The following is a 60,948-nucleotide window of genomic DNA, read 5'->3' as shown; positions in this document are numbered from 1 at the left end:
CCAGTATATTCCTATAGCTCCAAACGGGGGTGAAGTTAGAAGCGACCAAGCTCTTCCACGGGCACAAAGACCAGACAGGTACGTAATCAACTCGTCTAAGCTCAGGTAAGAACATATCTCAGTGTTTTCCTTTAACCCTAAACCCCTGATCAGGGGGGCGGCAAGTAACGGGTTAAATCATCATGCTGGGAAAAAAACATTAGGGTTAGTGGAGAGATACTACACACAGAATATTTACTCAAAATTACTTTTATTACGTGAACAAAATAATTCCTGTAAAATTTTATGACCTGCTTGAATTCACATGTTCAGTATGTTTTGTACATAATTCACATGTTCTTGCACACAGCACCCTGATACAGAGTAAGCGCCTGTAAGAAGGTTTCTTCAAAAATAATACAGAGCAAACTCCAATGATTATGTTGTTTTCTTACACCGAAGAGAAGAAATGTGGCACACGTTGCATTTCACAGCAGTATAAAAACATCACCATTTCCTAAGGCACTCTCCATAAGATTAAAAACACCTCAGGCCCCTCCCCTCAGTCTCCGTACCTCACCTCAGCCCTCAGCTCTTTGCTCACGTAGCTGAGGAGCGCTGCAGTGACCTGCTGCTGCAGGGTGGCGTTGCCCATGACCAGTGCAATGAGCTGGGCAGCGTCGGTCCAGTCCAAGTTGCCCAGGACGTTTACTACATCGTTGTACAGCTTGTCCTTCTGCGCAGTAGGCAGCTCCAGCAGGATCTGAGGGAGGGGTCGGAACTGTCCACTGGTCCACCAGCTGCCCAACAGGCCCCCCACCGCCCCGCCTGGGAACGCACAAGGCAGCCATTAGTCTCTGGGCCACACAAACTTTAACTCAGTATTTAAGTCCATATTTTATTATTAGACGTGAAGGCAAGAGGAGTTCCGTGTAAGATTTCTAACAAAAGTAGAAAATTGTGAGGATAGGGTGACTAAAAACTGGGACAAAAATGGGAATTTGTGGGAGTTTTTTCCCCCAACATCATCAATTGAATGAACCAATCAACACAGAGATGATGGACTTTTGAGTTATTCCATTCATTAATTCACTATGGAAACGTTTTATTTGATGCACACATGGCAAAAAGTAATTATGTTTCATGTAAAAAAGAAACGCTAAAACAGGACAGAGCTGATGGTTTTAAACAAATGAATGGTTTTGGATAAATCCACTGGGACATGGTGCTCAAAAGTGGGACTGTCCCGGGTAAACTGGGACGTCTGGTCACCGTAGCCAAGGACCAATTGTGGGCAGCCTCAGAAATACCTGGAATGGCCTGGGACAATAGTTACAAAGACACAATAAGGTGATGCACTCAGCAGCTGCCGCCTTTGTGCATGATCAACACAAAAAATATACTCAGTCCAATATGTTTAAAGGGCTGTTCATCAACTTTGCAACAAGACTGAAATGTGTGGTTTATGGCGGTCAAATAGCACGGCACATTACCCCAACACCCCCATACCTACACTGAAGAGAAAGTGGATGGAAAGTCAATAGAAAAAATATGTGCGAATATTCATATGTGAGCAATACAAGCAACAGGTTTCTTAATAAAGCTTTCACCACCGAGAATTAATTTGTAATAAAGCATGTCTAGTACTTTTTGCTAACGTAGGTCCATTTTACACACAATACTACTGATAAAGACATAACTTTGCACGTGCGCCGATGTTCAGTAGGATCTGGTGAAGATTAAGATTTCTTGTCCGGAGTAGGGCTGGGTACTGTTAAATGGTAAACAAGTTAAGGTACTATAGCTATCAAAACAAATAAATTATTATATCTTTAGAGATTCAGTTTTGATGCTTGCTTCCTGGAACCGCCACCTTAACGTGATGGAGGGGTTTGAGCGCCCGAATGATCCTGGGAGCTCTGTTGTCGGGGGCTTCGTGCCCCTGGTAGGGTCTCCCATGGCAAACAGAGAGACCAGTTAGAATCCTGAGGCCGTCCTTCTGTGGACCCACCACCTGCAGGAGGAGCCATAAGGGGCTGGTGCAGAGTGATTTGGGCAGCTCCAACGGCTGCCCCCCCAACGATGATGGAATAAATGAACATAATTGTTCTGTTCTCTAGGTCTAAATGACAAATATTTTAGTATACCTTTGTGATGATGTCATTGCTCTACTTCCGGGTCCAACGGAGCTTTAGGTCTATTCACTATGATGGGATTTAGCTGATTGTCACCTGCTGCAGAGCCGACTACGAGGCTCTTTTTAAACATCTGATCACAAAGAAATATTACATTTACTCTAGGCTTATAAAAAAGGCTAAAAAAATATCTTTATTTTACCTGGAGACATGGTCAGCTATAATGTTGTAAAACAGTTTTTGGCCTTTTATCTGCTGTTCTTTCAGCAGGAGATTCAGATAAAGAGTTCTTTGCTGTGTCAGATGTCACATTTAACAAACGTATAGGTATCGTTAAAAGTATAGTTCAGGTATCAGTCGTAAAACAAGTTCCGATAAAGTACCAGTATCGAGTATCTCAGCCCCAGTCAGCAGCTTCTGTAGATACATTTTAAACATGCGACACAATCAAAACGAGGTCAATCTGCTGTAACATTGGAGAATTACAAGCATGCATGTTGATACGTGGTTTCACATCCTGCCAGGTTTCAAACGAGCGCGGTTGCAGCAAGAAACCCACCAGATCACAGAGGTAAACAGTAAATGATGTAGTTTACAATAAACTCAGAGCAGAACACATTTCCACCTTCATTACATTGAAACAACTGTAATGCAGAAACCCCAGAGAGATTGGACTTTCACAACAGCTGACAAGGTTTGAGGTGGAAGTTGTCATCTGTACTGTTGTGATATCTGCCCATTAACAGGCAAAGGTCACACTGTTGTTGTCTAGATATATTTCCAACGCAATACATGCGTTTCCAATGACATCACACATAGTTCCGGTGGCCATTTTGAACACCGACGTCCAATTATGCAGTACAGTATCAAAATGAAAGACAACTGATTGGCAGTGACACTTTTATGTACTCGTAATCATTGCTCAAAAAGATAACAGTAAAAACAGGCCCCGGAGACACATGTTTATGTGATATAACCAGCAAATGTGGCACAGACGTAGCAGCTCTGTCTGTCGAGCTACAGCAGGATTTACTAAAGATCTGCTTCACTCTAAAGACTAAATTAACACACCAAAGGGAAAACAGGAAACCTTTCTCTGTGATTTTTACAATTCGTCATGTCAACAGAGTCTCAGTCTGAGTCAGTGTTTGAGCTGCTCAAGACGTTAGCATGCTACCGGTTAGCAACTGTCAACCAACTGTCAATGGCTTCAACACGATAAACACATGTGTGGCTCATATGAACACTGAGGAAATACTACAGTAACAGCTCAGCTATGACCTCTGTCACATGTTGTATCCAGTGTGGGTCAGGGCTTTCTCTTGGAGAGGTCAGAGCTGAGCTGTTGAAGCTAAAAGCTAACCGGTAGCATGCTATCATCTTAAACATTCACTCACTGGTTTCTTCACATAAACGTGCGTCTCTGGGGCCGTGTTTTTACTGTTATCTTCTTGAAAAAAAAAGGTCAATCAGTTGTCTTTCATTTATATCCTGAGTAGAGATATTGTTACAGGTTGTAGTACTGCATAATTCTACTTCGGCATTGAAAATAATAATAATAATAATAATAATGCATTAGTTTTATATAGCGCTTTTCTGGACACTCAAAGACGCTTTACATTGCACTATTCGTTCACTCCATACTCGGTGGTGATAAGCTACTATTGTAGCCACAGCTGCCCAGGGGTAGACTGACGGAAGCGAGGCAACCAGTCTGCGCCATCGGCCCCTCCGACCACCACCAACCACTCACTCACTCACTACATTCGCTGGCCGTAACAACAAAAGTCACATGACTGAAAGGCATGTATAGTTATAAATCCTACCGACAAAAATTCCAGGTGGTCCGCCCATGAGACCTCCCACAAATGCGGTGCCCCCGGCCACGAGAGCGCCTTTAGTGGAATTCTTCACCGCAACTTTAATCTGGTCATGGGCCGACAGCTCACAACACAGCCGCATCACATCGTCCATTCGTAGGGCCATCTCTGGAAAATACACAACAAAAACAAGCGCAAAGGTGAATCACACTGTATCTATGTGTCAATAAAGCTCATTAGACCCACATTACAAAAAGACCCACATTTTTTAACAACGTTCCAAGATGAGATAAGATGAGATAGGATTTTATATTTAGGGCAAAACGAAACGTTTGACACATTTTAAAGCTGTATTGTATGTTTTATTGTAGGTTAATTATGTTGACTTTGAACCTACAGCAAACAGTGCAGTATTGTAGCACAGTGAGTACCTGTGACAGGAAATAGGCACCTGAGCAGTTTTTGTTTCATTTTCATAATTTCATTTTTGAAAGAATTACACATTTACAACATGTTAATTCATTTTTCTACGTTATGCCTTCATCATAACAATAATGAACCCAAAGTTTGCGCTAAGATCTTTATTTAATACACTCATTGGATAATTTGCTTCACATCTGCTATTCAAAATTATTACACCCACGCAAAATAGGTGTAAATATGTGTTCCTCAGCAGTAGTTAAAGCATAATTTACCCATAAATCCACTATAGTCCCGTGACTCAAAGCTAAACAAAACTTTAGGGCTATATTTTTACTTCACATTTGACTGGCTATTCATGACCAGCATCTCTAACCTTTCGAAGAGAAACAAACTTTAAAAAAATATTTCAGCCTAGTCGCCTACCTTGAGTCGTCACATGCAGACGCGGGGTCAAAGAGTCTTGTTTTATCTGTGGTCGCTTCTTTTACTGTCAAGTTGTTTTGCTTCAGCTTTACATTTCGTTTCGCCCATGTGCAAAGGATTCTGGGACCGTCGGCTCCGCTTCCGCTCAAAGAGCAAAGAGCAAAAGGCAAAGACAAGAGAGTTATGCGCCACAAAAACGAAAGCGTATATTTAGGGGGAGAATGAGCCGCTTTTGGCTTTGGTGGTTGTTGTGTAAATAAAAAAACAGTGTGAAATAGATACAACATTTTACGATTTACAAACATTTTAGGGCGTTTCGTAGTTGTTTGCATCGTGGAAAATCGTCTGGGAAATATGATGTGTTCAAAAAAAAAAAAAAAAAAAAAAAAAAAGTTGTCAGGAGCGGGTGAAGTTGAACCAGGTCTTTAAAGGTGTTTAGTCTTTAAAGATTTAAAGGTGAAATTAACACTAAACATCATACTTTACAATGTACTGTTTCCCATTAGCAATTTTATTCAAAATAAAGTTCGTGAATGTGACGTCATATCGCTAAGCATTACGGGATTAGCAGCAATTGTAAACTAATGGAGTTTTTAAAAGTTAAAATACTGGAGTTATTGTTCACATCAATACTTGGACACCACAGTGAGTCAAATGTATTTACCAGCAGTAACAAACGCCTTTTTTCTTTACTTTTTATATTGTTTTTAGCTAATGTTAGTCAATGGAAATGTATGCTAAGAGCTGAAAAGATGGCGCATCTCCATGGTAACAGTGGAATTTCCATTTTTTTTCTTTACATACGCACCATCTGCAGATTATGGCATCTTGTCTCTTAAATAGACCCAAATAATGTAATGTAAAATTTAATTTTGATTTGCTTGTCTTTACTAGACCCAGAACCACAAAGAAAACGATCCAAAAACTGTTATATTGTTTCTTATGGAGCAGAGGCGGCTCAATTTGCACCAACACCCCTGGGTCAATTTACCCAATTTTTTCTTCTTTGAAAATAAAACATTAAAGAGCTAGGCTACTAACCCCTCCTTCCAGAGCCTCAGATTTGAAAATCTCAACAGAAAGGGGGCGTTGCCTGGAAAGTTGGGTTTAGAAATCTGCCCAAGCTGCGGACAACACTATTGGACACTCATTTATACCGTTTATCAGCTTTAATATGCGTTTACAATTGGCAAAATGACCAACCAACATCAGAAAAAAAACAAAAAAAAACATTACCAACATATAAAAAAAGTGGGGGTTATTCTACAGTTATTTTTTCAAAGTTCAAAGCATGTAAACATCAAATCTATTAGGCTATCTCCTTTTGTTTTCAGAATATAAGGGTGGTTCACCTTACCCCACTCTCCCTTTTTATGTGCGTTCGCCTTGTACATAAGCTATTTCACTCAAAACAACAACGTCTAAACCTTTCAATAAGACATGGCAACATTAGATGAGTGCATTATTTGGTGAGTTTATCGAATAACAAGACAATTTGAGGAAGGGGTTAGTTTTTGTGCTGTGTCAGGATGGAAAGAGTTGACCGGTGACAGACCCAGTGGCCCCTCCTCCAGGGGCGGGCACAAGGGCGCAGGGAGGACTCTCGCCGATAAACAACTTGGAGATCAAAACAATCTGCGGATCATCAACAGTGCGGAATACTTTGTGAGCTGCGACTGCACCCGAAGAAAGACCACAACAACTCGATTTTTTTGGTGAGTTTTGCTGTCAATTGTTGTGATATTTTGTGAAGCCGAAGCGGCTCCTTCCTTTTGCTTCCTTTGTCCTTTGTTCTCAGTCTAATCCTCTGCTCTGTGAAGTCTGATGCACAACCTTTCCTTTAAAACGACTGTGCCGCACTCTAATTTGATTATATGACAGTTCACATCGGCTGTAAATGCTGGATTAATGGCAGTCAATGAATAATTGTAAAGTATTATGTACTAAGACGGTAATGAACAGACTATTAGCAACAAAGAAGAGGGAAAAAAGAGTAAAAGAAAAAAATACCAGCAAAGGTCAACTGAAATTGAATTACTTGAGATGTGGGTGAGAGGGCACAGTACTGTAAATTTGGGTAAGTGGACGATGTCCTGCATTTGTTCCCCTAGGGAGGGGCTTGTATTCCAGTCAGCAGCAGACAGGCATCTGCAGGAAAACACAGCTCTATTTATGCATCTATTTTTATCTTCACAAGCAAAATAACACTTTGTCCAACGAGTTGTTATAAAAAGCATATGAATAGATCATGAACTGCTTACAATCTGTTTTTGGAAACTAAACAACCAAAAGGGAACAACTATTGGTGTTTCTCAAAAATGTTTAGGAAGTGTGCACATACAAAGAGGTCCTGTTCTTTAAGTTGGCCACTGTTTACTTGGGCTACACCCAATGACAACATTTGGCAATTTTATCTTTTAGGAGACGTTTTGACTATGTGAGTCATCTGTTTTCCTCACCTTCCATGAACCCATTTATCCAGGTAACACTGAAATTATGCGTGGCCTACAGTGCCCTCAGATTACTTAACTGTTCCTGGAGGGGTAAGAAGAACTGAGGTTATTGGGTAACACTTTTGTTCCATCGAGAAATGTTTTGAACTCCTCCAAAGTCCCTGCGTCACTGTGATGTAACACAGTGTTCATGTAATTGGACCAGGGCGATGGAAGTAGATGACAGCCGGTGATAGCAGCCAGGGAGCGCGCGCTCTCTGCACCGCCGCTAGAGGGAGCCATTAGCAGTTAGGAGAGGAAAATGGTTGTTATAAATAAGTGCTAAAAATACAACTTGACTTCTCCAGATTTAGCTCTGACTGAGACAACCAAGATGTTGGGAAAGTTCCTCTCTCACCTCCTGGGCAGCGCTGTGGATGAGGAGGCGGCCGACACTGTCGAGGAACTCATGGAGTGTGAGGAAGGAGAATGGATCATTGTCAATCTGCCAGGTGAGAGGAAATCACGCATAATATTATATTTACTACAGCACTATTTAGTTCTTTACCCAGAATTAGACCAGGGCCGAACACAGGCCGAACAGATCTACAGTATAGCGACGAGTCAGGACAAAAGCTCAGTGACAACAGAGAAAAACATTGTAATACTCACTACTGCCACCTCTGGTCTTACGCGTAACTGCAGCTTCTATATTATTCTCTGTACAGTCCCTTTAACCTCTTAACCCACACCTGAACCAAGCTCATTTTGTCCAGTTTGGCTTTACCCAAATCTAAAAGCTTCTTGAAAAAAGCGTAAAAAATAGCGACGAAAATGAGGATGAAAACGCTACAAACAAGTGACAAAAGAGCAACAAAAACACAACTAAAAAGTGATGGAAAAGCAACAAAAGAGGGAAAAAAGAGCGACAAAAACGTGTCGGAAAATGTGACAAACAAGCGTAACAAAGCAAAGACAATGTAACAAAAATCTACAAAAAGACTACAAAAGAAGAGGCAAAAATGTGACATAAATGTGGCGACAAAGCAACAAAGAAGTTGCGATCAGCTTTGTAGGTCTTAGCTTTCAAATGAGGCGCTACCCTGGCCTATAGGCTGGAAACTCTAGTCGAGAAGCTTTTAGATTTGGGTAAAACTTAACTGGGGAAAATAACATGGCTAAAGCGGGGGGTAAGAAGTTAAAGTGATAGTCTGTAAGGTTATAGCAAAATGAGAACGACATATTGATTTCAAAAGTATTATTAGTCCTTATTGGACCTGAAAGCGACTCCTATTTTGCAAAATGAGCGGGGAGAGAGACCGAAATTTCAAAAATAAACAACCAAGCTCCCTCCAGTGTTAATTTTGACAACATATTTTATTTTAGTTTTAGTCTTAGTCTTTTGACTAAAATGTAATTTAATTTTAGTCGAGATTTAGTCCAAAAATACGTTTCGATTTTAGTCTAGTTTTAGTCAACTAAAATTGCATGTCAATTTAGTCGACTAAATTTAAGACTAATTTAGTCGACTTTGCATTGATAATATTCATTATAATCATATTTAATCAGGTCCTCGACTTCATGGAGCTGCTTCCACATGAACAAAGCTCAGAGCTGTTCCTTTGGCAAACTTTTAATTTAGTTTTAGTCCAATTTTAGTCGTCAAAAATATCACTTTGACTAAAATTCAGACTAAATATTTTAGTCGACAAAATTAACACTGGCTCCCTCCTCTTCTGATTGGCTCTGACCGGCTGGTTCACAGGAAAAGCTCGTCTCATTGGTCAAAGTCATGGCACCGGGGAATGGATTCTGATAAGTAGCTGAGCTCAGCAAATGGAGGGACTTTAGGAAAAAAAAAAGGTACAAAAAGTGAACTCTACTTGTGTTTAGAGCTAACAGCACAGTGAGAAGCCTTTATAGGTAACGTAATGAAAGCAGCTAGTGAGTAAAAACCATAACTGGCTTGTAGCTGTGACTTAAATGTGTCCATTGAGAAAAACGCTCATGCAAACTAGGAAAAAGGGAGTAATCGAAGGGAAACCCTGGACGAGTGAAAGACTGAGCCCGGTCTGAACCAGGCTCACAATATCAGTAAAAATAAAGAACTTTGAGAACAAGCAATGCTTCGTTATTGTCACATACTCATGGCTGTCTCTTTAACAGAGAGTGGGCAGCTGGCCGTGCCCGAGGTGGACCCCCTGGAGAACCTGCTGATCGAGCACCCCAGCATGTCTGTGTACCAGATCAGACACAGGGTCGGTGAGGCAGAGGAGGAAGAGGAGGCCAGCTCCGAGGAAGACGACGACGACGCACCGAGGTAACTCCAGATCCAATATCGCCAGATTACAGTTAGATAGCACTCAAATATAAATTGTGCCCGATTTCGTATTGCAATCAAAATCAACAATTTAAATCGTGTTGGAGTATATATCATCGGAGAGAAATGCCTTAAGGGCCCACATTATGCTACATTGACCTTTTTCCTTATTATACACTATGTAATAAGGTTGTACCCTCTTGAAAAACATACCTCATTCTCAAAAAGCTCAAAATACTCCAATACCTGATCATTTCACACTGTCCTCTCCCATTGTTACTTGTCTACCCTTCCCTTCTTCTTTTGTCTTCTTAGGGCTGCACCTGTCACTAAAATACTGTATGACAAACAAAAAAGAAAAGGAGAGAATAAAATCCTAAAAATTGTCAATAAAAGTTCGAAAGAGCCTCATATCATTTAAATTCACTGCCAAAGGAACAGGTGCTTTGTTCGTGTGGGAGAACAAACATGAAGCAGAGGACCTTGATTAAATATGATTATACTTAAAGTAGCACTAAGTAACTTGTTTACCTTAATAAATCCTTTTCGTAGTCCCTGTGGAGGTGATACAAGTGTTAATGGGATGATTAGAGGGTCACCGGACAGGAGTCACCAATACACACTAATAGAATCACAAAGAATAAGCTAACAGGTTAACGGGCAAAGCTAACTGCGGGCAAGCGCCACTTAAAACAGTATTTACAGCCAAGTTTGAGTGAAAAAATGATTTCCATTGTGTAATTGGAAGTACAATATCCCTCTCTCCCGCTGTCTTTTCTGTCAGTGTAGTATTTACTCTCTCGCGGACAATTAATAAGTTAAAAAATCGCAACTTGCTACGACGCCTGCAGTTGCGCCTATGGCCTCTAGGGGCAAGACTTGCTTAGTACTGCTTTAACCTCTTAACCCCCACCTACACAAGTGTATTCAGGCATTTAAGCGAGACGTGAATGAGGGTGAAAATGCAACAAAAACACAATAAAAAAGGCATCAAATAAGTTACAAATATGCATCAAAAACGTGACCAAATAAGTAACAACATGGTTACAAAAAAGACCACAAAAAAGTTACAAAATGTGACATAAAAGCGACAACAAAATTCTAAAACGCAGCAAAAACTAAAAAAAAACTTGACAAAAAAAGTGACGTCAATGCGACAACAACCCACGGAAACACAAACCTTTGATCAGTTGTGTAGTCTTTCAAATGAGGCGTTTCACTGGCCTGTTGTGTTTAGATTTGGGTAAAGCCGAACTGGAGAAAAGGCAGGATAGGGTGAGGGTTAAGAGGTTAATATTATAAATATAATGTTGACTAAATGCGTTCACGTGACATAGACGGCATCTCTGGAATCGCCCATATTTGGTCATGTTTGAAAACAGTTTGGAGAAAAATCTAAACTTTCTCTAATTATTCAAAAACTACTTTAACAAATACAGAATTATTGGTACAGTCTTCTTCTAAATAAAGATACAAAGACATAGAGAGGAGCAAAGTGGTTCAACAGCCCATAAATACATAAATAGCTGAGAATGCTAACATGATGCTACATGTAAGCATCGTGCGAATGCTAACCATAGCCAGTGCTAGCTACGACTGCCGTTTTTTTTTTTTCGCTTCTACTGATCAATCTGCTGTGAATAAACATCCATTTGGACCCGATTTAGACTTGACTTTATTTGTATAAGATAAATATTCCACAAGAAAATGACTAAAAAGAGTGGAAAATTGTGTTTCCCAAAAGATTTATAAAGGCAATCGAAAGTGGTGACAATATATGTGGCGGGTTTGTGAAACCATTTACTCTCAAATACTGTTTTTCGTTTTGGAGATTTCTTGCAAAAACTGTATTTCTTCCATAGAATTGTATTGGCCCCTGCCTCCACCTGACATTATGGCATCATCACATTCTAAATCGTGAACGCCACTTATTGTAGATTTGGTTAACACTGCAACGTGGCTCCAAAATAGACGGTAACTCTAGTTAACGGTGTATTTTTGTACTTTTCCAGGCCTGTTGCAGTGAGGCAGCACCTCTCTTGGCGCCTGGCAGCCTGGGGCGTCCCTCTGCCCTGTAACGTCCAGCTCCTGACCGTCCAGCGGGCCAAGACTCAAGCCGAGCGCAAGAAGCTGAGCCGCGGCGCCCTCCACAGGCAGAACATGGCCAAGACCAGATTCTCCCCCGCTGAGAGGCGCTACGGCCACTTCAAGCAGCCCTCCCAGCGCCTGTACAACTTCTGAGGAGGTCAGTGGTGGCTGCATGCAGGCTCGGCTTCAGATATTATAACATCCCACTCAGGTTGAACAAATAAAAAAGCTGTTTACCTCACACAAGTACTGTATGTAACACAAGAGATTGGTCCTGTTTCAAGGAGCAGGGTTAGAGAAAACAAAGAATCAGCTTTACTCGGGGAAAATGCCGATATTTTAAAAGAAAATTGGATTAATTGGGAAAATCTTGAGAGAAAGCGTGTGTACAATTTCCGCCAAAACTGCAGCTGAATGTGTTTTAAATAAGTTGACAGATACGGGTTTTTCTATGGCTGATTTTGGGGGATTTTTATTGGTCAATGCCGATATGCTTGGCCGATATTTGTGGCCGATATTTCTAAAGGTCTATAATCCTGTAAAAAACATAAATACTTGGCCGCTCCAGCAGTGGCCGATTTTACTTTATTACTGATTCAATCATAGTTCTGTCCCAGCTTTGATTAGCTGCCGTTAGCATATTGTTGCTAACCGCTGCATTTTACGGAGGTTAAAACTAACTCAGCGATTGGATTCTTCAGATTCTTGGCTTCAAAATGAGGTTTAGTGAAACTTGTATTAACAAAGTTGTAGCTAACCTAAGGCCAAGGAAGTTGTGGGAAAACGCGTTTTAAAGGGACTATACAGAGTTAAAAAATGTTAAAATGAAGTATTTCCTCCCTACATGTTCCAGCCATGTCCTAATGTGTAGAATGAGCCCAGACCTGTTCACCACAACTGCCTCTAAATCCTGCACTGTCACTCAGAAAGTCGTCATGCACGAGCTTAATATAGAAGGTGCAGTTCCACGTATGACCTGAGGTGGCAGTAGTGAGTATAAAATGGCCAACTTGCATCTAGTCTCTTTAAAGCCAGAACTTCCCTCTTTTCCAGGGCTAAAAACGAGAAGTCTCTATCACTTTCGGTCCCGAATATATCGTCTTTTTCTGCACTAGATCGGCCGATAGCTTATATTGTAAATTCCTCAAATATCGGCCCGATATATTGGCTGGCCTATATTTATATTTTTGACAAACTTATGCAGTAAAAATATCCAATGTCGTGAGTCGGGATTCGATATCAAGCCTTTTATTTACATTTTTTCTTACCATTCTTCTTCTCAACTCTTAAACTTGAAACAGGACCTTAATCCTTCTGTATCTGAAACCTTTCTTTGGCTTAACAATCATTTCCCATGAAGCCAACCTGCACTGATGAGTATTACGAGAAGCTAATTGGATCACTGACTTTTTTTTGATTATCGAGAACACACCTTTGAGCCACAGTTTGCTCTCAAGAACAAGTGTTGGTTTGTGTATATTAGTAGTAGATGTAGTTTTAGTGTTAGATTTAAGAACTATGTGTGGAAGAAGGTATTTAGAGTCAGTCGTTTGTTACTGTGGAAAACGAAAACGTGTAAAGTGTTGCTTGTGCTTTTTTCGAATGACGTGCCTTGGCTTTAGAAACAACAGACTAAAGTTGAATGTCATGCCTCAAGAACCTGTACAGCCTTTATGCTAATGTTAATCATGTGGAAGAGTTCCTTTGCCGCCTTTTAATCACAGGGAAGTTTGATTTCTTTCGTTTGTACCATTTTATACACTGCCATATTTTCATGTTACAAAAAAAAAGTTAATTTGTTTGTGTAAATATTTGAAAGCAATGTTTTTTCTATGTGACTATTTATAAAATGTACAAAAAAAAGTCTAATAAATATTGTTTTGATAAAAAAAATGAAAATGCGGTTGATGTTTTTCACAAGTTAGTTAGAAATAGCAAAGAAGAGGCAACATAAGGACACAATGTGATGATTCTTTAATACTGGTGTGATATTATAACCTCATTGTCTCAGTCGTTGTATCTTCTCCACAAACCGCTTGACCCTCTCCGGATCGACAGCGTTGGCCCAGTGCCCGTCTTTCTTAAAATGCGAACCTATGATCATCGCGTTTGCCTCGAGGTAATCCTCAACGTTGTCGTAGGTGACTCCTGAACCGATCAGGACCGGGATCTTCACTGCCCTGGACACCTCTGCAAGAAAGACACGAGAAGCTGAAATTAATAATGGGTCGACGTCATTAGATTGTTTGACAGTGTGGTGTAGACTGAGGTGGAGGGTTGTGCTAAAAATGTACTTTTAAAACCCCTTAAAGGGATATTTCAGGATTTTTGACATAGGGCCTCATTTCCTAATTATCCAGAGTGTTGCTGATTTCTGGAGATATTTTTTTTTTGTAATTCAAGCAGTTCTTATATTTGAAGAGTTATGTGGCGCTTGGCTAATGCAAGGCTAGTGCATTTCTATGGTATCAGCTAGCCTGCATTAAAACAGTCTGACACACTCCACAGTGCACCTGAGGCAAATCACTTATAACGCCAGACTAACCATATAAATGTCTGTGTCGATAGAATAATTGTAACCATTTTGCAATTTAAAATACCTTATATTTGAGCAGCATCTGCTTCGTGTTTGTATAAGCTACGCAGCGGCGGAGTCATCTGCTAGGAAATAGTCCCTCAAAATGCGAAGATTCATGTGATGCCTCTTGTGATGCCTCTTGAACCAAGCACATTTTCTACAGTTTGACATTACCCAATTCTAAAAGCTTAAAAAAGGCATAAAAATAGTGATGAAAACGAGGATGAAAACGCAAAATCTAGTCTACAACTAGACCAAACCAACCCAATCTTTAGATTTAATCCCTTAATTCAAGACATTTTATGTCATTTTTTCCTTCAGAAAATGATTCTTTTCCAGTGAAGAATTAGCATTCATCTGCGTGACTGTTGTCGACTGAAATGACGGTAACAGAATAATGATGATAATAAAGACTTTTACATTTACATTGCGCTTCTCAAACCACTACAGTGTAACACAGTGTAATCAATTATTTCACATAATTGATGGTTGTGGGTTTATAGCTGCAGTTGCCATGTGTAAGGCCAAAGTCAATTCCACTCACACCACGTTCAAACAAAGCCCGGTGGAGGAAGGGTCTTGCCCAAGGACACCACAACGCAGTGCATCAATCAGAACCTTTACTTGAACCGCTGACCTTTGCATCTTCTGCCCCGAAGGTCAATGTGACTCTAATCACTTAGAGATAAGCAGCATGTTAAAAATGTATCACCACTGTAAAGTTGTTTTCCTGTCCTCCATCTTAGATTTAGACACATTCCAGCCATGTGATCTTAACCAAGCACAACAAAACTCACTCGTACTAAAACAGGTTAGAACAACTCCGTTTGAGCGTTGATGATTCAGCAGTGGCCGTGTCGTGTCACGATACTGTGCACCCGCTGAACTCTGGCCGAAGAGGCTCCACGCTCGTATGTGCTGCTGTGGCATCGCTAACATGCTGTTTATTTAGGCTCAAGTAGACTGGAGACATGCACGTGTTTGACCCCAGACGGCTGTATGTTTACTGTGTGCTGAGCTGTGCCCGAGACATGACCTATAAATAGCAGGTGAGTGTTGTTAAGGATGACAGTCCAAAGTCAGCGCAGGAAAAACAGAGAAAATCAGCCAGTCTGCTCTTGCTCTGTACATGCACACAACACAATGGTCTCAGTTTCTGTCATGACTTCTGCAGATTAAAAACACTAAACTTCATTTGCAGTTTTGTTTATTTATTGTTTTGATGTGGGGTTTTTTCTTTGTTTGTCAATAATGCATTGACAAAGTGACATCCCTGTGACATTATTGGAACTGTTTGTAAGATAAAAACAGCATTCATATTAAAGTACAGTCTTTCAGAATAAATAATAAAGACATATAATGTGATGGTTAACATTGCTTAAAGGGACAGACCACTTTTTTTCCATACTGAGATATGTTCTTACCTGAGCTTAGACGAGTTGAAACGTACCTGTCTGGTCTTTGTTCGTGCACTCAGTCACCAAAAACACCAAAGACGTTGTTTGCATTTGGCCTCTCCCAGGATATTCCGATAGCTCCAAGCGGGGGTGAAGTTAGAAGCTACCGAGCTCTTCCACGGCCACAAACACCAGACAGGTACGTTTCAACTCGTCTAAGCTCAGGTAAGAACATACAGTACCTCAGTATGGAAAAACAGTGGCCTGTTCCTTTAAGCAATGTTAACCATCACATTATACGTCTTTATTATTTATTCTGAAAGAGTTTGCTTTAATATGGATGCTGTTCTTATCTTACAAACAGTTCCAATTATGTGAAAAAAGGTGGCCTGTTCCGTTAATGGTCCTTGCTGCTATATTATATTTTATAAAATAAAATAACATAAAATTTAAATATAACTGTTGTAAAAAGATGACTGACTCTGATCGGTATAAATCCTTTTAAAAATGTGTAAAAATGTAAGTTAATCAGGTGATGAATACAGAGTGGTGCTTCAGGAATATGATGCTTGCATGCACAAAAGGTTTAAAAAGAATTAAGTTTAGCGAATTATAAAGACCCGTCAAAACAATGTTAAACCACCTAAATATTTGCAGTTGGAACTAATATTTGTCACACACAGTATTGCAATATGTGCATTGCCTTTGACAAATATATATAAAAATATGACTGTCAACATAACTGTCAACATGAACACTATGTTCATGTTGACAGTTATTGATACAACACTGACCTCTGCAGGTCAAACTCTGACAGTTTACTGGTGAGGAGGAGAGCGGGTGAGTGCAATAAAGTTAAAGTCCAAACCAGGTGCTCCTCAGGATCGAATGAATCCATAAAATTTGAGAAAAGGAGGAGATTCCAAGGCACTCCAATTAACTAAAAGTCCTTCATTTAACGAGACGTTTGCCGACACGTTTCGGTCGTGTGGTGACTTTCTTCAGGGCATTGTAATGCCCTTCGATGCCTCCTCCTTTTTTCTGACAGTTTGCTGTTTTCATTGGTTCAGCTTGTACATAGTTCAGTTCTTAGTGTTTTGCACAGTACCTTTCAGCTGCTGTGGCTCCGCTTTTACTCCAGTGGCTGTTCCTGTGATGATGAGTCCGTCTGACAGGAAGAACTCTGCAGCTCGAGCTGTTTCTTCAATGCTCACGTCGGAGGTCAGTGCATGTGCACTGTGGAAACAGTTTATTTGCATTCATTAATAACAATTATATTTTCAATATTATCTCATGCAATAGGACAGTTTTAACTTGATTTACTATGGCCTGTGATTATGGAGTGACTGAAGACTGTAAAAATGTCCTGATCATCCTAGGAATTTCTTATACTTTATATTTTAACATCACAGTAGAAAGAAATGGTTCATATATAAATGAGTTTAGATTTTTTAATAATAAGAGTATTTGAATATTTTTTGCATCAGGCCTCAACACAAACAAAGAACTAAAGAGAAAGGAATAAAAACCTCCTGAACCCACACTACGGAGCACAGACTTTTAACTTTGATCTCACTACAGTGGTAATATTGTCACATCGCGAGGTGCTTGATCTGTGACCATTACCTGTGTTTCTTCTTGATGTCAGTAAAGATCTTCACATGCTCCGCTCCGATCTGCTTTCGGTATCGCAGTAAGTCTCCAGCACAAGCATTCAGCAGGCCCTCGTCAGCCACGTGAGAGAAGACAAAGCCCTCGGCTCTGATGAAGTCAAGACCTGCAGCCATGGAAATATGTTTCAAAACGTTATGTCTTTGATCAGCAATGATTAACGTATAGGCTATTGTGAATTTAACGTATTGCGGAGGCGTGGCCAAAACCACCTTTAGGCTTTAGGAATCAGGCGACCTTTGAACAGAAAGCCTGAACTAATGGACACTTTTGTAGCTCATGACTCTAATCAAGTAGAATTTAACCATCAAGTGCAATGAATTTGAAATAGACACAAAATTATCTTTGTTTTCATTATATCTTATTTGGGTTTGCTCTACATGGCTTACAACACCTTTGGTCATCATGATTCATGGTTTCAATTTTGACCAGTTTCAGGCTTAGATGTAATTTCCTCTTGGTCTATTCCTAAGGGTAAGGCCCTACAGATCAGGCGGTACAGATTGTGCATATTTAATTTAAAACATACGAGTAGTTTCCTTGAAAGCAGAATGTAAGACAACAACTTCTCTCTGAGAGGGGTCGGCAATGTTTGGACCGGGGGCCCAAACCGGTCCTCTATCATAGAATCTCCGGTCTTCAAGGTGATTTTGAGGATTATTATTACACAAATCAGAGATCAAATAACCTGTTAACCTTCACCTGAACCAAGCGCATTTTCTCCAGTTTGGCTTCTTGAACAAAGCGTCAAAATAGTGTCAAAAACGAGGATGAAAACGCAACAAATAGAGACACAAAGAAGCAACAAAAGAGCAACTAAAATGTGCCGGAAAAGCAACGATAACACACATAAAAAAGAGACAAAGACGTGACGAAAACACAACAAAAAAGTGCCCCTGGTAGGGTCTCCCATGGCAAACAGGTCCTAGGTGACGGGTCAGACAAAGAGCGGTTCAGAAGCCCCTTATGAGAGACCAACAGACCCGGTTAGAATCCTGAGGCCGTCCTTCTGTGGACCCACCACATGCAGGAGGAGCCATAAGGGGCTGGTGCAATGTGATTTGGGCAGCTCCGGCTGCCACCATGACCCGGAGACGGACGAGTAGAAGAAAATGGATGGATGGCAAACTGGAGAAAATGTGCTCGGTTCAGGTGGGAGTTAAGAGGTTAAAGTACTCTAAAAATGTGAAAAATACTGTAAATTCCTTTAAAACACCCATATATGATAAACAACATGGGCATTTGTGGAAGGTGATGCTTTACTTCGTCCTACCGTTGGAGGGTCCCGTTCTTGTTCTTTGAACCCTAGAACACTATCGCTCAAATTCAAAACACCGTCACTAACGCCGGGTGATTTTACCCAAGATAATACAACTGATAAAAACATGACAATACATGACACATGAGTCGTGTTCTTTTATATTAAACTCTGTCATGCCTAATAAAATGAAAGAAAAGCATCATGAGAGGACCATATAAAAATGCTTCAAAATTACTGTATAACTAGGAATTGGGGAACAAACAATTCCTAAAAAATAAAATAATGAAGACGGAAACTTGGTTTTTGGTCCACCCATTCCTGGGATATGTGAGACTTCTCTGGTGAAGCTCAGTGTCTTGGCACAAACAGCCACAGGAGAGAGAAACAAAATATGTCATATTTTGAATGGGTATAAATGACCAGTTGACTAAAATAACTATGTGTTACTCAGTTGCTGAGAGGTCAGAGACACTGAAATCTGTGACAGGAGCAAAGCTGTAGTTGAAGTCGCCAAATAAATGTGGCAGCCCTGAATGTCAACCTTGAAAGGGGGTAAGATTGCCTGATTAAAAACACTCACCCTACCCTACCTTCTATCACTATTGCTGGGTGAAAATCACCCGAACATGTGCCTGGTAATAATGTTCTAGGATGAAGGTGAATAAAATTGACTCTCCATCAAGCAAACTGGCCTATACCCCTGGTGAAGTTGTGAGTGTCTCCAGGGTCAGTCAACTCCTGAGTCCAATTTGCTTTGAACTTTCACTTTTAGAGCCAATAGACTTTTACGATAACTGACACGTCATCTCATAAAATGAAACTAACCAGGGGCTGAAGCAAGCGTCCTGAGGTCTTGCAGCAGCCGTACCTGAAGCAAGAGCGACGGCCAGAGCTTGCTGGTTGGCAGAGGACAGGATCTGGACGCCCAGTGGCAGAGACGGGCACTGGCCTCTCACAGCAGAGCACACAGCGGTCATACAGGCACACACCTCCGGGCCAACGCTGAACGTGTAAGGGATATCGTGCATGTTTTCAATGATCAGCCCGTCCTGGAAATAAGGTAAACATGTGTTAAACGGTCACTCACTGTCTTCATCATGAGTGGACTCAAAGTGAAACAGCTCACCACTCCTGCGTCACAGTAAACCTCTGCCTCCCTGCACGCCTCCTCTGTGATTTCAGACATTCTCAAAGATGAAAGTGGTGTCCCTGTAAAAACAAACAGATCATCATAATCATGCACAGAATATAAAATGAAATCACCCCTTATGTATTTACCTGGTAAGGCTTTTACATGTATCATTCCAATAACCACAGATTTGAGGCGACCAAAGAGATTTAGGAAAGTCATGGTGTCTTTTGTTTAAGTGAAGCCGCAGAGGAGCAGAGGGGAAAACGCTGTGTTTGGTTTTGCCTTCCACATCATGTGACGGGACAGATCAAGGGTCAAATTGCTTAATATTTTATATTGTTTCGCTCATACAGAGGGGGGTAGGGTAACTAAATATTTAGAGTAACATCAATTTTACTAAAGTCGAAGTTAAAAGTAGAGGCCTAAATATTTACTAAGAGTAAGAGTTAAAAAAAAAAGGACTTGGAGAAAGTTTTACTTGTGTTGTGTATTGAGTAGCAGGAAGAAAGAAAATCCCAGGAATCATTATGAAGAATCAAGTAAACAAAACACAAAATGCATCTATAGGCGAGTTTAAGGCCTCATTTGAAAGCTAAGGCCTACAAAACTCCCCTAAGCCTCTTCCTTGTTTTTGTGAGTTATCGTTGCTTTTTGTGGAAGTTTTGCCACGTGTTGTTGTTCTGTTGCATTTTTGTCACATTCTCTTTGTTTTTTTACGTTTTGGCCACATTTTGTTTTTAGAGTAATGTAGCTGTGATAAAGCTACAAACAACTCAACAAAAACATCTTAGGTTTCAAATGAGGCATTACTCTGGTCTGTAAGCTGTAAACCCTCAGGTCAAGAAGCTTTTAGATTCGGGTAAAACTGAACTGGAGAAAATGTGCTCAGTTAAGGTAGTGGTTAAACTAAGAGGAGACTGCGGATTCTACGGGTCAGTTCCAGTCGACTGTAGAACCATTTCATACACAAGGCCATCGGGAAGCTGAACTCCCTGCCCTCCCTCCCTCTCCTCCCCCGCTCCACAATCAAGGATGAGAGAAATATAGTTTCAAACCAAATAAAAAATCTTGAATCTTGAACTATGTAGCCTTGAGTAACTTTAAAAAAATAAAAAACTATCTAAGCTCACCTCTATCACGGACAACACCTCCCACCCACTGCACGGGACTGTAGAGGAGCTGAGCAGCTCTTTCAGTGGTAGACTGAGGCAGGGCCTTCATCCCCAACATGTGCAATAGCCCCCCTTTGCAAAACAACACTAATACTAATACTTCTCTGCATTAGCATCACTAACCCTTACCCTAACCCTGCACTAGGACTGTAACTTTACACTGCCAATGCTGACCTTGATATCTACTTTTCATAGTCTATTCTAATCTTATTGTATTTGTTTTATTTTTTATGTTCTTATTGTTTATATTCCTGCCCCTTAAGATTTTTGCTCCTACTCATTGCACATAAGATTCCTCCTTTTCTACTATTGAACTGTTTGCACATTTCCTGTCTATTTCGCACACTCTGAGAGCCAATGAACAAGTGAATTTCTCCATTGTGAGATCAATAAAGGATTATCTTATCTTTATACTACAGTAAAACTAACACATTTATAAACACTTTTACATAAAATCACTCATGCTGAGGTCGTTAATCCGCAGGGCATTGTTATTCCAGAACTTGTTGAGACGTTAAAAAGGGAGAACAGGGCCTGACATGGCAACCCCCGCCTGAAAAGAGCGCCGGGAGTGAGCACAGGAACAAGCTAACGCGCTTTTACACGGGATTAAACAAATGCGGCCAGCGTGACATCCGCCCGGCACGTTCTCCAAACACCGAACTACGCAAACGCTTCAACCCTTTCGCAAAATGTGGCCGCATCCGCCTAAATTTCAGCCTTAAACTCCGCCGCTTTCCCTTTGTTTACATCTGACAGACTAGCCACGCGGTTGCTCGGGCACTTCCGCTTCGCAAGCCCCGCCCCCCGACAGCTGTCACCGCGGCGGCCACTCCTCCCCCATGTACCGGCAAATGTATAAACTCCACTTTCCCCGGACATTTCCCTCAACTTTAACCCGCGCATTCGGATTATATCCACCCCGAGTGCCTAACCCGGGACGGGCCCGTTTCAGCGAATGCGGAAAAGCGTCGTTTAAGTCGACGGCGAAGCGCGTGATTTAGCGCCAAGTTAAAATCACCTCCTCCCTGACGTTGATGCTTCAAGTCATCTGTTTCCTACAAGGCGCCCGCTCGCAGAGGAACTAGCTCCCCCGGCCTGGGTGCACACACACGAAAAACCCCTCGATCCTGCCTCAGAAAAAGTCTGCTCTCCTGTATATTTAACCATTCAATCGTGGAGGACAAGAGAGAACTCCAAGGGTTGAGGTGAGGCGAAATAACAAACTTTTGCAGCGGCGGGGGTAAAAGCTAGGCACGGTCTGGTCGCTACACGTTTGACTGACTGAAAGATTGTAGTTTATCTCCTAATAAGAGAGTGTGTGCACGTGTGAAACCCTGTGTTAAACCCGGGATGTGCTTGCTTTTTGTCCGCGTTTTCTGTTGTTTAGAAGGTGGCGGCGCCCCGGGTTCGGCCATTATCTTGGGAGGCAAGCCAGCTGTCCAAAGTTAACCAAGGAAATAACTCCCTTTGCGCTTAGAAATACACCACCAAAATAACCATGTCACTCGCACGGCTTTTTATGTTTGTCCCCCGCGTGTTATCTCGGGTGTAAAGCGCCGTTTGATGGACTTTATTGGGGTCGAAACATCGCGTACCATTTCCATTTCCCCGCGCGCCCGGCAGAGTTGGGCTTTGTCAGAAGGAGGGAGTTCGAGAGTGGGGGTTGGGACTTGGCTTCAATGTGTGCTTTTAAAACCCTAAATAATCCTGTATATAAAAACGAATTGTCTATTCCACAGGTTGACTCCAGCACAGACGCCCGCGCGTGTGTATAATGCTAGGAATACGGTGAGTTGAGTGTTTTTTTTTTGCACAATCACTGCGGGAAAGTTTTGGATGCAAAGCTCCAGCCGTTCTGCTAGTTAGCTTGGATGCTATGGTACTTTTTTATGAGCTAAAACAAAAAAAGAAGTGCAAAACAACACCTCTGCACTGCTCACGGGCTGTTCTTGTCTTCTTGTTTTTTGTTTCTAGGGACGAGACAGAATCGAAATCTGTTCCTCCCGAGGCGTCCAGAGAAACTACAGTCCGAACGAGAAAGAGGAAAGCAGATGTTGCCATTGTGAGTAGCCCTGAAGGCGAGACGTTGGCCCACTGTTTCAGCTCCCACCACACTTTATGCTCCATTTTGCGTTGATTTTTGTTGATTCAGCCCATTGTGAAGGTCAGGGCTGTGGAGAAACACGGTTGTCATAGTGTCTCCTTTTGACTTTATTGAAGATTGAATGTCCACAATCCGTCGCTTTCACATGTAAGAATTTCCAAAGGCAAGGCAGGTTTTGTTTGTGGAGCACAATTCATACACAAGGCAGTTCAAAGTGCTTCACAGGTGCATAAAAGTACAAGAAAACATCACATAAAATCCATTAATTACAGTAAAAGGCAAGCTACTTTCAGTTGTCATATGCACGGGCAAAAAGAACTGTTTTCATCCTGGATTTGAACATTGTCAGAGTTGAGGCCTGTCTCACATCCTCGTGAAGACTGTTCCAGGTTTTAGCTGCATGAAACTGAAACCCCGTGTTTAGTCCTGACTCTGGGAACCACCAGGAGGCCCCTCCCTGAAGTTCTCAGGGCCCGAGATGGTTCATACGGCTGTAACATGTCAGAGATGGACTTCGGTGTTAAACCATGAAAAGACTTGTAACAAGCAGAGCTGTTTTAAAGTCTCTTCTCTGAGTGACAGGAAGCCAGTGCAGAGACCGGAGCACTGGACTAATATGGTCGTGTTTCCTGGTTCTTGTCAGGACTCGAGCAGCAGCGTTCTGGCTCCCCGTGTGTTTCAGGATCGATTTTAAAGTTCTTTTAATGGTTTTTAAATGTCTTAATGGTCTTGGTCCTTCTTATCTTTCAGAACTGCTTTTACCTTACGAACCTTCACGGCCCCTTTGCTCCTCCGGCAGGGGTCTCCTAGTTATTCCTAAAGTCAACAAAAAGACTCACGGCGAGGCGTCTTTCCAATATTACGGCCCTCGCCTCTGGAACGACCTGCCGGAGGAGCTCAGGGCTGCAGAGAACGTTCATGTTTTTAAGAACAGGCTCAAGACCCACCTTTTTAGCTTAGCTTTTAACTGACTAATCTATTTATTTAATCCTAATATATAAAATGTGTATATATATGGGAGATTGTCCCAGGCGCATTGTTTTAAATGTTGTAATCTGTAAAGCACTTTGTGATACCTTTTCGGTATGAAAAGCGATTGTTTGGTTTGATTGATTGATTGATTGATTGATTGATTGATTGATTGATTGATTGATTGGATGTTCTGCAGCTCTGACGGCTCGTTTAGAGAGGCCAGTGAGCAGCCGTTACAGTCGTCTAACCTGCTGGAGACAAATGCATGGATAAGTCTCTCTAAGTTTGGTTTTGACACTATTCCTCTGATCTTAGCCATGTTTTCAGATGGTAAAAAGCTCCTGATGTTATTGTTTTGATGTGGCTGTTTAAGTTCAGGTCTGAGTCCATGATTTAGTCCTAGATTTTGAACCTGATTTTTTGGTTTTAGAGAGAGAGAGACTGGAGGTGACTGATAACACTTAACAAAATAACAAAACAATGATCTCAGTTTTGTCTGAGTTTAGTTGGAGGAAGTTGTTTTGCATCTGCTCTTTGAAACCCTAGGCTATCCTTCCATGCAAATTTATCTTTCACCAACGCTCTCGAAATAACCACCGTCTTCCCTTGATTTCCAGTTTTTACACGACATTGACGAAGAGGTAGCAGGAATGACGAGAAAGAAGCACCGAGACTGTGAGGTGCGTCTCCACATATCACCATATTGTTCTCTTTTCCCCCTCAAATCCTCCAGTGTCTAACCTCTCCTGTGCTGCAGAGCTGGAGCCCTGACTCTGGCCACACAAGCCCCCGGCGGTGGCTCCCCACGCCTGATCACGAGGAGGGCCAGGCAGTCACCCTGATCAATGCGGGCTTCCCCCACTACAGCTTTAACAACATTCTGGCAACCCCAGTGCATTGTGCGCCCCTGCCTGTGTTGTGGTGAGAATCGTGCTATATTTCACTTCACACATTTTGGATTGGCTTTCTGCACCAAATCTTGACCCCGGGTTCTTGTTTCCGTCCTCAGTTGGGCGAGTAAAGACGTGGTTTGGAGCAACATGCTTGCAAAGGACAAGACCTACACAAGGGATGTTCACATGATGGACAAGCACCCGCATCTACAGCCCAAGATGAGGGCCATCCTTTTAGACTGGCTTATGGAGGTGAGCAGCTTCATTTATAAGACAGACTGTCGGTGTGCTGAATTTTATTGGCGCAAAGATAAAAGTAAACAACTGCTCACAACTGTTGCCCGGAGGATAATTTAGTTTTACATTTCAGGTGAGCGAAGTATACAAACTCCACCGGGAGACGTATCACCTCGCTCAGGACTACTTTGATCGCTTCATGGCAACACAAAGAAATGTCTTTAAATCAACGTTGCAGCTCATAGGGATAACCAGCCTTTTTATTGCAGCTAAAGTCGAGGTAAGCGTCTGCAGGAGATAAATTGAGAACTTATGTTTGTTGTTTACATGACCTGCATAGCAATTACTAAATTTATACTCTCATCTGTGTCCGCAGGAAATGTACCCTCCCAAACTGCACCAGTTTGCTTATGTCACGGATGAAGCCTGCACAGAGGATGAAATACTCAGCATGGAAATAATCATTATGAAGGTGCTTAATGTGACTTTCTTATGACAAGTGCATACCATAGTGAAGCCTTTTTGTTACACATTCAATAGTGGGTGAAATACTTGACTCGAAAGCAGCAGCACGGCTTTTCTTTAATGTCTCTCTATTGTTTCCCCCAAATGAGCTGCAAATGAGTGCACTTATGTAGCTGTATAGTCACAAAGGGTTTGTATATTCCTCTCAGTGGCTCTTCCAAAGGTGAGCAGATCAAATTCCGATTCCAACTTGCGCAGATGACTCAGATTGGTAGTTTTGCTTTTGTCTCAGTCTACTTCAGTGTAGTTGGAATAGTATCTCACCACCGCAGAGTTCGAAGTGAAGGGGAAATGACTACAGTGTAATGTTTTGCTTTGAGAAGCCGGTCAAATACAAATATAATCGTTTATTTTTGTTTTGATATTGCATTTCCAGGTCAGGCCGTGTTAAAACCTAACAGAATGCGAAGTAGATGGGCAGATATAAGTTAAATGGTGTGTTAATTTTCCCTAATTGTGTCAGTACAGCTCAACTCGGGTGTTAACTGTGTGACCAAACGGCGCCATCTTGTGGTTTGAAAAAGGCATAACACCAGCTAGAAAAACTTGTTCGCTCTCATTCAGAAATAGAGTGATTTAAGAGTAAGAGGGTTAAGCCTGGGAAACATTACACTTTCTTTCAATACCAGTGCTTTAACGATACTTGGTTTATGATACAAATGATATAAAATATGTGTCATCCAGAACGAGAAATCAGAACAGTAATAACTTATTCTATATACTACTTTTAATTTTGTGTAATTTATTTAAAGGAGCTATACCTGATTGTACAAAGAAACGGGGTCGCTCAATTTTCAAATTGCTAATTTTTGGTCCAAACTCATCTCAAACTTTCCTAATACATTTTTACAACATCAAAATTCGCCACAGGGACTGAGTTTAGAGCAGGTTTCACAACTTTCAGGGAGAAAAACTGTCACTTCACAGTAAATAATGCCTACCAGCCTGACATTTTTATGAAGGCTTTAAATTTGGAGAAATGTCTGCTTTCACCATATACTAAAGGATAAAACAATTTTTATTCCAATAACAGAAAATTCAAAAATCAAGGATAGCTTCTTTTAAGCTGAAACAAGCCGGTAACTTCCTGCAATGCTGTCCCTGGACCAAGATCTTTTTCTTTTTTTTCCCCCCAGTACTTGCTTTTTTATTTTCTCGATACCCATAGTACCTAAACTTTTTTCGGATATATCATACTGGCATTGTTTAACGTTACCCAGCCCTAAAGATGGTAGCTGCACTGCAAGTTATGAGAGAATAGAACAAACAAATAAAAGGGCTTAATGTGACTGATTTTACAATGATAAAACCCACATGCGTTACATTTCTAGATGTACTTTCCACACTCTGGTCTTAAAAACTAAACTGTACACACTCTGGACAAACAAACTTTACAAGGATTCCTGTTTCTACTGTCTGATGTGCGCCTTTTATTCATATCTGCTTGTGTCCCGACAGGAGCTGAACTGGAGCCTCAGCCCCCAGACTCCCGTGTCCTGGCTCAATGTTTACATGCAGGTGGCCTACCTGAAGGAAACAGATGAGTTGCTCATCCCCAGATACCCCCAAGCTACCTTCACACAGATTGCTGAGGTGAGTTCTTCTGGCATGCACTTGCTTGACTGAACTATATAAAGTATTTTCTGTTAGGGGGAAAAAAACATATTTTACAGATTGTGTCAAAACATTATGTAATCTCTGCCTTGTGGCGCTGGTGTAGACTGTATGTTGCTAGGAGAAAACATAACCTTGTTAATGTTTCCCAGCTGTTGGACCTGTGTCTGCTGGATGTCCGTTGTCTCGAGTTTTCCAACGGGGTCCTGGCGGCTTCAGCTCTGTTTCATTTCTCTTCTCTGGAACTAGTGGAAAATGTTTCAGGTAAAGGTCCACTATATATTCTTAAAGGGATGTTTCAGGATTTTTGACATGGGGCCTCATTTCCTAGTTATCCAGAGTGTTGTTGATTTCTGGAGATATTTTTTTTGTAATTCATGCAGTTCTTATGTTTGCAGAGTTTCGTGGCGCTAGGCTAGTGCAAGGCTAGTGCATTTCTATGGTACCAGCTAGCCTGCATTAAAAACAGTCTGACCCGCTCCACAGAGCACCTGAGGCAAATCACTTATAACGCCAGACTAACCATACCATACCAACTTTATTTATAAAGCACTTTAAGAACTGTACAGTTGGCCAAAGTGCCGCACACAGAAACGGATACAAATATTTACAGTACAAAATGAGGAAAAAAGTACAACAACAGCAGACAACATCAATTTGTGTTAAACGCCAGAGAAAAAAGGTGCGTTTTTAGGAGAGATTTAAAAACAGGTAGGGACTGGGCCTGTCTAATCTCTAATGGCAGCTGGTTCCACAGACTAACGATATAAGCAGCATCAGCTTTGTAGTTGTATAAGCCAGTGTTTCCCAACCAGGGGTACGGGGACCCCTGGGGGTACTCGAGGACCTATCAAGGTTGCCTGGCTCTGCCATACTCTTCCCTGTCCATTCCATGCAGGGAGTTAGTCTGGTCACGGAGCAATTGGAGCAGTTTGAAGGGGCGGGCCTAACACGCACAGATTGTCAGTGAAATAAACCAATTAGCGATTAGCGGACGTGACGACAGCTGTGTCCAATTTAAAAAAATATGAAGTGAACATAAACTCACGCGAAGAACGCGAGGCAAAATCCTTGACTACTTCATCCAATGATTCGTTTTGGCTGATGTTAACGTTAATTGAACTAAAAACATAGAGGTGCAGCGAGTGACGTAGCCTTCTCATTTCTCTGTGACGGTCGTGATTGGTTCGGCTCGGCCTTAGCCGCCAATCAACAACTTGTCTACCGTGGGTGTGGTTTATCAGGCTACTATCAAGGGGTACTTGGAACTATTTCAGATTGAAAAAAGGGAAAAATGTAACATAATTTTTTATAGGAAAGGCTATATTTGTCAGTAAAATGTGCTGCTTTGGGAGAATTTTAGGTTTATTTTGACTGCAACATTGTCCTTTTTCTTACAAATACCACTTTTAAGTAATTACTTTCAGAATGAAGTATAACACCCTTGAGGTAGAGGATACACGGTTGACCACTGAAAGGGGTACGAAAGACAAAAACCGTTGGGAACCACTGGTATAAGCTACGCAGCGGCGGAGTGATCTGCTAGAAAATAGTCCCTCAAAATGCGATCATTCATGTGATGCAAGGTCAGTTATATTCCAAAAATTACTCTATCGACACAGACATTTATATGGTTAGTCTGGCGTTATAAGTGATTTGCCTCAGGTGCTCTGTGGAGCGGGTCAGACTGTTTTTAATGCAGGCTAGCTGATACTGTAGAAATGCACTAGCCTAGCACCACTAAGCTCTTCAAAAACAAGAACTGCATGAATTACAAAAAAAATGATCTCCGGAAATCAGCTAAATCCTGAAATATCCCTTTAATTCTGTTGTTTCGGGCAGCTCTGTATATCGCCAAATTTTCGGTGGCCTTAGATCTATATTGCAAGAAGCCACACTAGATTTCAGATCGCCTTTATTCTGATTTTTGTCTACATTTACTGTGATTTACTTTCGGCACATTTCTCATACATATTTGTTTGTGTCGTCTCTTTCTCACAGCTTTGAAGGGAGCGGAGCTGGAGGAGTGCGTGCGGTGGATGGTGCCGTTTGCCATGGCGCTCAGGGAAAACGAGGGGAGACCGATGAGGACTTTCACAGGAATCTCAGCGGATGACATGCACAACATCCAGACACACACGGCCTACCTGACGTGGCTGGTGAGTCAAACGGTTTACAGTAAATCTTTCTCACTTTGCCTGTGGTGATTTTGAGGACTGAAATGTGAGCTGCAGAACTTTAAGCAAATGTAGATGTTTCCAAAAGCGCTTCATTTATTTTATTAACTCTAGGGCTGTAAAAGTTCATATTTTCTCCAGGATGTGTCAGAAGTGATCCAAATCTTGACTTGCATGACCATAAAATCGTGCAAACCTACTTTTCTCCATAGACTGATCCATGTTTCCAATAAAATGAAATCCATGATGAGTAACTTGTGTTTCCTTTCAGGACAAGGCCCACTCGTACCAGGGCGCAGAGCTGGATCGTCACGGCAGCTGCTCTCTCCCTTCAGGCGTGCTGACTCCACCAATGAGCACCGAGAAGAGCGACGATCAGGGTCGAGCAGAGGCGGCCGTGCCCAAAGTCATACCCAGGATGCACACGGCCTCCCCGAAGCACCAAGACGTTTTAACGGGCAAAGGGCTGAACTAAACCGCACAGTAAAGCTGGAAAGATCCATGAAATCCACGCGGCTCAATTACACGATCTCCAGCACATTTGGACTGGGCAAAGAGGCTAATTTTATTTTTCTAGAGTTCAGATTTTTCAGAATTAGCCCATTGCCCTTGCTAAGAGGAGCCGATGTGCCCACGTTGAACCTTGCAGTTCAAATGCAAGAGAGGTTTTTCTCTTATATATTTTTTTTAAATCAGCAATGCACACAAAAGGCTTGCTTTCCAACCAACCACACCAGCCTTCAAGTGGTTGTCTGCCTTTTATTTTTCTGTGCAGATGCCAAATAGATGTTTTATAAGTCTTTCATGAACTTTCCTGTTTGTGGTGAATTGAATGGTGTTTTGTACTATCCATGGCTGAAACTGCCCATCAACTATTCTAGAGTCATGCTAGGCTCTATTTGCTGCTATAAAAGTGGGCTTTGCTAATGGAGGAACGGGTGAATGGTTGCATGTGTGTGGATTTAAAATGATGTAATTTTAAGTTTTAGGAAGTCAGTTTTTTTTGTCAATTTTAAGACAGAAACATGGCCATGCTTTGCTTGGGGACCAGTAGCGCGGCTACCTGACGGAAGCAAGTGAACCAGCCAGGCTTAAGAAGCTACAAGGATGATTGTATTTAACTTTATTTTTTATCACAAACCGCAGTTTGTCTCTTTACAGCCTAAACATACATCCTTTTTATTTGACATTCTAAAATAAAATGCTGCTAAATATTTTCAATATCGTTGTGTTTGCTTTGTAAACATATTTACTGAAACAGTTTTAGGTGTGAATAAAAGTGGAGTGATGGAAAAAAAAAGGGCTGCAATTCACTTTTAATCACAATGTTTTGTTTGCAGGGCTCCACTTGACCGTCTGTAATAAAATACCTCTCTAAATATAATATAGTAATATATATATTATATATATTATATAGTAGGCAAGTTTCACACAAGTAAAATGTAATAATGTGCCAATCAACTAAAAGTGAAGGCTTCGCATGATGCTCTGATATTGACCATAGATGTTTTATGGTGACTAATAAATGTTACTCTGTGGTTCATTAATATAATATTATAATATATAACCACTTTCTCAGCCTATACTAAGGCTGAGGATAAGCTCCAGTACACTACATATGTAAATATCAAATACGGCTCCTTTTATTACAGGACACATTAATGAACATTTCTGTAAATGTGTCTGTATTAGCTAGTAGTAAAGCTAGTTTTCAACTGTTGTCCATGGGCAAAGTGTAAAATGCAATAGGCAGCGTTCACGTGACATCACAACTTTCTAAAGAGCCGTGGAGCAACTGACGGTAACTGTGGTAACTGTGGTAACTGTGGTAATTGACAAAATGCATATTTTTATGTCTTTGTTTTTTGGCTCATATCTCAGTCATTACTGGAGGAATCCACATGAAACGAAAACTGTCACAAAGTTCATTATCTCTGTCAGCACATATGAACTAATGTCCAATTATTTTCTTCGAAAAATGTCAAAAAGTGGTGACAATATGCGAAAACATGACCGTGATGTTGTCCAATAGAAAGGACTTACAGACATAAAAATAATATCACAGGTTTGTGAATCCAATCACGATCAAACACTGATGAGGAAAAACATTTGTCAATTTTCTTACAAAAACTGCATTTCTCCCATAGAGTTGTATTGGCCCCGCCCTCCACCTGACATTATGACATCATCACATTCTAAATCGTGAACGCCACCTATTATAAAACATTAAGAACATTTTAAAGGTTGAGAATACACACTTACATAACAGCATTTCTTCTTACAATTCATACATTGATAACACCTGAATGTTGGATCTGTGACTTGCACAATAGAATAGAGATTTTGGTGCAAGAGCAGGTTATACAGTTCAAACAGAGGACATTGTGATAATAAATATATACAGTTATTTCAACAAAGCAACACCTGTGCAGAGGATCCTCTCACTCATTCATGCACCAGGAGATCTGTAGGGTCTAATGAGCACACGGTTGATTTGATTTTAACCAGTTTTTCTCAAATTATTATGTCAAATTAGTAAACGCACATAGAGTATTATATCAAATAAAATGACTAACACAAACATGTATTAGAAGTTACACTGCCCACAACCTGCTTCCCACTGTTGCAGGAGAAAATCAGTGCGGTCCTTTTAATTTATTCCACTAGATGTCAGTGTTACACTGTCATTAAAAACTGTTTACTGAGAACACACATTGGAACATTTTCAGTTTCTTGCACTTTATTACCACCCACAACTACAATATTGTACGAACTATTTCAAGCCTTATCATGAGGCATAATCCAACTATTGGTTTTTGATACCAGCTCCAATCACAGGCCCATGACTGTTTGTTTCCTTAGGCCTGTAGCTTAAAGGCCCTGATTTTTTTCTTTTCTAGTTGTGTTATTGTGCTTTGGAGTATTGTATAAGCAGAGACCTTTGTGGACAGTGAATAATTATGAAGGACTTTTATCTATTGCGAATTAGCATCTTCTTTTTCAGCTTACCGTGACAGTGTGAAGAATTAAAAAGTTTGAAATACAAAGAAACTTGACAATTTCATGTATCATAGACTGTATATTAGCGATGGACTAAGTGGGTGTGGCTTCCCCATAGCGTTCATGCTAGCAATTCGGCTGGGTTTTTGGAGCCAGCTGCCTGAATAGGGCACAAATAAATGGAGTGAAAGGAAAAAAATACGCGTGACAAAAATGTGGTGGTAAGAATGACAAACCTGTGTTTAACAACTTTCAATGTCAAGTCCATTAGAGTAGTGTTTCCCAACCAGAGGTACTTGGAATTAGTAGCCTAGCCTTAGAAAGTTAATTTTAGTGATGTTTCTTAGTACAAGTGTTTTAGCTTAATTTTGAACACTCTCTTAACCCTCTTAACCCTCACAAGCACATTTTTGACCTAAAATCTAAAAGCAAAAAAGTGTGAAAAGAGCGACAAAAATGTGCCGAAAAAGCAACAATAACACAATAAAAAAAACGTCAAAATCTAAAGAAACTAAAGAGTGATGAAAACGCAACCAAAAAGTGAGAAAAAACGAGAGGAAAAAGTGGCAAAAACACAATAAAAAAAGTAACATAAACACGACAAAAAAGAGGAAAACACAACAACAAAAATTCCAAAATGTGACAAAAAATAGGGCAAAAGAAAGACAAAACCATCCTGGAAAAGCAACAATAACAAAGCGACAAAAACACGACTAAAGAGTCATGATAAAAGGAACAAAAAAATCAACAAGAAAGCCACATAAGAGCGACAAAAAAGTGACAAAAATGCGATGAGAAAGTGACCAAAACATAACCAAAAAAACTACAAAAACGCTTAAATATTACTAGAAGTTATCAGTTTTGTGGTACTTAGCTTTCAAATGAGGGGACACACTGGACTATAGTCTGAAAGCGCTCCAGTCGAGAAGCTTTATAGACTTGGGTAAAGCCGAGGTCTGGGGTACGATTTAGGGGGTAAGCGAGACAAAAAACATTGGAAAACCACTGCATTAGATCAAGGAACTACCAGAACCTGCCCCCATTTCCTATCCACTGTTCCACCCTTACAACAACACACAAAAATGAACTCTGTTAGTCCATCTGAATCAAACTCTATCTTCCAATTTACAAGTCAATCAACCGTCCTAGATGCAGACCACATTGATAATGCAAGGCGACCGCCCAGAACCGTCATGCCACTGGTTCCGCTCACCACATTCTCCCTCTTGTTTGCTTCCAGTCGTCGGTTTTTGTGGTTGTTTATAGCACTATTTTGCGGTTTATAACCAGGCCACACCTCCCCATGGGCCTTGCCTCCATCCCATGTAAACAAGAGTACATCAACATCCACTTTGATGTCACAATCCGACTTGGTTTCCTCCTTCTCCTGCTCTTCAATATTTGATCCATTTACACTTGTATGATGTCTATAAACGGCGTATCGTGCCATTTTCCAAGGGTAGCCTATTGCCCGGGTGTATGGAAGTATGCAAAAACATGGCTGCGGTCTGGACAGTGTGTGATTGTGTGTTGATTAATTTGAGCTGCAGAGTGGACAGTTATTGTTCGGGGGCCCACGGAACCGCTAAAGGGCCCTTACACCGCCAGAAGCATGTCAGAAAGCTTGGGGGCTCATAACGCACACGCTGGTCTTTCAGTCACGCTGTGTTAAATGTGGGTCTGCCTCCCCCTTGTGGCTACTTTAATTTAATACAGGAGCACTTGATGGACCAACCACAGTTTCCCTCTCGCCTCTTTCCCAGCACAATGAGGAAGACGGATATATGAATGTATGGGAAACATTCAGCCGGACGACCTGGTTGTTACGGTGTTTTAATAATAGTAAGTTGGAAAGGTTTTATTTGCACCTGAGGCGGCCATTTCTCATTCATGTCATATCACTAAGCATTATGGGATTAGCAGCAAACTAATGGAGATTTTAGAAGTTATAAAACTGGAGTTATTGTTCACATTAAAACACTTGGACACCACAGTGAGTTAGATATACTTACCAGCAGTAACGGAGTTGTACCACGGCTTTTTCCTCCACTTTTATACAGTTTTAAGCTAGTGTTAGTCAATGGAAATGTATGCTAACAGCTGCAAAGATGGCGGATCTCCATGGTAACTGTGGAATTTCCCGAACTTTTGTAAACTAATGGAGATTTAAAAAGTTAAAATACTGGAGTTATTGTTCACATTAAAACACTTGGACACCACAGTGAGTTAGATATATTTACCAGCAGTAACTCAGCTGCTTACGGAGTTGTCTTTTTTCTCCACTTTTTATACAGTTTAAGCTAATGTTAGTCAATAGAAATGTATGCTAACAGCTGCGAAGATGGCGGATCTCCATGGTAACTGTGGAATTTTTGCTAAGCTAGCATCTTGCACTCTGTTTGATTGTTCATCTGTTTGTCATCTTTGTTACCAAACTGCTAAAAACCTTCAAGTGTGTGTTGTAACAGTAAAACATTAGCGTTTGAAAGGTTTCTTGACTAGTGGCTGTAGTTTGTACCTTTTGTTATTCACTTTTAGTTTTCTAACACCAACTGGCTAACAGGAAAACAACACACACCACTTTGTCTGTCTTTGTTCTCTCTCTAATGATCTCAACCCAAATAGAAAGAAACCTGTGAGCTAAAGCGAGCTTGCACATCTCGGCCAGAATTTCTTCAGTTGCTGTGATCAGTGTTTCCCACACTTTTTGGGGTGTGACCCCAAAATCACCAGACCAATGACTCAGGCCCCCCTTCTGTAAAATGTAAGTTAATCAACAATTTATGATAATTTCAGTTGCAAAACATAAAAGAAATGGTCAATTCATGCGTCTTCCTATATTTTGATATTTGGCATATTTTCACTCGCCTTCACTGAGTGCATTTTCTTCAGTTTGGCTTTACCCAAATCTAAAAACTTCGACTGGAGCTTACAGTCTATAGGCCAGGGTAACGCCTCATTTGAAAGCTAAGACCTGCATAACTGATTGTTATGCTGTCGCTGCGTTTTTATCACACTTTTGTTGTGCTTTTTTATCGCTTTCTTTGTTGTGTTTTGGTTGTGTTTTTATTGCTTTTATAAGGCTTTTTTCTTTGCTTTTTTGTCAATATTTTGTGGCTTTTATGCTGCTTTTTAGTCACTCTTTAGTCATTTTTTGTCACTTTTTATTGTTCTTTTCCGGCACGTTTTCATCGCTCTTTTGTCACTTTATGTTGCATTTTCATCCTCGTTTTCATCTCCATTTTGAGGGTTTTTTCAAGAAGCTTTTAGATTTTTAAATGTGTTTGGTTCAGGTGTGGGTTAAGAGGTTAAACATAATTTACTGTTCTCAGTCATAAATACATAAAGTTCAATGTTATTAATTGTGTCCCGTGACTCTCCACTTTGGGAACCCCTGACTGTGATAAAGGTGATTATAATGTAACTCTGTGCATCCCTGTTGGTCCCTATGGGTGCTTAGTCAAAAATAAAGACAAGCGTCAGAATCGATCTCTCAAACTTGTGCTTATGAGTCAGGCACTCTCCTCATTGAGCTAAACAAGCGGAGCATCGCGCCACTACCGCACCTTTATGAATCTAATGACTGAAGATTTGGGTATTACGGGGTCGGCCCATTAGTCCGAGGTTTCATTAGTCTGAATATGTTGGTCTCGGTTCAGCGTGATTTGGCCACAGCCAGAGGTCAGTGCCAAAACTTAAACCTGGTCAGACCGGTCTGGCCCTGGCCTCGACAGTTGAAAAGCTGTGTAGTGTAGTGTAGTGTAGTGTCTGCCAGTGGAAAAGTGGCTATAAAGGGTTAAGACAGTATTTCCCTTCCCTGTGTCATTCATTCAGAACTTTGTAAGGCTTTTTCACTTTTGTTTATTTTCTTATTTGGTCAGGACAGTGGATATTAAATAAACTTTCCTCGTCAGTTGTCCCCCACTCGGACTCTGATGTTTTTTTAGTGGTGGGGAAACCAGAGGATACCTACTTAAACTTGGGGAGAACATGCAAAGACCACATAGAAAGGCCCCGTCCATCTGGGATTCAAACCCGGGATCTTCTTCCAGTGAAGCACGAGTGCTAACCGCTCCGCCACTGTGCCGCCTCTGATAACATGTTGCGATTCGCCTAAATGGTGATTCTCGGTCTTCTCTCTGATATTTTTACATTTTTATTATTGGTACCAGGCTTAAAGGAACAGGCCACCATTTTTCCATACTGAGATGTATTCTTGCCTGAGTTTAGACGAGTTGATGCGTACCTGTCTTTGTGTGTGCCCTGAGTAACGCAAAACAACCAAAGATGTTGCTAGCATTTGGCCTCTCCCAGTATGTTCCTATGGCTCCAAACGGGGGTGAAGTTGGAAGCTACCACGCTCTTCCACGGGCACGCACAAAGACCAGACAGGTACTATCAACTCATCTAAGCTCAGGTAAGAACATATCACAGTATGGAAAAACATGACCTCTTTATAAACACTGAAACGGCCGATAAAGTCATCGTAACGAAAAGTACAAACTGTCATCTTGGCTGGCAATTGACAAACCCTATTCTACATCAATATAATTCTTTGATATTTTCTTTTTTTTTCCTGTAAGGTCACACCACACTCTGCTTTTGAGCGTTTTCCTTTTGAAACACTATCAAGCTTCATTTTCTTTTTCTTTTTTTTTTGCTTTCGCTAATTCCTCTCATCTCCATATCACAGAATTTAAAAGCATACAACTGACTTCTAAAAATCCCCTGGCAAAGTGGCTCTTTCCCCCGTGTTCCCAAAGATCAAATAAAAGCACTCTTATTACCATTCTCCCGAGACGCGGCGGCGGGATCTAATATTTGCTTGTCATTAATTTTGTTGTCCGTGCTTAATCAAACAAATACCTTATGAAATTGTATTTAGGGATTTGTTATTTGTTCAAGAGATATTTGCCTTTGTTCTTGCGCGGTTTTGTCGTGCTCCCAGACATTACTAAAGTATCTATGTCTCCGTGAATGAGAGGGGAAGGGGGGGGGGGGGGGGGGGCATATTTGGTGTAAATCTTAGAAGCCGGATAGGACAATAGAGCATGTGCGGATTAGGCCTATTTAATAATACGAACACAAAGGCGCTCTGTTCTTTTTTAAATCTTTACGGGATTTCATAACGCGTGTGAATTGGCGTGCACGGGGGCTATACACGTCGATACCACTCCACACATCCACCGCATCCGTTTCCCATTGTAATTCCTTTAATTAAAGTGATTTTATTCACAGGCACACAGCTGGCACCGGCTACTTTTCCATTAGCCATCTGAGTGGACGCCTCGTTCAGCCGGAGGACCCGCGCCGGGGCGACTTCCTACGGCGCGCACAATACTATTTTCATCTCCCAGCTGAGTTTGTTGTGTGTTTTGAATTTATTAATCATTGATTTTAATGCGCCGCCTCTTGACAGTGGCAGCTACCCACGCATTAATTAATTCCCCGCTTCCCGTGCCTTACAAAATGGCATTTAAGAAACAATGAGAGGTCGGCTAGTGTTTCCTCTGACCTATAAACGGAGCGCGTCAAAAAAAAAGGAAGAGGAAAAAAGGCAAAATGTCGAAATTTGCTTTTATTTGTTCTCCCCTCATGGATGTTATTGCCTTTCTCCTTTCTTTTTTCGCTGAGGTTATTTTAGGTCTATTGAAAGAGCGTGTAAATACACTTGTGTCACCTTTAATATTCCGCGCGTCATTTTGGGAAGCCTTTCGCTTGAGATGCAATAATGTCTCCTTTGTCAAACCCCGCTTCCCTCCGCGCACCTGCTTTGCATATACCGGCATCTGCCAAGGAACACTCTCAAAGCAACTGTGCGTCTTAAGTTGGGGATAAAGGTGCGTCGCCACCGACAATAGGTACTCCTGTGTTTATCCTTTGAGGTCTTAAACAACTATGTGTACAAAGGTTTGCCTCGTGCGAATTGGCTCGGAAATAGAAAACGGCAGATTAGATCTTAAATTAAGCATATGGTGCCGGGGAATTTGAATAGAGTCGGGATTTGAATGCATTTATGGAAGTATATTCTTTTTCTTTTCTTTTTTTATTTAGTGAGCAGACCCGGCATTGTTCATCCATTTAAATGAGTGACTGGTCGGTTGTGTTTGAAGAGATAAAAGCGCGCTCCCGTAATCCTTATTGACACTCTGGGATGCTTAAAGACAGCTATGGCTAAGTCGCTCCCGTTGCCCTGCCCCGCGCAAAGACCTCATCCCCTCTTCACACTGCGTTGTTTAAAGCTAAAGATTTCCTGACAGATTGCTTTCAACGGATTGATTAGCACATGTAGAGAGAACTTATCCAACTTCTTTTTTCTTTTTTTTTCCTCCTCTCTCCGAATGTTTGTGTGTGCCGTCGCCACCCCCCCCTCCTCGAACTGCAAAGGTAGGACGTGGGGGGCGCTTATCATATCCTTCAAAAAGAATTCCCTTCTAAAATGAGAAAAAAAAAAGCAAACAGTCATAACCTGGTGGCATTCAAGAAGGAGCCCCGTGGAGCTCTGGCAACAAAACGGCAAACAGTGCTGACAGCTGCAAAAGATAATGCACTCTCGCTTCTCGGCTCACCTCTATCATTCTCCCAAAAGCTGTTGTGTGGCAAGAGGAAAGTAAATAGATACTCCGCAGACGCACTCTCGCTTTAAATATGACAGAAAGTGCTTATGCCCCTTGGAGCTGCGAGCAAAAGCTTTTCCAGGCACAGGTGTATTGTGAGAACAAGATAGAACACTTCAGGCATGTTTTTAATGAGGGAATAACATAATAACATGATGTAAAGCTTGAAAAAGTCGATTTTGCATAATACCCCCCCCCCCTTTGTCTCTTCATGGCACATCTCTGACATGTTAAAGGAATAGGCCACCGTTTCTAAATACTGAGATATGTTCTTACCTTAGCTTAGCTTAGTTGATATGTAGCTGTCTGGTCTTTACTCATGCCCTCAGTCACGTGAACAGAGCACAGATGGCGTTAATAGCCTCTCCCAGCATAGGTATAGCTCCAAACTGAGGTGAAGTTAGTTTCTACAAAGCTCTTTCCCTATTTAAATATGGTTACATGAGCCTTTACACGATCCAAGTATAGTCACACAAAACGATCTGGATTCCGTGGAGGCCAATCCATTTGTGTAAATGGTGCCTCATGCTCCGTGGACCACTCTTTCACAATGTGAGCCTGATGAATCCTGGCATTGTCATCTTGGAATATGCCTGTGCCACAGAAATCCATTGATGGAATAACCTGGTCATTCAGGATGTTCAGGTCGTCCGCTGATCTCGTTCTTTGGGTGCATGGTGTTGCTGAACTGAGACTTGATCAACTGCTGCAACCCCAGAACAGGCAGGCAGCGTGGAAACCTTTAATCTTGGACACTTAACCTCAGGGAGACGTCTCTTAAGATAAGATAAGATAAGATAAACCTTTATTAATCTCACAAAGGAGAAATTCACTTGTTACAGTCGGCGTTACTTCACAGTCTTATTGTACTCTTGCCGGGAACCCAGGAGTCAGGACTAAACATGTTGAACCTGGAAGTCTTGAAGATGTGAAACCTGGCTGAAAACGCTATTTTTAGCGATGCATATGGCAACAGGAAGTACTTTCAACACTTTTCCTCAGCCCCACCCAGGTCAATGTCCGGTCGTCCTTCCAGTCCTGACCTGGTGTTTTTCCCATGTCTTGATGTTTATGTTCTTTGCCTTAACTTAACCTGATTGTAATTTCGCATTATCTTCTTTTGCAAGGTGCATTGAGATGCCTTGTGTATGACATGCACTGTATAAATAAACAAACCGTGCCTTGCATTCCTTACTTTAAACACATTTTTACACGGATTCTCAACTATTTTCTTTTAATAATAACGTCTGCGGAGCGCTTTGAATGACTTTGTTTATTAACTGAGCCCTACAAATAACCAAGACCAGTTTCTCAGCTGTGACAGAAAACACTCCCCTGCAAATTCACCGTCTGACACATTCAATTACACTCTTGTGATGGAAATGATTGGCGCCTCGAAGACCCGACGTCACTCCCGCCGTTACTGCACCTATGAAGCCCCTGAAGCTGTTTGGCCTTTCCCCTCTCCCCTCCCCGTCCTCCTGTTTCAAAGAGAGAGAGAGAGAGAGATCCATCGATCCCTCGGCAGCGATCGTTCAGCCCTGCTTACAAGCCCCGCCCCCCTGCCTCGCATTGTTTTTATGTCATCCCTCAGCCCTGTTGCCATGGCGCTGAAGATGGCACTTCAACCCCTGTGCTTAATGATCTCTTGGATGATCGCCTACTTGTCAAGCATTCATGCCCCGCTCTGTGGAAATGCAAGACGCAGAGGAATGGAGAGAGAAGGGGAGGGGAGGGTTATTTGATTGTCTCTTTGAGCTGTAACAGGGTTTCCGCGGGGCATTAAAAAGCATTAAAAGTCATTAAGTGAACTGTGCCAAAATGAAGACTTTAAATGTCAGTAAAAAAGCATTCACTTTGATTCAAACTGGCATTAAATGTACATTTCTTGGAAAACAACGATATTGCTCATGTTTTTACTGCACAAGTTTATCAGAAATATAAAAAATATGTTCCAAAGCGCATTCGGCGGCAGCTTTGGCTGAAATGTGCACTCAGAAGTTTCCTGTTGTGTCCAATTTGCTTTTGAATATTCTATCCAACCTATTTTTGCCTTGCATTTACTCTCCAAGTACCTGCCACCTCAAGGGCGCTGCTGATTGATTAGAATGCGATCAACTAATATTGTGTTTTACAAGTGAAAAGCAGTGATGCGGAAAAAAAGTGGATATTTGACCTTTCAATGACCTAGTGGCTGTATGGGAGTTTAGCAGTGCCTTTACTTTCTATTATGACGATCCAAGATCAGTTGTTATAGAGTTTCTGTTTGGCTTTCTGGCTGGAACATGTGGATAACCAGTGGAGATGGTTCCATCAGCAGTGAAAACTTACCAGAAACCCTAAAAGCAATTTTCCTCGAGTGTCATAGAGGCAAGGCAAGCTTATTTGTAGAGCACAGTTCATACACAAGTGCTTCACAGGTGCAAGAAAACATTAAATCAATAAAATATCAACATACAATTTATCAGTTACCCTAAAAGGCAAGAGTGCAGATAAAATACTTTCAGTTGACCTGTTTTCAGCCTGGACTTGAACATTGTCAGAGTTGAGGCCAGTCTGACATCCTCGTGAAGACTGTTCCGGGTTTTTGCTCCATGAAACTGAAACGCAGCCTCACTGTGTTTATTACTGACTCTGGGAACCACCAGGAGGCCCCTCCCTGAAATTCTCAGGGCCCGAGATGGTTCATTCGGCTGTAACATGTCAGAGATGTACTTTGGTGTTAAACCATGAAAAGACTTGTAACAAGCAGAGCTGTTTAAAAGTCTATTCTCTGAGTGACAGGAAGCCAGTGCAGAGACCGGAGCACTGGACTAATATGGTCGTATTTCCTGGTTCTTGTCAGGACTCCAGCAGCAGCGTTCTGGTTGTTCTGTAGCTGTGATAGCTCGTTTAGAGAGGCCAGTGAGCAGCCTTTACAGTCGTCTAACCTGCTGGAGACAAATGCATGGATAAGTCTTTCTATGTCTGGTTTTGACACTATTCCTCTGATCTTAGCCATGTTTTTTCAGATGGTAAAAAGCTCCTGATGTTATTGCTACGATGTGGTTGTTTAGAGGCCGCCGTAAGAGGAAGAAAAGGCACTATGCTAACCACTCATATGGCTGCCGGGGCACTAAAAGGTCAAATACACACTAATATCACCAAGCAGAGTTAAATGTGTGATATATTCATGAATTGTGCTGATGTTTGATCAAACCGAATCTAAATCAGGTCAAACATCAAAGACTGATTGAGCCGCTGCTGTTTTCACACTTTATTATTGCCATATTTTGGACCAGAATGACTGTACTGCAGCATTTGATTCATTGACAAAAAAGAAAATTCAGACTATTTTTAATACGGTGCAAAAATGTAGTGGAATAGAAGGTACAGATAGCAGTAAAATATGGCTTAAATCTTGCATGCACCGCCTTACACAGCTATTAACCCTCCTCGGTCACCGTTTCTTGGCCGTTGCGCTCAAAAGCGAAATCTTCATTAAAAAAAAAAGCCAATTTGTTTTCATTTCCTTTTGTTTACTTTGCATGACTTCAGAATCCATCCCCCTTTTCTGGCACTTAAGCAAAGGGCTGAGAGATTACCGCTCATATATAAATAGCTGCCATTGATTTGACTAAGAGAATACTTTGTGTCATTACCAAGGCAGAAAATCCTAATTTGGAAATGGGAACACAAAGCAAACTCGGGAGCGGAGCGCAGCAATTCATATCCATAATCCGCCATATTGCATGAAATCGGGGGGTGTCATGTCACAATGGTTGATTTTAGTCATCGCTGCGATAGAGACAAAGGTAGCGCCCCGAGCCATCGCGGCGGTGCTACTCAGTAAGGGAATGTGTCATTTTATTATGTTTTATCTGGCAAACCTCCCTCTGAGCTTGGCTGCGGTGGAAAGGCCCGGGAATCTAAAACGGAAGCCAATGTTACATGTTGAGAGGAGACACTGAAGGGAGAACTCAATTTAAATGTTTTATTCTGAGGTTTGGAGTTACTTTGCTCTCGAAAACATGTCGCCACCCAGAAGCAAACAGCTATGACAATGTTTTGATTTTCTTTTGTTTAACCAGAAGGATTTGTTTACATTTAATTCTTGGCCTGATTTAATGAGCTTTTAATTCCAAAAGTAAATGTGTGTAAGTTTTCCATTGTACAGATAAGCTGACATGAGTACTGGGTCATTGAAGCTGTTTAGTCTCTTACCTCAGAAGGCTTCATCACGGAGGGTCTTTTAGTAACAGGCTGGAGTCTTTCCAGATGGTATCTCTGGAATCGGCCTTATATGGTCATGTCTGAAGCAGTTGAGAGGGAAAACAAAGAAGAGAAAAATCTAAACTTTCCATAATTATGCCAAAAGTACTTTAGCAGTTTTCTTCCCAATAAAGATACATAGATATGGAGAGGAGCAAAGTAGTTCAACAGCCCATAATTGCATAAATAACAGAGAATGCTAACATGACACATCATGCTACATGCTAATGCTAGCTATTACTGCTGTTTTTTTCGTTTCTACTGGACAATCTGCAGTAAAATGAAACATCCATATGGACCCAGTTTAGACTTCACTTTAAATGTATTTGTGTGTGATAAATAAGTTTATATTCTGCCAGAAAATGGTTAAAAAGAGTGAAAAATTGTGTTTGCAAAAACATCCTTCCAAAAATGCTCCCTTATTTATTTATTTGTTTATTTGGTCGGGACAGTGCATGTTAACATACATCGGTCTCATGCATGTCAACACGCCACACCAGATTGTAGCCAACACACTCTCATTCATCCTGGCCTATTGTTATATATATGTTTTTAGTGGTAGGGGAAACCGGAGTACCCGGAGGAAACCTACGCAGACACGGGGAGAACATGCAAACTCCACACAGAAAGGCCCCGTCCAGGTGGGAATTGAACCCGGGACCTTCAGATTGCCATCTGCATCTATTTATAGTATAGGGAAGGGTTTACCTTGTGGTTCCACTCATAAAGATAAATACCGTCTGCTGCTAAAAGGTACTTAGTTGCTGACGAAGCCGCTTTAGGTGACAGTCGAAACATCCCACAGCAGGGGCCCTGTCCACACAAAGTCAAGCTCAGAAATAAATGCCCAAATATTTTATCAATCCAGCGTATATCATCCAAGTGAAACCGGCGTTTTGGGGGTCTGTAAACAAACATTTTCCAAACAAAGTCCCAGAATGGAAAGATCTCAAAACGCTGTTTCCGTGGCGCTGTCTACAATTCTTTATTATGTATAGTAGCATCACAGCACCACACATATGACTGGCTTTAATTTCACCCATTTTGTGTGGATATAGCCTAAAACAAACCCAATACAGATGGCTTCTTGAGACCTTTTGTCTGTGACCCAAAAAACAAGGTGAAATTTGCATTTTGACTTTATTCAAAAGCTATAAAAGACATGGTCTGATTCAACTAGATGTCAACAAAATAAAGCCCAAATTTTAACCACGACCCTATGCGTTAATCACATTTCTTCTCCAAAAATTAATGTTGCCCCATGAAAAGAGGTACAAATGACCAGTGTAGATATAGGGTATTCAAATGTTGATGCTCCATTTGTTGACTGCTCTTTACGATCCTTTCTTTCTTTCCTAGAGGGTGAAGAAGTCGTGCCTAATCACACATGACTGGGGGGAGATGATGTGTGCAACAATAACCCAGCCCCCCCTTCCCTCGCGTTATTTAAATATGGATTCAGGCGCCTCACTCAGTCAAAGACATTAGTGACTGCTTATTGATTGAAATTCCAGGAAAAAGAAGAGATATGCCGGCTCGCCATCGCTCGAGATAGAGCCGTTCGATCATATTTGCCCTATTACGTACAGTATGTGCAGAGATAACAATCACTTGAATGGGCAGTTCAGGTTTTTTTTTATACAACCTGTTCTGCACTGACAATTGGCGGTCAAATTGCATGTGTGTATGTCAAAGAACGATTGCTGTATGCTGCTATCTGAGCATCAGAAATCAGCCCTTCTGATATTGAACCAGGATTTTACGCTGGAGTATCTTCAGTCACTGGAATGATTTGACTGTGTATGTTTTGACCTAACCTTTTCCTCGGCCTTGCTCTTAATAGGTAAGGTCACAAACATATAGCCCTAGTAGGTGGGAAAGAGTGATTTAAAGCTGTCCTCAGTTATTTTCTTGGAATCTTTTTTGTCAGTAGGTGTCAGTAGTGAACCCTGTAACCCCCTCCTCAGCTGGCTTTCACCACTGCCTTGATGATGGGTACAAAGGGGAAAGGAGATCTTACTACACACATTTATCAGCAGAATAAATAACCCTGCTTTCATAATGATAGGACTGTGTTAGTGGAATGTGGAATGGAAAAAAATGGAATAGCTCAGGGCATCTTTAATAATCTTTCACCCAAAAAAGATTTGGAGATGAAAAGAACTGCTGCATTAAGAAAATAAAATGACATGCATAAGTTGTTTTATTATCAGTGGCACGCTGAAAGATATATCGTATTGATATATAAATCGAAGAAGCAAGATAAAAACGATATAAATTCATCAAGAAAACTGCCCTCTTTTGTATTATGTCGAGATATCTGGCATGAATATCGAGATATGAAATTTTGTCCATATCGTTCAGCCCTAGCACTCTGTTTCCGAAAATTTGCTGAAGTTCCTCTCAGATGACAAGATAAGATAAAATAATCCTTTATTGATCTCACAAAGGAGAAATTCACTTGTTACAGTCGGTGTTCAAGAAGATCACTCAGAGTTAATAAAGTGCAGCTGATACAGAGATTATTGCACATGAGGACAGAAGGCTGGTCATCAAAGGTAAAGACATTCATTTTTTACTCTATTTCATGATTTATATAGCAGGAGATGTGGTCAGCCAAAAATACAAAGTCAACTCAAGTGGTAGTAGCATTAGATTTAAATAGTAAAGTACTCAGCAGGCTAACTATTTGAATGTAAATATCTCTTGAATATTTTGACTTAATCGGACAGGCAAAATAATGCCAAATCTGTGATGTTTCGAAAAGTATGTGCCATGAAAAGTAGGCAAAACAATCACTGAGTTGTGTACAAATAATTAACATTAAAATGTTGTCTTTTGTCAATCTGAAGCACAAAGTATTCGCACAATAATAATACTTACCTTCCCTCCTTGTGAAGTAGCCTGTGGTTTGCCAGTTAACAGCTTCTCAGGACATAACCGGAGCTGTTTGGGAATCCGCCCCGGCCTGACCCGCTCAGTAATGCTCCAGAGGAAATCGGGCTGAAGTTAAGTTAAATGTGTTATTTTGATTTCTGCCTCTGAAACTGGCATAATGCACTACCTCTTATGGAATAAAAAGCACATCTATTTTATCTGCTTTTATCTCACTTTGTACTGAAAGAAGGCAGCCCGTACCTCTCCGCACTTACCCTAATGCGATTGTGCGAATGCTTCCTGTGTCATAAATAAGATATTGAAAGGCCCAACTGAATTAAACTAAAAGACATAGACAGCCAAGGAGAGCGGGAGTCATTTTTCTCTCAGATTTGTTGTAAACTGACACTGAAAGGGTCTGTCTGGCCAGAGCTTCCTGGCTCAAAGCTACGCCACCTCTGCCGTGGTCTGAAGCTCCCTCACACCCCCAGTGCGGCTGAATTTCATGCATATTAACCGGCTCTAGGCAAATACCGTATAAATGGGACAGAAATGAAGCAAATGAGATATCATTGTCTCTAAGCGAGCGTTTCCCTCATCAGTGACTAGTCGACTGAAGCCTGATGTCTTTATGACGTGGCCACACGCAATTAGCTGACCGCACTCGTGCTCTTTTCATATATAAATGTACCGCTCTGCTTTACGAAACAATGTGGAAGAAAAGGGGACTTTATAAGATTTGCCTTGCTAGAAATTGATCCCCAATCAGAAAACACCTCAGTCATAATGTGGCTGGTTGTGACAAGTCTGCTACCCACATAACTTACTCCATGTATTTGATGCAGACAGAGTGAAGATGTGTAGCACTGCTCCACACAACGGATTTCCCTACAGACAATTCAAGCAGCACTGATCAAAGAGCTGAGAGGCCATTCAACATGGTCGCTGCAATAGACTGCTGTCTATTGTGACTCAGAGAGAGAAAACCCTTGTTAGGGCTTTTCTTCCAAGATAAAATACTTTTTTTTGCTGTGCTACTGAAATTAAAAGAAATATATAGTGGCTTTGCTTATGCCGGACAAAATGAAAAGTTGCACACCTCCTGTTCCCCTGAATTGTTTACTCTGTTCCTGTTAATCCCACCTTGAAATTACATTAATGAAAGCAGGAGCTCTGCTAGACCAGTCAAGCCCACAGTGTGCCACAGAACATGCACGTGTGCCTTGAGAGATCATGTGTCTTTCCTGATCACCTGTCCTTCACCTGTCTTTCCTCAATTCCTGCAACAATATCAGCTTTGTGTTCAATAACACCGGCACAGGTTTCACACTGATTAAGTCAATTAAAACTAGATTTGCCTTGTGATATTTCCAAAGTTAAATATGTGCCGTGGCTTAAAAAGGTTGGGACAGAACTAGATTATCTTACTCTGGAAAGACAAAATGGCATCAATAGCCTAAAATTCTGCCATATTGTAACATGTGTCTGGAATGATGTGATAAATCATGAAAGACTATTATTTTATTTATTTATTTATTTCAACAGGGACAGTGTACAATATACATAAACCTCGAAAAGGAGAGATGCATTGTACCAGGTTGTAGCACTTGTGCTAATTTTCCCCTGCAGTCGCTGGGCGCAAAAATATTTTTCCTAGGATAGGCAAGGCAAGGCAACTTTATTTATACCGCGCATTTCGTACACAAGGCAACTCAATGCGCCTGATAGTTGGTAGGATAGTTGGTAAATGGTGGACATTCATCATCCAATCAGAGGCTAATTTAAGATTAGGCTCCAGCCCACTATCCTTAAGGGTCAGGGTTAAGCTGATTGGTTGATTTATGTGTGACGTTTCACTCTCATGACCGGTTGATCTACCAACTATCCAAACATTCATTTGCACAATCTTCCATACACAGCAATTACTGTATTATCGGAATGAGCAAAGTCTAGTCTAAAAGAAAAGATCACGAAACATTGCTGTACAGACACGCTCTTCAAAACCACAGACACATTTAATGCTTTGTTCCACCAGTTGTTTGGGTGATATTTGCTCTGTGTTCATGTCTGCAGCATTTGCTTGTATCCACTCTGTAACTTCAATAGCACTTAATAAGGTCACGTCCCTGTCGCAGAGGCCTGTGGTAAAATGGGACCAATGGGGGCACCTACTGTCATTGCGATATTATTTCCCCTTATATTACATTTCTAACATGGAGCAGCACACTGCACGACAGCCAAGAGCAGCCACGGATCCACATGAGGAAATGAAACGATATAGATACAGACGGCATCTCTGGACTCGCCCATATATGGTCATGTTTGAAAACAGTTAAGGGGGAAAACAATTTGGAGAAAAATCGAAATTATTCAAAAACTACTGTAACAAATGCTGAATTATAATATAGTTTTCTACTACATAAAGATACAAAGACATTGAGAGGAGCAAAGTGGTTCAACAGCCCATAAATACATAAATAATGGAGAATGCTAACTTGATGCTACATGTTAGCATCGGGCTAATGCTAACGGTTAGCTAGCGCTAGCTACGACTGCCGTTTTTTCACTTCTACTGAACAATCTGCTGTGAGAAAATATCCATGTGGGCCCAATTTACACTTGACTTTATTTATGTGGTAAATAAGTTCATATTCCTCCAGAAAATTGCAAAAAACCCTTAAAACCCACCTTTTAACAAACGCTTATTTTAACAGCTAATGCTTTGTTTTTTTAGTCCTGTCTTTTAATGTATGTTGTGTTGTATTTTATAATGTTTTGTTTTTAACTATGCTGTCCATTGTAGCACTTTGAGATTTGGTGTCTAATGTAAAGTGCATTATAAATAAAATGTATTATTATTATATTATTAAAAAACTATGGAAAATTGTGTTTCTCTAAAGATTCAATTTCCCCCTCGGCGAAGCCACGCCCCCTTCTTTGACGAGATGCCGTCTGCATATATAAGATTATCATTTTGGGTTAAAAGTATTAAATTGGAACTGCATGTAGTCGGTAACAGGTTTGAAGGATCCAAAGTTCTTCCAATTTCAGCCATAATATTCCACAACATCGCGAGCGACTGTAAACCATACTTCCAAATAAGAACACGATGCAATATGCAACAGCTGATGTATTTTTGATTCATCCCACCGTAAATGTTTATTCCGCGCGGACGTCTCCCCTTACTTTTAAAACAAGAGTGCCGCGCGTTCGCCAGTTTGATCCGGTGAAATGTAGGTTAGATGTTTCGCGGAACTTGCATCACTTGTTTAGTCGACTGTCGCCCCTCGCCTCTGCGCTCGCATTGTGGGGATTCTCCTTCCTTCGAGTGGCAACTGTCAGGGAATATTTTGGTGCGCGTGGAGAGGGGGAAAAAAAAGAACGCTGCCTTGAGTACACATGCTATAAATAATTAACACTGTGCTTTATTCCCCTTTGGATGTTATTATGCAGCATTAATATTTCATACGGCTACAGCGGGCCTTACACGACAACCCGGCTAAGACAAAGGATAGTAATGGTGTAAAAAAAAAAAGAAAGTTTGACAAGTCTTTAAGGGCTTGCCCTAAAATCATTGCCCTTCATCTTCTATTTAGCATGCCACCAGATGAATCTCTATTTTTGCTCGCTTTTGTATGCATGAATTCCGTTTTCCCACCCATATGAGCGAAATATAAGGATTGGAACATGAGGATGCGCCGCGGTAGGTTTCCTGTGTGGAGATGCGAGCTGTCACCGGCCCATCTAGGCTCTTGTGATCCACGTAAGTCCTTAACAGTTCACCCCGGAGCCACCAGAGCTCTCCAGAGGCCGGCACGCAATAGATCGGTGGCAGGCGGCTCCACCTCTCCCTCTGAAGGGGGCCTTGTGTAAGATCTGAGGTGTGAAGTGCCTATTGTGGTCTATTGTGCTTTAGCAATGAACACTGCCATAATGAGTGCAACTGGGAGAGCGGTTCAACTTTCTTAGAAGTGCACTTTCATCTGCTCTTAAGGTGTAAATAGTGCTTCAAAGTATAGTAGACTAGACGTTTTTTCATACATTTTATTGTCATTTATTTCAATTACTTTTAACACGAAGTGGCCCATATTCACGTAAAGGAACAGGCCTCCGTTTTTCCATACTGAGATATGTTCTTAACTGAGCTTAGACGAGTTCATGTGCACCTGTCTGGTCTTTGTGCGTGCCCTCAGTCATGCAAAACGACCAAAGATGTTGTTAGCATGTGGCCTCTCGCAATGTATTCCTATAGCTCCAAACGGGGTGAAGCTAGAAGCTACCACACTCTACCACGGGCACAAAGACCAGACAGGTACGTATCAACTCGTCTAAGCTCAGGTAAGAACATATCTCAGTATGGAAAAAACGGTGGCCTGTTCCTTTAAGTGTCCTAGCCAAAATTGACTCGTAGACTGTGTAAGACTGTCGTGTTTTCTTGTTTGTGTAAGGAGATGGATAAACAACAATGACATGGATAGAGCCCGCTCGACCGGCTTTACTGAGGCAAAGGGGACAGCTTTATTTCTGAGACCAGGCCCAACCTGGACTTCCTTTCAGTCCTCAATTTTCGAAGGGCGTTAAAGCTCGTAAGTGAAAAATATATTCCTTATCCCATTTTTACACATTGGTCGCTATAATGTCTATTTTTCAGCCCCACCTGCCTTTTTCTGTCCACTTCTTGACTCATGTGGATTTGTCACTACCTCCAGAAACCTACATGTTTCTGGAGGTAGGGGGAACGGGAGGAAACCAGGCCGGCTGCCTTCAGTGCTCCTCTGAAACGGTGCAGCACCTCCTGGGTTTGTCCCTGTTTCAGAGCTTTTCCTCTTGAGCAGCTCCCTCTGCTCCACAACACCATCTTCTGGGAACTGTACTGAATCCGTCTTATTCTCCAGTGAACAATCATAAGTCAGAACAATAGGGATAGACGATTTGTGTGACTTAGCTGCGAGTCTTGCCCGGATACCTCCTCAATTGTCCCTTTTTTGTTTCCTGTAGCTCCAGTTGAAGCCTAAAGGCAGATAGTGGCGCAACTGTGAGAGTCTATCCTATTACTTATCCCTCTTACCCTGCAGACACACCATTGTCTGAGACATTCCACGCGTCCATCTCGCAGGCTCTGCCATCATATAGAAGGCTACAGTCTCGATCCGAGGTCCAGCCAGGTCCAACTGACTGAAGTACAGCTTCCCCTCTGCTGCACCCTGTTGTTGGTAATGCTCTGTGAACATTGTTAAGAATTGCCTTTTTTTTTGCGCAAGTGTTTGAGCGTACTGTGATTTTGATTCTCCGTAAGCTAACTGAACTGAATGTTCTGCTAAATTTACTCTATTTTAACCGTGTTATAATGTTGTTTCTCCACGAAAAGCAATTGAATGAAAACATTCGTAGGTGAGCAATTTGAGTGGTGAATTTGTCATAACATTTATTTTCTCTGTTCCGTCAAAAACATTGCTTCATTTCAATCATGTTGAATTCAATTAGCTTTCATCTAAATTTAAAACGTAACATCTTAAACCTGTTTTTAAGATGAAGCAATGGTTTTACAAACATATTTAAAGTTTGCATTGTTCATAGACTAGTTCAAATCCTCAACAGAACGGCCTTTTACTCTCCTACAGTTCCTCTCTTCACCCCCCTCTCATTCGGCGCCCTTTCTTTTCTTGCGTGACTCTCTTGTCTCATGATATACCACAGAGAGACACAATTATCCACTTCATTTGAGTTGTGCCACTAATGGTCCGGCCTGGCCTCTGGGGGGGAGCCGGGGTGGCGAGGGGTGATGGCGGTAGGTAGCGGTAATTGTAAATGGTGTAATGAGTGTGGAATGGCCGCACTATTACAGGTGACCCCCCCCTCCACGCGGCGACAACAAGTGAGCCCCCTCTCCCTCTCCTTCAGGGTTCACAGAAGACAGGGGAAATATTAGCCTCACACACCATTACTCCCAAGTGGTTTGGCTGTCAGGGCTCGCCTCATAACACAAGTGCCCCCTCCACCGCCTGCGCCGTCTGTGCCATAATCTGACATCCTCAAGGAGTTTTATTCCTCTGTGACATGTTGCACTTATTCAAAGATAGTATTTTTGCATGTTTGCATAGAAGACATGCTTTTAGAATATTAGGACGAGAAAATCCTTGTCGTAGTTAAAGGCCCAGAACAATAAGTGATGTCGGCTGAAAGATTTCTAAAATGTGAACAAAACAATTTCAACCTGAAAAGACTGTTTTATTGAACATGAATGATGATTGGGGCTCAGACTCAGGCGGAAGATTGAATTTACAATAGATAAGAAATGCTCAACGTTGAACAATGACTGACAGAATCTTCCCCCGGAGTCTGGGCACTGGTGGTGGTAGAAGGTGAGACCTAGGGCGACCACTCGACGATGAGCAGTGGAGATGCCAGGTGGAGAAAGGGGTGGAGGAGGGTCGCAGCACAGCTGGGAAACGGCTTACTGATTGACCAGGGAGCTTAAAGGGATATTTCAGGATTTTTGACATAGAGCCTCATTTCTAGTTATCCAGAGTGTTTTAAATTCATGCAGTTCTTATATTTGAAGAGCTTAGTGGTGCTAGGCTAGTGCATTTCTATGGTATCAGCTAGCCTGCATTAAAAACAGTCTGACCAACTCCACAACGCCAGACAAACCATATAAATGTCTGTGTTAATAGAATCATTATAAATATTTGCATTTAAAATAACTTATATATGATCAGCTTCGTGGTTGTATAAGCTACGCAGTGGCGGAGTGATCTGCGAGAAAATAGTCCCTCAAAATGCGGTAATTCATGTGATTCAGTTCTATTTCAAACATGATTCTATCGACACAGACATTTATATCGCTAGTCTGGTGTTATAAGTGATTTTCCTCAGGTGCACTGTGGCTGTTTTTAATGCAGTGTAGCTGATACCATAGAAATGCACTAGCCTTGCACTATCCTAGCGCCACTAAGCTCTTCAATTAGAAGAACTGCATGAATTTAAGAAAAAAAACATCTCCAGAAATCAACAACACTCTGGATAACTTGGAAATGAGGCCCTATGTCAAAAATCCTGAAATATCCCTTTAAGAAGGGGATCCTGGGCGATGATTGGCTGTCATGAAGGTACGGTTTGAGATGGGGGTATGATTGGATGACGGTGATGAGGCAACGTAGGTCTTCCAGGTTGAATTTGCGCTGAAGCTTCATTTGACAGTTATAAATTTGTGGCCAATGAATTGTCTGTAGTTTACCCTTTTCAAGAAGAACTTTATAGTTTTGATAGATTCTTCATTAGCGGCATGAGACACGAATAAGCCCTTTTCACATGTGTTCTCTCGATGCAGCGCTATCGTCTCCTGTTTCTGTTCTCCAGGTCTCTACCAAAACATGATGTGCTGGATAACAAGCTTCGGTAAACACGGACATTCACCACTGCTTCAAAACTTCACTGAACGACACGCCTTTGTTTCAAAAGTACTTTTTTTGTCCGTGGCTGTTTTGTCTTCAAACAATAGACAAACGAAAGACTAAGGGCTAGTACACAGCTCGTAGTTCTTCAGAAAGGTGACAGAGCCATGAAAATTGCTTCTAGGCCAAAAATGTAAATGTCAGATTGCGCCCCCGATGAACCACACAGTCAAATCAGAAGATGTATATGATAAAACTTTTCCAGGCAGCCATTGTTTTCTCATGTGCCTTGATGTGCGTATTTTTGGAAGGAAGAGGAAACTTGAGGGTCAATAAAAGAGACACACTCAATTTTCAGCAATCCAACAAACAAAACAAAAAAATTAGCCGATCTGTCGCATTTGATGTCTGGAGACGCGTGTGTCGATTGGCTTAGATCGGTGTCACATAACTTGCTCTCAATATGGATCCTTCAGTAATCGCGTGTCTGCATTTCACCAAAGGTCTAGGAGGTCCACATCATTTTAGGTTAGCCTTTACTAAAAATAAACCATTAGCCTATGGTAAAATAACACTTTAAATGCTCACCAGCTTGAGCATAGCCGGTGTCTGTATTCAACCATTGGTCAAAATTCCATCAGTGGTTCCCAGTGGACCCCGCTTTAACTGTGCCCCTGCTCTCAGTTCCCACGCTGTGCAGTGAAAACACAGACTTGCCAGGACACCCAACAATGCAGAACGATGTGGCTACAAGCTCGATAAGATAAGATCATTGACTAAGATAAGATCGTTTTTGAGTTTTCTTGCAGAAGCTGGCGATAAAGAAGCATTTGTTGTCCAAAGGATGGTAAGTGCCGCTAATCAGCTCAATTGAACACAGCTGACATGCTGACACACTAGCATACAACTCTCTAACATTCCACTTTGTAACAATTAGCTTCTCTATATTGAATTACACAGCTTGTCTGCTAGCAGGCTCTTGGACAGCATTTGGTGTGTCTACTAAAACATGAGTACAAAGTCTCCTTTTGTTCTATCAGCATTAACTTTTATTTGCCTGTGGTGGATTAGCTTTTGCATTTTAAGTTACTGGCTATGCTAATTAGCCATAGCTAAAGCATTATCCAGGAGGCAGCATAAACAAGGTAAGTTCTGAAAACAAGTCAAACCAATGTATTATGTTTAAATGCAATGGAGTTGGACAAAAGTGCTTCACAATAATTGGACCACCATCTGTCGGAATGTGATTATTGTCATTGCTGAAAGGTGCAATTTTGAGGCCTATCGACATCCAATCGGCACACGGTTGATGCAGCTGGGAGTTTTGCGTCTCCAAGTCGGCTGAATATAACCAGGAAGTGAGGCTACTTGGGATTAACTGATACATTTTGCAATTGACGTGGAGATAATTGTAATCATAATACAATTGTTACAGCAATAATAACAGCTGAAAATACTCTGCTCTTTGAATCTAAAGGTCCCAAATTCTACAGATTTGGGACCTTTAGATTTGAGGCGAAATGGAGCAGGTGCGAGAGGGTGCCATGCCAGTGGTTCGACAACCCATTAGTCCGACTTATTCCGAAAATTTCCCATTGAGCAGAGGTGCCATTAGTCCAACATCTCTAACCCAGTTGTGTTGTGGATCAGAGAGCCAACCATTGGCCCTAACCTTAAAGGGATATTTCAGGATTTTTGACAGAGGGCCTCATTTCCTAGTTATCCAGAGTGTTGCTGATTTCTGGAGATATTTTTTTTTGTAATTCATGCAGTTCTTAAGTTTGAAGAGTTACGGGGTGCTAGGCTAGTGCTAGGCTAGCGCATTTCTATGGTATCAGCTAGCCTGCATTAAAAACAGTCTGACCCGCTCCACAGAGCACCTGAGGCAAATCACTTATAACGCCAGACTAACTATATAAATGTTTGTGTCGATAAAATAATTTTTGGAATATAACTGACCTTGCATCACATGAATGATCGCATTTTGAGGGACTATTTTCTAGCAGATCACTCCGCCACTGCGTAGCTCATACAACCACGAAGCTGATGCTGCTCAAATATAAGGTATTTTAAATGCAAAATGGGTACAATTATTCTATCGACACAGACATTTATATTGTTAGTCTGGCGTTATAAGTGATTTGCCTCAGGTGCACTGTGGAGACTGTTTTTAACGCAGACTAGCTGATACCGTAGAAATGCGCTAGCCTAGCACTAGCCTAGCGCCATGAAACTCTTCAAACATAAGAACTGCATGAATTACAAAACCAAATATCTCCAGAAATCAGCAACACTGAATATTTTTAGTGTAGCCCACAGCTTTCTCCAGGCTATGTCCCTAAATTTCAGTTTGTTTAAGTTTGCCAGTTCTTCTTTCTCAGTCTATTTCTAACAGTTAAAATACGGCTATAATGTTCCTACCTCAACATTCACCTTGTACTCCATATTAAAGATCATTAATGACTAAACGCACTTCCAAATGACTCTCAGCAGCTGCTCAGGAGGAGCGCGGGGCTCAGAGGAGGAGGCAGAGACGGATGTGGAGGTGCCCCGTCTGCGCCGCCGCGGCACCTGCGTGGAGACAGGTGAGTGAGCGCTCTGACGTTCCCCAATTATCACAAGTGACACGGTGTCAGCGAATTAGCTCCTGCTCGCCGACTCCTGGAGAGAGGAGAGCCAGCGGGACGCCACGGCACACCTCGGGCAACATTCATCCCACACGCAGGCTCTTTATTCTTCCTATTTCTCTTATGAGCCACACAGGATGAGGCTATAGTGGTAACTTGCTAACATCATGTACTGCTTTTGCTTTCCTTTTTTTTCATGCTGCAGAAGTGAGTTGTTTTCTTATCAAGTACAGTATAAACCTTAATGTCTCTGGATTAACCCACAGAAGTGGTTTATGGTCTCACCTTCATTAGGTCACAGTTTTAACTTGATTTGATTAATTCACGGTTACATTGATAATCCGCCATGTTTGTGGGAAGGCCATAGACAAGGCTCTGTTCGCTGCCGTGTCACTACAGGTGAATACACTGTTGTATCCAAATGTTTTGTTGTGAACAATAACTCCAGTATTTTACTATTTAACAAAATGTATTATCAGTGTTTTTAGGTATAGGTTCATTAAACATTGACATCGCAGGAAAGAAAATACTTTTCACAACCTGAAATGTGTCAACTGTAATAGAATTAAAACAGCAATAGGAAAAAAAACAGATATAAAAAGATAAAACAGATTTATAAAACAACGTTAAAGCCTGTGGCATTAAAGATATGTCATGTTTTTTTTATGTGGCTCTTCTTGGCTGCATATGGTCTTTGGTGCCTGAGCTGGTCTCCAATGGGTCTGAGATATGAAGGTGTGCAGAGGAGAGGAACTGTCCTGTACATGTATTCTGGAAGTTCTGCAGTGTGGTCATGTCCCACCTCTCACTCAGAGATTGGATGGGCTAAATTCTTGCAGGAAGAAGTGTTAAGGGGTTTAAATCTCCATTAGTAGGTGGTGCAGCGGTTAGCACTAGGAAGGTCCAGGTTTGAGCCCTGGACGGGGCCTTTCTGTGCGGATTTTGCATGTTCTCCTTCTCTGCATAGGTTCACTCCAGGTTCTCCAGTTTCCCCCTTTTTTGTCAGTCTGCCTCAGGGGAAACTGTACATAGCTTACCACCACTGAGTGTGGAGTGAATGAAATAGGCTACACACCATCCCCTACTGTGTGAAGTGCTTTGCATCACAGTCCCAAACTTTTGTAGTGGAACAAAATTTGTTTTTACCTGCACATTTGTAAAAAAGTCCTGTGGCATTCGAAACAATTTCTTCAACGTATAAACATTCTTGTGAAGAATTGGGATGTGTTAGGAAACTGTTAGAAATGTTTTATCTGCAAATAACAGATCTAAACCTACTCTACTCACCTGTAACAGCCTCTAATACTAATTTTACTTTGCCTCGGCCAAAATCTAATGCACTAAAAAGTACATTTATATACCGAGCCATCTCACACTGGAATATGCTGCCTCAGGAAATCAAGAGACTAAAAAAATCATCTTTCTTTGAAAATAAATCTAAAGAAATATAATCAGTCAAAAATAAATGAATAAATAAGCTGACTAATGTTGCTTTGAGTATTGTAATGCACCTGACTTGTTTTGTTTTTTTCTTGCCTCAATTATTGAATTGAATGTGGAACTCTATATTGTTGCTGTGTGTTGTATAAATTACCCTCTGACTGTGTAATAAAGGAAGAGTAGTCTTTGTGTTGGTAAAGACTACTGGGGATCCTTAAAGGGCCTAGATGCAAGTTAGCCATTTTATACTCACTACTGCCACCTCAGGTCATACGTATAACTGCAGCGTATATACTAAGCTTGTGCATGGGCACTTCGGACCCAAATTAACACCTTTTTGAGTGACAGGACAGGATTTTAGAGGCAGTTGTGGTGAACAGGTCTGGGCTCATTCATTAGGACATGGCTGGAACATGTAGGGGGAGGAAAATACTTAGTTTTAACATTTTTAAACTCTGTATAGTCCCTTTAAATAAAGAATGAAATCAAATAAGCCTACAGGGAAGAGGGAGATCAACATTGCAGTTTGTGACAATAAGAAAACTGCTACGACAACAACGTAAACGGAAAAACACAGAGTGAAGTCAACATTCGACTCGGGTCATATAAACTTCGGCTCATTCCAAACGGTAATAATTCTGATCTAAACGATGTACTTCTTTACAACTTTGCTTACTCTCGTCGCATTCCCACGACTTGATATATAACCAACTTTATCCGGCGCATTCACGGACAATTTCTCCTCTGAACTGTGTCTCTTCTCATCTCCCCGACACCGCGCACACCCCTTTCCCGGTGAAGTGAGTGCGATGAGCTGCTTATCGGGGATTCCTGCTGTTTCAGAGTACACGGGAGCGATATGTGCTCATTTTAAAATTCCTCTATTAATTAACCGGCACTTCCCTCTCACCCCGCTAATTCAGCCCAGCCCCGAATCGCTTTTGTAAGGACAGTCACGTCTACCTTTTTAACGTCCTAGAAAGGGGCCTTTTCATTTGGGAATAAGGAAAGACGAGGAAAGGAGCTGTTTTGCCAATACGCAAAGCGGACTCTGACACATCGTAACCACTTAAACTGTAATTAGCACGAGAGAGTTTGGGTTTGAAAGACATGATTGGACCGTTGAAAGACGAGGCAAGCAGTTCTTAACACATTATTATTAGCTCTCTTTTCATGAGCTGTGGTGTAAACTAGACTGCGGTGGTCAAAGTGGATTTCATTACTTAGGAGTGGGAGTACAGACACTACTGGTCCAACTAAAGTTAAAGTACTGAAATATTTGAAGTAGAGAATACTTTTCATAATAGAAAGTTTAAATAAGTGGTGTGAATAATAGCTTTGTGGCTTAAAAAACATAAAGATTGAGCCTAAATGTGTGGCAACTAAATGTCTTCCTTGCTATGAGTTAGTGCAGTGGTTCTCAACCTGGGGGTCGGGAGACAAATTTGGGGGGTTGCCAGATCATGTAGATAAATTATGCATACTTTATATCTATTTTATCATTGTGCTATATGTTCATAATTTGATGAATTTTATTTTAGCCATTTGTTTTTTTCTTTGTTTTTTAAAGGTACAACACAAAGCATGCTCTCTTTGAAGTGGATAATCAAAGAATGGATCTGGATGAGGGCATAACCTGTTTAACTTTCAATTCTTCTGACTTTAGTCAACATCTCCATGGAGACGAGCTGGAGACGTACCCACTTCCGGTAAAGTTATAGTCATGTTTTAGCAGAGGTGAGCCGCTCAGAGCAAAAGCACATGTTTGTTTGAAGTATTTTTCAATTGGGAAAATATCTATCATCAAATAAATGCTTGTATTTCAATTTGGTTATTGGGTGAAATCTTACGTGGTGTAGCTTTAAGAATTATGTAGGCTAATGTTCCGATTTCTCACAGTGTGACCCGGGCGGGGGGTCACGAAACCCTTTAACTGTTAAAATGGGGGTCGCGGCTCCAAAAGGTTGAGAACCACTGAGTTAGTGGATCTACACTAACTCATTGACAGTTCATCTACACAGCGCCACCTACTGTTCTGGAGTGTGGATTATAAAGCTTTCACTTTTACATTTTGAGATATCAATTTGAAACTTTTGCTATATATTACTGGCATGAATATTGATACAGACGGCATTGGGTCATACAAAGGGGCGTGGCCTCACCAAGGGGGAAGGAAGTATGTTTTTGGAAGCACAATTTTTCACTCTTTTTAGCCGTTTTCTGACTGAATACAAAGTTATTTATCACATGCAAATAAAGTCAAGTCTAAATCGGGTCCAGATGGATGTTTTTAAGCAGATTGTTCAGTAGAAGAGAAATAAACAGCAGTAATAGCTAGCGTATGTAAGGGATAATGCACAACGAGCTGTCCATTATCAGAAATAATCCAGTTATTTCTGATAATGGACACCTCAGAGTGCATTATCCCACTTATACCATGGTCCCGTGAACTGAAACTGTTCATTGGGGCCTGTTTGCTTCTTTTTTTAAGTCCTGGATAGGAGTTATTTCACTTTATAATGAGTTCTACCTGAAACTAGTTCCAGCTCAATTGTTTATCATTACTATGGAAGCTGCAGTGGAGTGATATAGAATGTGATTTTACTTTTACTTTAATTTTAGCTGTTGCCGGGCTAGGTGTACATTATCACTTTTTAACGGACACCCTCCAGCCAATCAGGATCGAGTATTCACCCAGACCATGGTGTAAGGGCTGTTGCTATTTCAGACATAACCATATACTGTATGTTAAGTGATGATGTCATCGCTCCACTCCCGAGTCCAATGGAACTTTAGCCCTGTTCATTATAATGGGATTTTGCTGATTGTAACCTGCTGTAGAGCCGACTTCAAGACTCTTTTTAAACATCTGATCACAAAGAAATTATACATTTACTCAATACACCGTTTTCTTTAGTAGGTTTTTTTCTGACATTAATTATCAATTTTAATCAATTTCTTTTTTAGGCCAGTTTTTACATACTGAGATATGTTCTTACCTTAGCTTAGACGAGTTCATTTGTACCTGCCTGGTCTTCACATGTGCCTTCAGTCACGTAAACACAGCACAGACAGCGTTTAGCCTCTTCTCCTCTCCCCTATAGCTCCAAACAAGGTGAAGATAGTTTAGTTTTTTTTAGTTTTATTAGTTTATTTGAGCAGCAAACAAGGTACAGACAACAGATGAGCATTTGCGCACTCAAAAGGAGAAGGTTGAAGTTCACAGAACTTACGTAAAACCTACCCCTGACTTATCATACATGAAGCTGCAGTTTGTGACATTTTCACCTTACAAAAGCTGTTTACAGTTTAACTTTTGATAGGCACCGGTAAACTCTTGATAGACGCCAGGTACAAATAGATGGAGGCATCTAGATAGAAGCTAC

At 41.2% G+C, this 60,948-nt stretch overlaps 4 protein-coding genes across 4 annotated transcripts; 2 read left to right on the top strand and 2 right to left on the bottom strand.

The window, feature by feature from the left end:
- Positions 1 to 299: 299 nt before the first annotated feature.
- On the bottom strand, positions 300 to 4,917 carry LOC306961854 (protein C19orf12 homolog). Its single transcript, XM_079554786.1, has 3 exons — positions 4,781 to 4,917; positions 3,941 to 4,102; positions 300 to 807 (listed from the first exon to the last, which is right to left on the bottom strand). The coding sequence occupies exons 2-3, from the start codon at positions 4,098 to 4,100 to the stop codon at positions 542 to 544; spliced, it is 426 nt and encodes a 141-aa protein (XP_079410912.1). The 5' UTR covers positions 4,101 to 4,102; positions 4,781 to 4,917; the 3' UTR covers positions 300 to 541.
- Positions 4,918 to 6,363: 1,446 nt separating this feature from the next.
- Positions 6,364 to 12,148, top strand: LOC306961868 (tumor protein p53-inducible nuclear protein 2). The gene is made up of 4 exons (XM_079554802.1): positions 6,364 to 6,495; positions 7,587 to 7,724; positions 9,379 to 9,532; positions 11,545 to 12,148. The coding sequence occupies exons 2-4, from the start codon at positions 7,607 to 7,609 to the stop codon at positions 11,771 to 11,773; spliced, it is 501 nt and encodes a 166-aa protein (XP_079410928.1). The 5' UTR covers positions 6,364 to 6,495; positions 7,587 to 7,606; the 3' UTR covers positions 11,774 to 12,148.
- Positions 12,149 to 13,619: 1,471 nt separating this feature from the next.
- On the bottom strand, positions 13,620 to 19,733 carry LOC306962434 (uncharacterized protein F13E9.13, mitochondrial; the record flags this gene model as incomplete). Its single annotated transcript, XM_079555559.1, has 5 exons — positions 19,654 to 19,733; positions 19,396 to 19,576; positions 17,222 to 17,372; positions 16,704 to 16,831; positions 13,620 to 13,810 (listed from the first exon to the last, which is right to left on the bottom strand). The coding sequence occupies exons 1-5, from the start codon at positions 19,711 to 19,713 to the stop codon at positions 13,620 to 13,622; spliced, it is 711 nt and encodes a 236-aa protein (XP_079411685.1). The 5' UTR covers positions 19,714 to 19,733.
- Positions 19,734 to 22,549: 2,816 nt separating this feature from the next.
- On the top strand, positions 22,550 to 30,648 carry ccne1 (cyclin E1). The gene is made up of 11 exons (XM_079554735.1): positions 22,550 to 22,622; positions 22,809 to 22,896; positions 24,528 to 24,590; positions 24,668 to 24,831; positions 24,920 to 25,055; positions 25,174 to 25,320; positions 25,417 to 25,512; positions 27,024 to 27,158; positions 27,332 to 27,443; positions 29,181 to 29,338; positions 29,628 to 30,648. The coding sequence occupies exons 1-11, from the start codon at positions 22,609 to 22,611 to the stop codon at positions 29,829 to 29,831; spliced, it is 1,317 nt and encodes a 438-aa protein (XP_079410861.1). The 5' UTR covers positions 22,550 to 22,608; the 3' UTR covers positions 29,832 to 30,648.
- The last annotated feature ends 30,300 nt before the right edge of the window (positions 30,649 to 60,948 follow it).

The sequence above is a fragment of the Gobius niger genome (assembly GCF_951799975.1).
Source record: "Gobius niger genome assembly, chromosome: 4".
NCBI lineage: Eukaryota > Metazoa > Chordata > Actinopteri > Gobiiformes > Gobiidae > Gobius > Gobius niger.
The sequence above is the reverse complement of the archived record's forward strand: the minus strand, read 5'-3'. Positions and strand labels throughout refer to the sequence as shown.

What these genes read in the sequence shown, in the direction of transcription:
- LOC306961868 (XM_079554802.1), top strand. Translation starts at nt 7,607, where the DNA reads ATGTTGGGAAAGTTCCTCTCTCACCTCCTGGGCAGCGCTGTGGATGAG. An exon ending in GATCATTGTCAATCTGCCAG is followed by an intron (nt 7,725 to 9,378) that starts GTGAGAGGAAAT and finishes TCTCTTTAACAG; the next exon opens with AGAGTGGGCAGCTGGCCGTG. An exon ending in GACGACGACGACGCACCGAG is followed by an intron (nt 9,533 to 11,544) that starts GTAACTCCAGAT and finishes GTACTTTTCCAG; the next exon opens with GCCTGTTGCAGTGAGGCAGC.
- ccne1 (XM_079554735.1), top strand. An exon ending in AGAAGCACCGAGACTGTGAG is followed by an intron (nt 24,591 to 24,667) that starts GTGCGTCTCCAC and finishes CCTGTGCTGCAG; the next exon opens with AGCTGGAGCCCTGACTCTGG. An exon ending in TGGAAATAATCATTATGAAG is followed by an intron (nt 25,513 to 27,023) that starts GTGCTTAATGTG and finishes GTGTCCCGACAG; the next exon opens with GAGCTGAACTGGAGCCTCAG.
- LOC306961854 (XM_079554786.1), bottom strand. Translation starts at nt 4,100, where the DNA reads ATGGCCCTACGAATGGACGATGTGATGCGGCTGTGTTGTGAGCTGTCG. An exon ending in ACCACCTGGAATTTTTGTCG is followed by an intron (nt 808 to 3,940) that starts GTAGGATTTATA and finishes GTGCGTTCCCAG; the next exon opens with GCGGGGCGGTGGGGGGCCTG.